Here is a 71,586-nt window from a genome sequence, read left to right on the forward strand (position 1 = left end):
GATTTCCACTCTATTTGTGCCGTTTATGCTTTTTCGAAGTGTTTCCAATAGTATCTACCATGTAATATGCCTTGCTCAAAGGTTCATGGAACTATTACCAGTTTTGATAATTGGCTTGGTAAATTTAAATTCTATAGCTTTATCTATACTACATGTGGTACATGCAGGAGACAGTTAGCTTCAGGTCAGTATCCAGTCACTGCTATGAAGACTTTCTTTTTGGCATCCACAGATGCAACAGCTCATAACAAAATGGTGCAAACAGAGGTGAATCCATGTTTGCATGAGTTTTACTTTGCCTGCCAAAGATTTCTTTGAGTAGGACACTTCCTCTTCAATGCTGACTTCAGTCGATTTGAAGACTTGAAGTTTGAGGAGCACATTTTAAAATGAATTTCTGGAGTTTGAGCTCTCACAAATGTCCCCTCAGGGTCCAAAAAGCTCTTAAACCAGCTGATTTATCAGCACATTTTAAAGAGCGTGAAACATTTTAAACATTTTCAGTTATTTGGAGTCATTTTTGCATCAGTGACTGCAAAGGATTCCCGCCATTTTAGCTGCTAAATGCTGCACGAAGTTCACCAACAGCGTACTGTAATTTTAGAGCTCTGTCTCTGAAAACAGCAGCATGTGGGGGCTGAAAATGAAAGTATCACCTTGACATTTTCTGAGAAACTTAGCTGTTTAAAATAGTCAAGCTCATATCCTGTTTTGTTTGTGCTGTATGTTTACATTAAATGTAGTGACATCGGAGAGCACTTGATGCTTAAAGAGAATTACCAAAAAAACAAAACAAAAACATAAACAGACCAAAGTGAACATAAAACATAATTTCTAAACAGCATCAATTTAGATGTATGCTCTCACCAGCCACTCTATTAGGTACGCTTTGCTTGTACAGAGTTGGACTCCTTCCTTCAAAACTAACTTCATTCATCACAGTATAGACTCAGCAAGGTGCTGGAAACATTCCTCGAACACTTTAGGCCATATTGACGTGATGACATCACACAGTCGCTGTGGATTGGTTGGCTCCACATCCATAATTTCAAACCTCTATTCCACCATATTCTAAAGGTGCTCTATTGGATCAGGATCTGGTGACTGTTAGTCCATCAAACTTGTCATTTTCAAGAAATCCATTTGCAATGATTTGAACTTTGTAAGTATGTAAAACTTTACTTTTATAGTGCTTTTCACAGACATAATTCTTGAACAGTGTTTTGTGACTTAAAACACCCCCCCCCCCCCCCCCAAAAGAAAAACAAACAAACAAATAAAACAAACCCACCCACACACACACATTAAAACATAACATAACAAAGTAGCAGGAGACTCTGCAGAGTCAGCTAAATGGAGCTGGAGTGGTCAGCTTTTCCATAGCCTTAGTGGCACAGACCGAAAGGCTCTGTCCTTCCTAGTCTTTAGTCTTGTACAAGGGACGGCCAAGAGACTTTGAGCTTGAGGTATGGCGTGATATCCTACTGGAAGATGGGTGCACTGTCGTGATGCAGGCATAGTCACGACCAGCAACAATACTCAGGTTAAGCAGTTCTCAACTGATGTTAAGGAGCCCAAAGTACACAAAGAAGTACCACCCAAATCATTACACCACCACCAGCCTGAACTGTTGATACAAGGCTGGATGGATCCATACTTTGTTGTTTACTCCAATTTCTGACCCTGCCATCCAAATGTCACAGAAGAAATAAAGACTCATCAGACCAGCAATATTTTCCAGTCTTTTATTGTTCAAGTTTGGTGAGCTTGTGCAAATTGTAGGCTCAGTTTCCTACCTGGTGTGATCCTCTGCTGCTGTAATCTTCTGCTTCAAGGTTACATATGTTGAGAGTTCAGAGAGTGCATAACTCAGTTGCACTCTCAACCTTAGTTGTAATAAGTTACTGTTGCCTCCTATCAGCTTTAAGTAGTCTGACTTTTCTTCTCTGATCTCTGGCATCAAGAAGGAATTTGGTGAACTGCTGTTCACTGGATATTTTCTCAGTTTCAAACTATTCTCTCTAAACGTTAGAGATGGTCGTGTGAGAAAATCTTGTATGTTAATCTATAAGATTATCAGACCATGCAACAGTCTGTTAAGTCACCGTTCTTCCCCATTCTGAAGCTTGGTTTGTACTTCAGCAGATCGTCTTGACCGTATCTGCCTGCCTAAATGCATTGAGTCGCTGCCATGTAACTGGCTGATTAAATATTTGAGCAGTTGAACAGTTGTCTATAAGAACTACAGTGAAGTTTTGCTGCTACCTACTGGATGTCAGGAGGGATTTTCTGTCTCAACAGCACAAAGAAGTGCGATGACCTACTGCACTACATTTAAGGTTTCTTTAATTTTGAAACACAGCATTCAAGCTCAAGACGACCACAGTGTTTACAAAAAAGTTACATCTACAGTGATTTTTTTTTCCTCCACAAAAATTTTAATGAAAAATTTAAGTCTATTTACCATATTCACATTAATGAAGTAACACACGGTGCTTCTACAAATCTAAACTAAAAACAATAAACTAGCAAACCCAATAGAAAAAAAAAGTTGTTTAAAAATGTAGAAATTAAAATGCCAATTTCACAATTTTTTCTTCATTTTGTAATAGTTTATAACCAGTATAATAGCATTGCATTACAAAACAACAAAGAGTATGACTATCTAAAGGAGAAAAACTGCATCAGTGTAATAACATTTAACAGAATATAGGTGGTTCGAACCAGTCAGGCTCATTTTCTCAACAGACTTTAAGTAAAGAGATTAAAAAAACAAAACAAAACAGTAAGGGTTGTGCTTAACTTGTTGGCACAGTCTCAACATCACCTCTTGTACTGATCACGAAGCACATCTAAGAAGCGAGCTGAGGAAGCAGAAGTACAAACATCTCACTGCACGTTGCAAAGTTTGTCATGCTTCAACAGGAAACGTAGCAAAGAATTTTCAGATTGTACAGAGAGCACAGTTGTTGCAATCCCTTCACAGCATCCACTCACCCGTAACAGTTTTTGATTATAAATGCTAAAACACATTTGAGAAACACTGCACTGCCTATGCATGAAGCTTCTCCTGAAATTTCTGTTGAGATATGCATATTTTCTTTTTATATACACATTTGGATTAAGAGAGTTAGTCACTGGGAGGAGGAAGCGGTTTCATTTTGCAGGGAAGGGTATCATCGGATATAGATGTGTGTGGACAAGTCCCAGTTTTGCTAAGGGAGCACATGATTTTATTTAACAGGAACATGGTTAATGCATACTATCCTGAAGTGTGTAAGGGGAAAGAAAATAAAAAGGAATATAAAAAGAAATCTCACACACTCCCCTGCTTCACCATCTCTCTCTCTCTCTATATATATAGATAGTTAAAAGTGTCTGCTTTTTTACTGCTTCCAGTAGTATATAAAAGAAAAATTAATCATCTCACTAAGTGCTGCTTCCCTACAACACAGTTCATCTTTGTCCAATCCAAATTATGAGCTACAATCACAGCTTCACACAGTCCTGGCTGTGTAACAGGGGCTCAACACAGTCTGAAAACAAACAAAAAATAAAACACGCACACTCCACAGGAAATAACAGGGTCTCGAAAGGAAAAAGAAAATAAAGTTCTCTTTCAAAGGACTATAAGACGTGCAATACTGCAGGAAAGCGGTTTCCAGAAATCAGGTTTAAGACAAAAATGCAACAGCATGCCAGTGCCAGAGAAATCCAAGTGTGTGGTGCATGTGTCACGTGTAGACATTAAAAATAACAATACCTTGTACTTTTAAGCCAGTAAGCAGAAAGCAGTGCTGAGGAACTGAGAAAAAAAAAAGTTTTCTTTTTTCCTGTATGTTATGCTTTAGAGGAGACAAAAAAAATACATGATCTAAAAAAAAAAAGTTTGTATGAATGTGCAATGTATTCCTCTCTGAGTATGGTACAGTACTTTACAAATCAAAACAACCAGTAGTAATCAATGTTAGTCTATGAGCATTTCCAGAGTCCTTGACACAGCAATGCTTGTTAGATGTGACTGGTACGTGTCATGGTGCATTCATAAAGACAAAAAAAGAAAAGAAAGATTCAAAGTCAGCCCTGGCACCATCATGTCAGAGTTAATTTCCCAGCACCAATGATGATTCGTGCAGTAGTAAACGTAAGCCGAGGAGATGTAGACAAGTTCCTGCACTCATAACTCATGAGATGAGATTTGATGGATGTCCCAAAGCTCTGCTTCAACCAGCCAGCGAAAGCACATTTGGTTTCATATATTAAGTCAAGTCAGGCAGCAAGAAGCAAGAGACTGAGAGAAAAATTATCTATGGGGGGAAAAAAAAGATGATGGAGGGGCTTTCTGAGTGACTTCAGTGGCATCAGTGCTGCAGACCAGATGAGCCTGTCGGGGTCTAATGCGCTGGAGTGTTGTTGGGATCTGGTTGACTGTTGGCGAGGTACTTTGCCCGCATGCTGGAGGTGTACTGTGAAGAAAAACAAAGAAAAAAAGAAAAAGACAATTCACATCATGGTTTCACTTTTTTCCAGGTACCACTCCTCAAAAATACTTGAAACCACATTCTGTGTAGGATTCAAAAGGCAGATTTTTACCCTTACAAAAAAAAGAAATAAATAAAAAGAAAAGGTAAGCAGCAGCAGAAAAACAAACAGACATACAAAATACATACATGTACAACAGCTACAGAGTACACAGACATCAGACTAGAAAGAGCTGGACGCAATTTAGGATCATTTTGACCCTCTTATCCTGCCAGACTTCGTGCTCGCTTGCAGGGCCAAACATTCATATAGATTTAGGATACAGCCATGCGTTCTTTGAATACAGGTGATGCAAACACAAAGGCTGCATTTCACACTCCTGTCGAAACACTTGGTTGGCACTTTGTCAGATTTTGAGATCAACCCTCAGAGCCGTCCAGACAGCCTGCTGATATGAAAGCCAAGTATTTCCAACAATATGGGCTGAAACATCAACACTTACCATGCACGTTTAAGTAAAATATTCAACATTAGAAGGGCTGTAACCGTAGGCTATATGTTAAAGAGGGACAAAGCCGCTGTGCCGTTACTGATGTGCCATCAGTTATTTAAGTCCTGCTATAAAGCTTAGCTGAGCATTTTCACTGTTCTTTTTTTAAACTAGATGTGATAAAAGGGACAGATGTGACTGTGTAACTGACAGATACCACACCTTACACCCCCATGCAGCAGTGATTTATTAATTAATAGGTAGCCACGCCCTGAAACATGCAATGCTGGATTCTTTCTTTTGCCTATAATGGTGATTATAATTTACACAACGTAAGACTTAAAAAGTGTCTGAGATAATTAATTCATCAGGATATGAGTCACAGATCAAAAAGGACACGAGGTCAGTTTTACTAAGGACTTCTATACTGCTGGACTCCGACATTTGCTCTCGGCTCCAGACTTTTTTCGGGTAAAGTAACTGCCCCCTTCTGGCTATTAGAAAGAATGCGGGGTTTAAACACTTGTGCACTGGGCTCACTTTTAAGACTTTAAAGCTATCTGCAGGTTTTATACGCAATCTATGGCTGTAATTGTCTGTCCATCCATTCTCTTCCACTTATCCAATTCAGGGGGCTGGTGGGGATGGAGCCTATCCCAGCTACAACAGGGCTAAAGGCAGGATACACTCTGGACAGGTCAGATGGTGGGATTCAAACCCAGGACCTTCTTGCTGTTAGGGAACAGTGTCAATCACCATGGCAATAATAATTTAGGTTAAGTTTACAATTTCATTGTTTTTTTGTTTTATTTTTTTGCAAAAAGGATTAGAATTCTAAAAATAAGTTATGAAATGTAATTTAATCTTTCCAGTTTTACTGAACAGTTTAAAATCTTCTAGGCTGGGGAAAGTTATTAAGGCTGAACTGTCTGTAAACATTGTCAGCACCCTGCATTTTTCTTACTAGTTTGTCTCAATGTTTCGAGTCCAGAAACAAAATAAAAATAAATAAATTAAAAACAAATATCAGTATTTTCATATTTTTCCCCCACGATGCATTTCTTCTCAATGCAAGAATTCAGGCAATGCTGGATTCAGTTCAGAACACCGTCATTACTTTCTCATCCACATTGTCATAAATACTTACAGAGACTAACAAGCACAGGTGTTAACTATTCGTTTACATACTCAGTAACCACTGTAGTGATAATGGTGGTGCTTGAGAATGTAAAGAAATGATGGATGAATTTGTTTTTATCATCAAATGTAGTGTCAGTGAGGAAAATGTTAGAAAATAGAAAGACACTAAAGGTCATACCAAAGTCAGTACCTTTAAGTGATATGTCCCTGCTTTACACGCCAGTAAACAATCCTAAAATACTTTAAAATGTCTACTTGTAACTCCCATGAGATCACCCTCGAAGCCAAGAATCAAGACAAAGCACATCCACATTATCACTGAAATGGTTTAATGGACTTTTAATTTAATGTTGACTGTTGTTGACTCATAGATCATGGTGTGCCTTAAGGCAGAGTTACAGCTTCCTCCCAATATATCAGAGTTGCAGGGGGTAAATGGACATGCAGCCTGGGGCCACAGGAAACAAACATCAGGTGAGACACCAGGTAGGACATTTAGCAAGAGTCGGGAGAGAGGGGGAGTGAGGGTGAGGGGTCCATTAGATCTGGTGGGTCCTAAATAAAGGGAGAGTAGAGCTGGGAGCTTGGGAAGTGGTACAGGGGAGGAACAGGCCAGCAGGGGGAGGAAGCGGGCATGTTTAGTACCTGTTAGCATAGCAGATGAGGTTACCAAAACGATCTTGAACTCTCCGAAGGCTTTAACTGCCAGCAGTGACCGCTGTTACTGTCCGCAGCAGTCAAATACAACTGTATGGATCCGCAGAAGCAAAAACAAAAACGACAAGAAGAGAGTATATAGAGAAGATACACAAAGCAGTGTCGAGGTCCAGACAGACACACAGACACCGGGGAGAGCAGGAAATCTGGTGATGTTCAGGCCAGGTATACGCAGAAGGGAAAGACGAGGTTGCCTCGTGATACAAACCAACACCATTTTAATAACTCTTCGGCATCAAAACACATGCACAGGGATTTATAGCATTGTGTTATGCCATTTGTTTACATTATGTTTACTCAATGAACTTCTGATCACCAATAAAAGCAACGCACTATGGACAGTATGCAGGATTTTTCTCCTCTCTGTAACTGTTCAAGTGACACACAGAAAACACTGGTGACAGCATGGCACTTCCATTAGCTGTGGTAGCTTTTCTTTTAAGGGTTATGAAGAAACTATACCCTGGACGGGTTCGAAACTTCAGAGAGGCAGAGAAACATTCATGCACACATCCACATCTGTGGGAAATTTAAAGTTCCCTATTAAGTCACCTTTTGGATTTTTAAATTGTGGGAGAAAGCTGGAGCTTCAAGAAGGAGAAAGCAAGAGTTCTGTCGCCCCTTCTTTTAACAAGATCAAGTACAGCACAGCACTGCTAAAGCTGGGAGAGACTGATTAAGACTCAGAAGGGTGGATCCTTAAAAAAACAACAACAAAAAAAAACAAAAACCCAAATCAAAAAAACAAAACAGTTCCCAGAGACTCATCTCTATAAGGCTTATACTAACAAATGAGCTTTTGTTTTTTGGCACGGCAACTGTCACAGCATAAAGTTTCCAAAAATCTTTTAAGGAAGTCAGGAACTAAATCTGGCGGGTTCTGGTGAATTTACTGGGGTTTTCCACGACTAACACGGAAACCACAGCTTCTTCAACGATTCACAAAACAAAGAAGTGATTAGAGCTTTTATGTAGTAAAACTAAAGATATGGGTACTTTTTCTTATAACAAGAAATTTGAATAGGTTCTCTGTTCAAATACATTAAAAGAAAAATGTGTGTAAACAACCTAAGGGCAGAGGCAGGGGGTGATAACGAGAAAGGAAAGCGAGTTAAGCAGAGAAAGCGAACAATCTCCCGATAGTTTCATGGTGCCAATGCCGTTAAGCAAAGATAAACATCCATCAAACAGTCAGTGCATCATGTGCAGTGGAGACAGATGCTCTGAAGTTCTCTGTCTCTCCTTCCACCTTTTTATGTCCGCTTACCATTAATTAATTAAACTCCAAGGAAGCATCAAAGTCACACGGCAGTATATAGACACCACCTGTCTAGTTAGCTTCATTCAACATGTCTCTTAAAAATAAAGTTAACAGTTTCTAGTTTAGTTCTTCAGTTTTTCCTCTGGTGTAAAGGTGCAGACTGAATACTTTTATGAGGTGCTTTGACAGGAAAAACAACACTTACCGAAGGTGGAGGAGACTCTCGTCCTATCAGTGGTGTGTTTTCACAGCGAGAATTAGGGAAGTTGGCATTCTGAGCCCTGAAGGGGAAAAAACACGATTGGATCAAACTCAGTGACCACACAACTACAGTGTCAGTACTCACAAACAGATTTGTAGATTTGAAACCATACACTATAAGCATGAAAATCTCCAAGTAAATTATAGCGATAAAAATCATCATTCCCTCCTCAAGTTTCCCAAAATGTGTGCATTATTCAGGAGGCAGACGGCTTTGATTTTCACAGGCATCACAGCTGGAGAACACCAGCTGCATCTGCTGCACATAACATGGCTTGCTATAGGAGTAGAGCTCTGTCTGGGGACAGATAAATTTGCTCCTGAATACACAAGGAATCTAATGTCAGCCTCACTGTGCATAATCTGGGCTGTCTTGTAAAAATATATCATCCACCCCTCTTGCCTTTAATGTGGTTTTCCCTTTAAATTTCAACAGTAATGTCTTACATGTACTCTGTGACGGGTGCGTTGCTGACGGTGTGGGCTGCAGCAGGGATGGAGGTCTCGCTACCATAGCTGCTACCACAGCTGTACAGGCTCGGCATGTGAACCCGGTACAAATTATCATGGTTCTGCCTCCCTCCATGGCTCAGAGACTCGTCCTCACTGTCCTCCTCGCTCCTGCAAAACACCACACAACAATATAAAACCACCACCAGGGGGACCCCGTGTCCCATCTCACTGATAACAAAAGAACATAAAGACGCCACGTGGTCACGTTTTTCATTAGTCTGAGTCACATTCTGATTCAATTTCATCTCTGCTTCGGGAGGAGACAATAAGATAAGGTCTCTGCTTTTTGAAGCAAAGAAGATGACTCAATTAATTGGCCCTGCTCCTTCAAAGAGCCCTACTTTTGCATGTGATTTTTAACAGACCAAGAAAAAAAAATTACTTCTGCAAGAACAATGGGATTCTATTTGGTTCTTTTCAAACATGGAAGCTCAGTAGTGTATGAGATAACATTAACTGATTAAACATGGCCTGTCAAAACAGAGCAACAATAACGCTGGCAACATGGAGCCTGTCTCCCTCTAGTGTTCCCACAGGCTGATTTCATGCATTTTTAATCCATGACATCATGGAATCTCATTCAGAGCACTTCACAATACAATCACTTGATTCTACATGGTCAGGAAAACTGTGCTAATAACTTACTGACAACACTAATGCACTGGAAATGCTAAACTTCGATACTAAAAGCACATCTTGATAATGACCTGCCATTTCAAGCTGTTAAGTAATTAGCTGCATTATTACAGCAATAAAATAAAACAAGCTTGGCAGGGAAACTGAGAAAAACAGACTGGTAGCATGTAATCCCTTGCTTTATAACAGGAAGCTCTAGCTGAGATCAAACTGATGAACATGCCCCCCCAATGGTAAGTTAATTATATGGAGCAGCTGAGCTGAGCCTGAGAAACCACATTCCTATTAGCAAACCATATCTGCTGTTAATAAGAGAGAAATCAGAATGATTTCACCCCACCCCTGCAAAAGACCAAAAAACGTAGTGAGATAGCACATTTGATGGGGGTTTAACAGGAAGTAATCTATTTGAGGATGCAGCTAGAGCCTCCTGGACCTGTCCCAGCAGTGAACAAAAACCAGTCTTTCAAGCACAGACAAACGCAAGTCTTACAGAAAAACAATCATGTTTCTCTGCCCATGTAATTTCTTTGTAATGTAAAAACAAGTGGCTACAAAGACATGCAACAAATTCATGATTAATTAATGGGCTTTTCCTCTTGAATTATTTCTCACTGTATATAAAGTCCTCAATATAAACCTAGCTTAAAAGCTTTTGCACCACTTTACAAGGTCTTTCTGATGAGGACTGTGCAAACTGTATGAGGTCAATGAAAGTCGTACCGCTTGCCTCTCCAGGTGTGCGGCACACTGCACACAATGGAGCTGAACATGAGAGCAGTGACGAAGGAGAAGAGCACGAGGTAGATGAGACCCTCAAGTCCATCATAACAAAGTCCCGTCATGGCCTGGACGTAGTCCTGTAACAAGCACAGGTGTTCATTTTAGTTTTTGGAAGATTTAAATAGGTTCAAACTGTTTTGTTTATTTATTTTTTGATAAACATAAGGGGAAAAGGGCAAAATAGAAGGGAAGAAGTTAAAAAGGGGTCTTTAACATGCATCTGCTTTGACTTCTTGTTTAAACTAGGTCAAACAAATAAGATCACAGTTGGCAAACTAGAGAGGAGCAGAGTAGGTTTTCATCTTTTCATCGTGACTGAAAATTTTTGACTATATGCACTGCAGGAAAAAAAAAAATTGTATTCTGCTAAAGTCTCTCTCTTTACATAAAATAATTGTGTTGCTAGCCAAGGAACTCTTTGAGAGAGACGAGAGCAGATAGCACCGAGAAAAGTGCTTCACTTACACATGTGCACTTGGAATTTGGAAGCCACTGAGGGACAATCTTCCAAAGCACAGACATAGCCAAGTACTTGTCATTCAGCCAGCTTCATAAATGGTACACAGCCAGCATCAGTTGGACAAGAACTTGCATACAGGAAAGGAAACATTATTTATGATGGCAGGTGTAGTCAACTGCACAGGCATAAAAGACGGGCTGCTTTAAACAACTAAGCTGCACTACAAGGATGTCAGTACAAATCAAGTCCGCTGGCCCTTTTTCAATCAGACAACGAGCAACCCCACAGTTAACAGTGTCTCAGTTTGTAACTCTTCTACTCACCATGTGCAGGCTGCGACAGTCCACCAATGCAGTGAGCTGATGTAGGCTGATCTCTGTGGTGTTCAGTATCCTCTGGATCTCTTCCAAGCGTCCCTGTAAATTAGCGATGGGAAACTCAAAATGTGCACTGTTGAAAAATGGCTCAATGGCTTGAAACCACAAAAAGAAAACAAAAAAAAAAGTGGAACAAAGTAAAAATCAGAGCAGTTCTCATTGTTTACCTGAAAACACACTACACAGTAAGTTTCCTCATCCTGTCGGTTAATAGTTTAAACACTTGACAATGGAGAATGAGATAATGTGATTATTCAATGCACATTTATGAGGGATTTGTCTCGCTTCACTATACAGCAGTACAAAGGAGCCAGAGCTGAAAAAGCAGATTATAATGTATGATACATTTTAATGGACAGTTCCCTTTTTCCCTCTAGTTCTTTTTTTTTTTTTTTTTTTAAGATCTGGCAGAAAATGTCTGATTGCCAGATAAAAAAAAACAAGTGTTTCCGTCACCTCAGCAAATTTCACTGTGTGGGTATGTGAAGTGAAATATGCCTCCCTCTGTTCCCTATGTCAGCTCTCCTTTAGGCCTCTGTCAACACAGAGTAAGGACCATCCCTGGACAATAGCATAGTGTTGTATTGACAAGGGCCAGTGAAAGCCTAATGCACATAATGCAGGTCCCAGGTGGGCTGTCAGCAGGCCTTTATGTGGACAGGTGCACTTCACTTCTCTGCAGGCCGCACAGGCCCCATTCACTTGTATGTTGTGTCATCACAAACCGTTAGAGATACCATGTAATGTGGGACTACAAGTAAAGGGTAATTTATTGGTGTAGGAAACATACCTTGGTTTGTATATACTCTCTGGTGGCAGATCGAAGCAGTTCAAACACATCATCCTGCATTTCCACTAATGCTTTGTGGCTCCCGGAAAGCCTCTGAAAAGAAAAAAAGACTGAATATTGTAGCAGTCCAGCATATTTCAAAAGTATTTCCATTTTTTAAATCAGTGCCAGAGGCTTTCAGTGGCTGTCTCCTTTTGTAGTCAAGCTGATGTCTTGTGAAATCACGCTGAGTTTATAGAGCTTCAAGGCTTATATAATGTATATATAGCGCTTCGTTCTCTATACACAAGGACTAACAATAGATGCCTAGCTTTAGCTGCACTCAAAACTTCTAATTTATTCATGGAGCTTGAGAAATTAAATGTAGGGACTCCATTAAAGAAAACCGCAGTTTCACAGTAACTGTAACTTCTGTACAACATCTCTCATGCCCAACACCCTTTGAAGCAGCCCCACACTATCACCATGGACGTACAGGAAGTGCTGCTCTGCATCAGCTTTCCTGCTGGCATAATGAAATGTATTGTATTGGAATGGAATACATGGAAAAAATTGCTTTGAGGCAGTGCGAGTGGCCCATGGTGCCTACTTGCATTCCTCCTAATAACAAGGTCATACATCATGCAGAAAATATGTCTGTTGAGATTTTAGCATTATGAGCCTGAAATGGTTTGGTTTAACATGCACAAAGATGGATCTAATAACACATGTAACAAACCTGCTGGAAGGGATTGCTCTGCTCCAAACTGCAACTAAGGTAGTACTGAAGGGTTTCTGCAAGAAAAAACAGAACACATATGAACATGTTGGCAGAGGCACAAGAAGTTACATGTAGGGCTGCGGCTAGTCTTTATGACGACATAACTTGAAAGCGGTTTTAACTGCCAAATATGTGAACTTTTAAGTTTCCTCAGGATGTTTGTTCTATTCAACTGCAAAGAGGTTAACAACATTTGTTAGCTTATCATATGGCAAATGTGGCAGCTTTTTCAGCTGCTCCCTTAAGGCCAGATGCCCTTCCTGACGCAACTGTTCCAGGGATATGCGTTTGAACCAGGAATCTTTCATGTGCACTTGTTCAGTTTGCTCATGTATGAAAACAGACATGCATGTTGCTTATTATGTATTAATATTATTCTTTTTATCCTGATTGCATTACTGTTATATTCATTATTCTTCTTTGTCTTTTATACAATGAATATCTAGCCTGCAACGTAATTAATTACAGGCACCGTTAGCTTCACTGTTTGATAAACACTTTTTTATAAAAACAGATATGACAACACATTCCACTTAACTCAAAATGCACTAAAAATTAGAGCAAAATATATTCACAAACAACCTGCACATAACCTATGAAAGGAAATCCTTGCTTTCATAGGTTGAGACAAATTAAGACGCTTAAAAAAAACCCCTACCATCAAATAGATTTGTAGCTGATTAATCCTCTAGCAGCAGCTAAAAAACTGCTATATCACTGTCAGATTTTGTAACATGGTCCAAATGTCTTGCACATCACAATAAGCTGACCTTAAAGGGGAACTAGTAAGCTAATGTCAAGGACCATATATTATTCTTGTAGTCTAGTAATATAGCTCTGCATGATTTACAGTTCAAAAACAAATGTGCATTTATGCAATACTGGGCCTTAGTGCGTTATCTCAGTTCATCCATTGTGTGAAAGTAGTTATTAAAGCTCCTGCCCCTTTAAAGGTTTTTTGTGTTTAGCTTTCTTGCACAGCAGATCTGTAAAACTTCTGTGCTCACAACTTGTGCCGACTGCTTGCAATGACCATGTTAAGGATATCCCTCCCCTTTGACGTCAAGCCGAAAATAGACAAGTGCTAGAAACAGCACAATTAGAGCAGCATGAAGCCTGAGCTTTTGACTCATGAGTTTATTTGTGCAAATTTGACCTTCGGTCTTAAAAACATAGCCATGTTTGAGAATCTACTTTTTCATTGGGAAACATACAACAACAACAACAAATTACTAACATAAAAAGTCAACTTACTACTAGTACAAGTCGGAGTCCAGGAACATTAAGTACACAGAGGTATTCAGCTGCTAACTTTGTGTGTCGGCCTTTTAGCACTAGCCAGGCAATGCAGCAGGTTTCTGAATGTTTATTGTGAACCCCAGAGTTCAACAATCAAATTTTATTTATGCAATTTCAATTTGCAACAATGGCCTCAAGGCTTTACCAAGCCTAAAGATCCTACAATGTTAAATACTAAAAGAAAAAAAAAAGAAAAAGAAAAAAGAGAGGGCTGTGTAAAGGTGGGCATCAGATTCTCTGCATGATTATCAGTACAAGTTACCACTTTCAAAACATGAGATACTGTCAAAAAGTACTGATTATAACTACTGCAGGACAAGACAGCTATGGCTTTTTTCTATATTTCTCATTCTTGCATCACTGTGCTTCGTCTTCACAGAGTCACTGGTTCAGACATTAAGATTCAAGGCCAAAATATACTATGTTACTGTCTAGTTTTGAGTTATTGAATGTTGCCTTGTAAGACACTGATGGCTACTGTAACTATGAACAAGTTAATCATGAGCTTTGAGGTTAAATGGAAATGTGTTTTTCTCCTAACGCAGCAACACTTGAACAATCAGCACTACACAGCCAAAGAGAGACTTAGGATTAAGCCTTTACTGCAAACAGCTTCAGGAAAACAACACCTCTAGAGTCATTGTTAAATTACAACATGACCATACTTGCAACTGCTTGCAGTACACGATGAGCCAAAGAAGACTAATTAATTTTTCAGACTTTCGCTTGCTATTACCGGCCACTTCAGTTAGGTTAAAAATCACAGAACTGAGAAGGAGTGGATGAGAAATGCTTTTGCGTGAGAGCGTGACTCAGAAGCGGTGGAATACAGAAATGTCCACGGATAGAGGCAGTAAGAACACCACCAACCTGACACATGGTGTTAGTGACGTCCAAACTCACTGCTGTGTCAGGAGCCTTTCCCACACAGCTGAGCATGAGAAGCGAATTTCCGGCATTTAAAAGTACATATCAGCAAGCTTCTGTTGGTCCAACTCTCACAACTACACCCACACATTTATATCAGGAGGAGCAGATTTCCTGAAGTCTGTGGATGAACTACGGATGCCTCATCATGGGGTTGGGATCAGTTTTTGTGTCACTTGGTATCAGAACATAGTTAAATGATGACTCAGTTATGGCTTTCATGATCAAATAAATATAACAGACAGGAAGTGGGTTTATACAATTTTCACAGTATTATGCCATTTCCCCGTGTAGAAGAATTTGTTTTGCTCATAACTCTGTGAGGAACCCTCAAAAGAAAGGACAACAAACACGTATTGTTCGGTATTATGCCATCAAGATAGCTTTGGCATCCAGTCACTGCACTAGGTTAGATTTTTAGTAGTCAGAACAAATGAATGAGTTGCACTGTGAGTATTCCCAAACACAAGGATGTGTTGAAAACCAGATGTCATATAGACTAAATAAGCAAATGTTCACAAGGAACCAACTTCCTCCAAACACAGAGGGATCAAACGGACAAATGTAGCCGTTTTGAGCATTTATGGAGTTTCTGGAGTTCAAGCCTGCTCAGAGTCGCAGCTCATCTTTGTCACTGTTGCCACCATTTGTGTTGAAAACAAACCATCATAATAATAGAGAAAAACCGGCTGCAGCAGAACAAAATGCAGCCTAAATTTCTCTCTGATAAAATGCCTAACAACCACACAATGAGAAAGCACACGCATGAAAAATAACATTGAGTGTTGTTGAAATGATGCTACCACAACCACTGAGGGGAGAAAAGCAATAAATCCAGTGCTGTAATAACACTTTGTGGTATCCAGAGATTTGTCTAGTCCAATTTCATGAAGGCAAAAGCTGTAAGGGAGAAAAAGACAAACACAAGAACAGAGTCTGGACTTACAGCAGTTTTTTCCCCCCACTTTGTGTTAATACTGTAATAGCAATATACTTACTGCCTCATCACAGTAATAATAAGTGAGTTCCTTTTTTCTGCTAAATAGTTAGCATGTGTTTAAGAGAAAAAAAGCAAAACTGAAAACCCCCACACTGCATAAATTAGCCCTAGGGTAAAATAAAGCGTTAAAGCTGCAGCATTATACAGTTCAGTGCATAGTGAGCCAGTGCTCATTGTTCAGATTAACCATACAACGGAGCATTTAAAGCTAATGTCCTGGTTTCTGCCCAAAGCATGGCAATCTCCATGTTTAAGAGATTAGAAGAAGATATATTTTGTTAAGCTGATGTCAAATAAGGGATTTTAAGCAGAAATAGGAGCACCAAAATCCTTGGTGGCGCTTATAACGTGTGATTATGGGTCTTATTTCAGAGACACATTATCTTTTTCCCCCCTTCCAAGGACTGAAGGAGGATGCAGGAAATATACTGCGCCCTGGATACTGTGCTCCTTGGTTCTTATCTTCCTCATGCAAATCCAAGGCACTATTTTCCCTCTTACATGTGTCCCATCATGAGACAGATAGGGCAATTACTAAAATCAGACAGTTTGAGAGCTGTCTGTAGTGGTTTTTTAAAAAGCAGCCCATTGTCCTTCTGCCCCCAATGCAGATGTGGTAGTAGTACTTGGAACCTGCTATGGTCTATGGAGAAGAGCAAGGATGACCCTTCAGAACAATGAGACCTCAGTGCAGCACAACAAAGCATTCAGATCCTGTTCTCTGCCCTTTCAAAATTCAGTTATTTTGAAGAACTTACTGAATCTTTACCACATAATGATCTTTATAAGAGGAGCTCATACCTTTATTGATGACTTGATACTGCTTTGTCACTTCAGTGACATACGTATCAGGAGATGCACAAAAGTCACTGGTGGTCTAGAAAAACAACACAAATTAGACTTATAAATGAAGAGGACTCAGTTGGTGACATTTGCATTCAAATGCAGTCAAACGCCATCACAGGCATGATTGCAAATGAATCATCATCTTTGATGAACTGATTGCAGCTTTAAAAAACAAAACAATAAACAAACCAAAAAATAAACACTTCATGTCGCTGGCTCCCTCAATCTCTGCTGAGAGCAATCAAACAAAATAAATTAAATAAATTAAATAAATAAAAAATAAGCACATTTAGGTGTGAACAGCTTGATTCATCTGCAGGGGAGGAAATCCTCCACAGGGATATTTAATTTGCATAAATAAAGATTAATGTTCATCAACATTTTTCAACCTCCTGGAAAATTCATTTAAAATGCCTCTTTAAATTATGTAATACAAAACAATATAAACAAAATATATGGATTTATTTTTTAACCTGAGTGAAGCAGCCAGTTTTACCACTTTCTGCTTCTGGGAGCACAAATTGCAATATTACCCCCATAGTGCATAATAACCAGTTATTTTGCTTCTAATCACACATCTTAATCAATATCATTAGTCTTAAGGATTTCTGTAATAAGTACCTAGAAAAATAAATCACCTGTAAATTGTTATAACTTAGTAAAAGCAGTTTCAATAGAAATAAACAGGTCCTGTGTAGCATAGTCCTTCTCATAGGCACTGCTATTTTCATGACTATTCAGTGTATTACTCCTTATATCTTGACTCATGAACTCTACTAGTTAAATGAAATAAAACTCTGCTCTGCAGCCACAGGCTGCCCACAAAAACTGTTTTCCCAACAGGATCATGCAGTGATGCAGAAACTTACAGCTGAGACAGCGAACTCCAGCCCCAGGGAGACCCAGCTGATTACCAGAGCCACTACACCAAATAGGCACACCCTGGGGAGAGAAAGGAAGTGAGAAGTATATTTAACCAGCAGCAGCTTTCATGTGCAAAAACAACTTAATCCACTGCAGAAAGAAAGATATTTAAGATAGAAAATTTGACAATTTATTCAACACACAAAGATGTGCAGATCAATCTTAAAGAATAGCATCAGCTGCAAAGGCAGAAGGATAGAAGAGGAAAGCAAAGGAAATCACCAACATACATACATGGATAGATTACATAAGCAACTAAAATCAGATGCAGCTAAACAACAATATTGAACAATATTGAGTGATCCAAAAAGAACACAGGATATCCAATATCAAGAAGTGATACTGAGAGTCTGTGTTATTATGTGCAAAGATAGTACATAACAAAATAAATGCAAACCTGTCAGGCCAAAAATGTCACTTGTGTCAAGAGTAGTTATCAAAAATACTGATCTGATCATGATGTGATGCTCCTGTGAAATTAGTTTTAAAAGGGCTGAAATTTCAAACAAACTTTTTTGTATGAACTGAACAGTAATGAAGAAGTGGTTTCATGTATGGTAACCACCACTCAGCTAAATCATTTCCCAGGTCACAAGAGTTTCCCCTTGAATCTTGTGAGACTCACGCTATGAGTGTTCCTTTGGAGTTGCGAATGAGGCCAAACAGCACCAGAAGGCAGATGAGGACATCGAACAGAAGCAGGGTTATGTAGCCCAGCCACCTGTAAAGACACATGTCATTAACAACAAATGGTCAAAGCAGCACAGCTAACCATCTCTCAGTAAAGAAGTAATTCTCTTAACATCAGTCGCAATGATTTCAGCTTATCCTGTGTATTATAGGCATGCCTCCTGAAAGGTTTGTTACACTTGAACATGAAACCTAAAAAAAATAAAGAAATGAGAACCTGAAAATAACTGAGGTTAAGTCATACTTGTCTTGGGGCAACTTGTAAGTGACATGTCATAAGTAACCTAGATGGATGGATGAACTTCCATCAGGTCCACTCAGGAGTTGTCTAGGTGAGTGGTGGTGGGCAGGAGTGGGTATATTTGTAATCTCCTCGTTCAGTACCTCCCTGCATGTTCAGGTGAAAGAGTGAGTCATCGATACTGGGGAACTTTAATGCTAACATGGGAAATGACAGTGCGACCTGGTTGGATTTGAACGGTCTGCCCACTGTGAACTTGTGTAGTGTTCTGTTTTTAGACTTCTGTGCCAACTACAGTTAGTGCACAATGAACACCATCTACAAGCATAAGTGTTTTTAAGTGTTTCAAAGTTTGATCATCAAATGATCAGATGCAGCCGTATAACTTGGACACTTGGGTGTAGAAAGGAGCTGAGCTGTGGTGCTGGCACAGACATCAGAGTTGAAGGGAGCTGTTGGAAGAGTCCTGTTGGACTTGGTTATCCTGTTTGACTCCAGAGACAGCTGAGAGATATTGGTAGCTCAAGCAAAGTGCAGCTCTGGCAGTAGCTGAAGCAATAGCTCACGTCCAAGGAGTTCAATGAGACTATGGAACAACTCATAGGAGGAAGTGGTGCTCTACTCTAAATTGGCCCATTGCTCTAAATGCAATGGGGATTGGGGAGGATTTCCTTAATACCGCTGACATGCCTTCCATAGTAGAAGCAGAGTCCGGGGGTGACTCATCTCTCGCAGGAGAGGAGGTCACTGTAGTTAAACATCTTCTGGGTGGCTAGGTGAATGAGGTTTGCCCTGCATTTCTTAAAACTCTGGATATTATGGGGCTGTCCACAACAGCTTTCCACAATGTTTTCTGCAATACTGATTAGAGGTCTGCAGCAGTGCCTGTGGATTGGCTGACTGAGGACGGGACTTCTGCTTGCATATACAAAAGGGTGGCTTGGCTCTCCCTTAGAGATAAGGCGAGTAGCTTGGTCATTTGGGTGTGACTCAGAGTAGAGCCACTACTCCTCCACAAATGAAGTGGTTTGGGAATTTGATTAAGCCCCAGGCAAGACCCAAGATTGGAAACCGTGTCCACCTGTTTAAACTGAAAGATGTGGCTGGGAAGAGCGAGGCTAATAAGCCTTTTTAGGCTGCTGTCCCTGCAACTTGGATAAAATAAGATACTAAAAGAGCACAATTTAAACAAAAATATATGCTTGTAGCTAGGTGGTAGCATTCCTTTTCTTCCCTGTAACTATTAAATCACATCTTTCGAATGCATGTAAGAGCAAGTATTATGGGAAAGGGTTTATTGTTAACAGACTGTGAACCTATTCTTCAAGGATATAATTGGTATATTTAACTGACACCACAATTCCAGGGTATTTTTCCTCTCACACTCACAGTTGTCCTTTGGGGGTGCTGCAGATATCAGCATAACTGATCCACATATAGTAAAGGCAAGGAGTCTCTGTAACCTTATTTGACAGAAATCTGTACATTCAGCTGGCTTTTCTGACCATGTGATAAACAAAGATATATTTTATGCATGAGAAAATTAAACACTGCTTTAATTTTCTAGCAGAGAAATGTAGTCCAGGCTTGCAATTTTTAAGCACGTCAGCTACCTAATTATGCGCTGAATAACTTAAAGAAATTCCTGCTTGCTTGCACCTACCATTGCATCCTGCTAACTTGAATCACTTAAGACATTTTAATACAGAAATACATCCAACACAGCAGCACTGTCTAACTAGGAAAAAACTAACTAAATTTCAATGAAATATAAATGCTGTAATAAGCACCAGTAAAACAGTTCAATTTTTTTCTGCATCATTTTAATAAAATAGATGTAGCATGAGATAATTAGCCTGCTGTTATACCACTGCAAAAAGTGGTGCTTTGGCTCCACTGTCCCAGTCTTACCTGTACCAGTCAAAAAGCTCAATCTTGCCAGCAAACTCATCCAGGGAGATGTTGGAGTTTTCCCAGAAGGGAATCTCCACCATCTGTCTGACCAGCTCATCCAGCTGGCCCTGCAGCTTTTGGATGATGGACAGGTAGTCTGCATGCTGTGCATACTGCCCCTCAAGCTGTTGCAGATTGTCATCAACTGTCTGGTTCAGTGAGGAAGTACTGTCATAGACCTAGAGCCAAAACAGGGCCAAACAAGGCCATGATAAGAGTTCAGACAAGAAAAGCGGGGCTCACTACACAGCTCTAATGAAACTGGGGTTGCTTGTGGCAGCAAAGCGATTAATTATTAAACCTCTTGGTATAATTTGTGCACTGTGTCTTACCAACTTCTGCACTCCAGTGATCGTGCGGTTAGCATGGCGGAGAGAATACGTCATTCGATTCACTCCATCACAAGTCTCGCCGTTCCCATAGAAACCGACGGCAATACCAGCGCTGAAGGGAGACAAAAGGAAGGGAGGGGACACAGGGTGGTGAGGAGGAGGGATTAGCTAAAAAAGACACAGAGAGGAGACAGAGAAGAGAGCAAGCCAGGGGGACAGCTAGCCAGGGAGCGAGGCGTGTGAACTCTACATTAACCCTGTCGGTTCAGACCCCAGTCAACAGGCTCCTTTGAGCTTCTGCAGAAAGACTCCATACAGAACCATGGAAACACAGAGGAATGGACCAGCTATGCCCCAAGCCCCACACTATGACTGACAAAGGCTGTACTGAGGCAGGAGGTCTGCTCCCATTAGCACAGGCAGGCCTCAAGCTGCAGAAAAACAGCTCTCTCTAATGCATGAGCAACAGTTTCCGAAAGCACATCGATGGCAAAAACAGTTTCACATTTATTAAAATCCTAATATCATTGAAAACATACAGAATTAACTATATTTACAATAAAACTGTTTGATATATTCTAATATTTCAGTGATAAAATATCAACTCCAATTCTGCACAATAATAAAGATTTAGCTCTGACATCAGTTCCTGCATTGCAGATGTGGACATTTTGGAAGCACTTATGCTATGACATTCATCCTATAAACAGATTGTATCAGATGAAATGATTATGAATGAACCATTGTGGGTTAAAAGTGTTCAGCCAACAGCACTCAGTAGATCAGAAGGTTTTCCGTTTTCCTGGAGTGCTGCTAATCTCTTCCTCTCACACTCTGCAGTGTGATAAAGGTAAATAGGAGCAGCTTCACAGTACAAAACAAACTAAACTCCCTGGTGAGATGTGACCCTGTGGAAACTCTATACTATTCATAAAAAGAAAAAAAAAGTGAGAAGATAATCCCTTTATTTTTAAGTGATGCAGTTTCTTGTGCAATGATACTGTGATGCTGAGCGTGGACCCACTGTCAACGAACAAAAGCAAAGCAAAACAGAAATGTCAGATCTCTCCAACTTTTTTTCCCCCCTGCTCAGCATTTATGCGCGGGTAAAAGCGCGCACACAGATACGGTGATTGTAATGCAGTTCTTGTACTCATCAGGTCCCCAAGCTCTATGTGCTACTGTGAATCAAATGTGATGGCTCTCTTGCGGCCCATCAACAGGAGGAGGAAAACAGGAAACAAATTCAGTTTCCAAGGACAAAAACTGTGTCCAGATGGTACAATTCTTACACTATGCACTTAAAAAAATAATAATGTAAAACCTAAAAGTACATAATGCTCATATACTGTACATCCTCCTCTTCGCAAATTCCTGTCACACTGTTTATTCCCATCAGCACAGTTGTGGTGGCAACAATCCAACATACACAGGAATGCAACAGTTTTTAAATTATTCTGTATACAATGGTATGTGGAGGCTTTCAGTGTGGGTGTGAGTGATGTACTGCCTTAGATGGTTCAGGAAGACATTAGCAACAATACAGAAACCACTGAATGAAAACTAGGTGACTTGTAGCAACAAAAGCGAAACAGCTGTTAGTACTGCAAAGTAGGCAGGCCAGTAATTAGACTTTCATCAACTCTGTGACAAGCAATTGATGGGACTATCAACTTGAGGAAAGGATACTGCTGATTGACATTAGATCAGGTTGTAAATACATTAGAGAGTTACCTATGCAGACAGACCCTGACATTTCCACTAATTAATAACCATCAGATACAAAGTCTGGGCTTTATTTCGATGTGGTTATTTTCCAACATCGTAAGCACTTTCATCCAATTTTGCAAACTTAATATGATAATACCACAGTGAACCAATAAACTATAAAACTGCACAAATTTAGGTATTTATTGAATTCATCCCTATGAACTATGTCACAAAGGACTGCTTGTTTCAGCACGGCTCAACCCACTCTGAATCTGTAGCAGCTGACCACATTATTTGCATATTCAGCTAATAATGGCTTTAGATTGGTTTACTGCCCTTTACCAATGCTTCAAAGGCTTTATCTCTGGCTATGCAAATGCAAAGCAACCAGTACCAAAAAAAACCCCCAAAACAACAAAAAGACAAATCTTAATGCCGAGTGCAGTACCTCCATTATGATTTGCTCCAAGCAAACTTCTATAACACTTCATACTGTTAATCATACTCTAAAACAAAATCAAATCATAAACCATGTGTTATCTGAAAACGCTATCATTGACTGAATTATTTCATTTTATCATTGGGCTCCTCATAACTCCGTATAACAATTTGTTCAACCAAAATTGGTTTACAAAACACTATTACAAAACAAGAAGAACAAGAGTAGCGCCATGAGTTACAAGCGCTAAATAAACAGTCACACTTGCCATGTTTTCCAAGCTTTAGAAACAAAGAAGGAAATTCATAAACACCAAAATGATCAAACATCCATTTCATTATAACATAATCAGAAAAACCAAAACATTTCTGGATTTTTTTGGAGTCATTTCAATAGATGCATCCTTTGCCAACTTCTGTGTTTGGGGATCTGACATCATGGACTGAACCATTGCCAGTGTTTAGGCTGTCTGTATTGTTCAAGAGTAATATGTTATCACCAACACTGTTTATCACCACTGCAGTCCCATGTTAATACTCACCTACAGACAAGCGTTGCAATAATGACACACCAAGCTGTGCAGCAACAGTCGGCGTTGGGCTGCTCCTCGTTTTTTTTCCGCCGGCAGCACAGCCAAATGGAATAGAAGAGCAGGAAGAGGAGGTCCAGAGCCAGACAGGCAAGCGCCACACCTCCCAGTAACAGGATTGACTGGTAAAAAGAAGAATGGAGTTATGGAAAACGTCATAGCTGTTACTGGTTTCTCCTCAACAACAACAACAACTGGGATAAAATGCTTTTAAAGTGTCCCACAATGGAAATGCACACGACTTCAAGTATGTTGCTATCTTATCTGAGTGCTATTTTACACCCAGTCTAAACAGTGGTGTGTGCTTCAATGTTAAACAGAAACATGAAGACAAAATAGTCTGTTGACTGATTTGCAAACTGAAAGACTTAACTGAGAACTTGATCTGAGACACAACTGCAAAGAGCAGCAAAAACCACAAGAATGTATAATGATGTACAATGTGATAGTCAAACCTCTCTCCACTAACTGTAGCTCTTCGTATGTAGGTCAGACAGAGGGCCTATGTGTTCACTGCATGCTCCTGAGGATTCATTGCTGGGGCAGATTTCCATCCACTTTTGTTTTTGTGAAAAACCCAGTGTTGTTCTACTCGTTCAGTTTCCCCAACAAAGCATCGCAGTGAATGACACGCCCTAGTGACCTGTGCAAAGCAGCGAGTGAACACAGCCAGCATTTGACTACTCCCCGTGTTCCCAGTGACATACACAAATAATGCCATGCCTCATCCATGCTGCTCTGCATACTTCAACCAGGAGGAAAGACTGTGATCACAATGAGGATTAATTTTGGTGCATCACATCTTTACCATCTGGGCAAGATGTAAGAATGACATACTCAAAAGTTGAATCACCTAGATGCAGCCTGAGCCCCATTAATGTCTCAGCCATCTGGATGAGTCAAGAATGTCCCTGAAGCTTGAGAGGGAGCATTGCACTGGCAATAATTAGCAGGCTGTAATTAAAGTCAGTCAATAATTATGGTTTGTAAGCTGTCCCAATGATAACACCTTTTATGTGCAGCACTTGTCATGAGAAAACTGAGAAAAGGAACATATAGCAGATAACAGCTGGATTACCCTTTTAATAGTCTTGTTAAAAGCAACAGGGATCTGTTGCTTTTAAAGAGATATTGTTCACACTGAACTTCCTGAACAGCTGTTATCCAGTAGGGGTGTAACATTTCGCAAACTGGGACCAAAGGAATTCTTTTTTTCTCAAGTTGTGGCATGAAGTGAAATATGGTTTTTGAGAGCTGTTATTCTTTTGTTATATCCATCATATCCTACCAGGATAGCTGCTGTGAAAAGCTGTGAACTTTATACTCCTTAAAATGCTCACTTGCTCCAAACTAAAATCTAATCGCACCATTAAAATCAATGTTTAACTAAAGGAATTTGACAGCAGGTAACATGTTAGTTCGAACAGGGAAATAATCAGAAGTGAAAGTGTAAACATCCTTTTAACTGTATAAGATCTGGACCATGACCGTGAATTGCAGACGCATGTCTGGAACACGCCTTCCTCGTTTCAGAGGAATCGTGATTCATTTCTCGATTTTCTGAATCTTCTTCCTTGGTAAAAGGGAAACGGGGTTAGATCTTGATGCATCTCTTAAAGTTAACTCATGTCTGTAGATTTTTACACTTGTTTTCAAAATGCTCCTCTACATTAGTCTGCCTGCTCTTAGTAATCACTGACCCAGAGCTTTATTAAAAACCACAAAAGTACTCAGGATTTGGTAATGACGCACTTTCTAACACCAACAGCATAAAGAACATAGATAAAAAGAGGAATTTAAGTCTGTCGTCATAATTATAATTATTATCAAACCTTTTTGCAGATCTCTCTTTATTAAAACCTAAATAAAAACAATTACTTATCAGACTAGCTGTACCAGTTTCCACACAATTAAGGACTGCAAAGTGTTACCTGGATCTAACAACATGGCTTTCACAGATGATAAACACCATCTTTGTTGAACATAAATTCAAAAAGAAAGTAATGCATTGTTCATGGCAATTCAAAGGTATTTATTGATTAAAGGACAATAGAACTAATGGGTCTGAAGAAGGGAATAACCACCTAGAGCTGGGTACCTATAATGAACATAACAAGTTGCAGAGACTCTCCAAAACTCTCACTTTATGTGACCTAAATTTAGAAGATTCTATTTAATATTAATCACATGAACAAACACCCTGCTTTCCCTTCCCCCCAGAGTCTAAACTACTCATTAGACTGTGCAGAATCCTCCTTAACCCCTGCTCTCAGTTTAACCTCCCCGATGTGAGTCTGTTGGAATAAATATATTTTTCCTTTGGGTACTCCAGAGTCTTAATGCCCCCCATGTGGTGTAACAAATACTGACCATGATAAGATTACAGGGAAAATAAGACATAAGGAAGTGGTTGCTTAGGTCAGCTTATGTGGCCTGGATTACACTATACATTGCCAGCTGGTTAGTGTCTGGAAAGCTACACACACAGATGGTGTCAGGGATCAAAAGGTGGAGAGAACGATCAGCTGCCACCAATACAACTAATAATATTAAATGACAACCTTACAGGAAAGGAAAAAAAAAAACAGACTGTAGCCCAGCATGCCCAAACATGCTACAATTGCGAAATGGAGGTTTGGGATTTTATCAAACTGATACCGAAACAAGCACTTGATAATATCACAGCCCCAAGTGTGAGTCTAGGAACTTGTAGGGTATTATTTTACCTGTTGATACGTCCAGTCTTCTGGTCTGAAGTCACTGCTCGTTTGCTCGAACCTTAAGTTGAAATGTGGAAGTCTGTGCAGCAGGTTCACCCACCATGGTGGAGTGTAGCTAACCACCGCTGCCATGGGGAGCAAATGTCAATGAGATCCACGGACAACGGGCTGGAGAGAGGGGACGCTTCAAAGTGTAAACACGGAGGGGAATCCACCTCATACAGTCAATCTGTAGCCGGGGTGGATGACAAAAACACATGCAGTAATGTTTAAGTGTTTTCTTCACTCTGACAATCATAAACATTGCATTCATTTATTTTTTACCTACATATAAAATCCTAAATGCTTTCATTACATATTAATACGAGCCCGGACAAAACAACAGCTCGCTAACTTCACAAACACTGATGCAGCTAGCACTTAGCTAACCTTAACTACTCGATGTAAACCTCAGTCATGCTAGTTACTTTCTGTCAACTTAACTATCTCTGGCGTTGTGTGACAGTTGGAACTTTGCTCTAATGTTAGCTGTAATCTCTCAAGCACAGAAGTCCATTTAAAATCACATAAAATCTTCGTTTTTTAAGAGCTACTTATACCCGTAAAGTAGGTTAGCCAGCGTTAAGTCTGCTAACGTTAGCCGGTTTAGCTGCTAGTTAGTTGAGTCCGCTGAGAGTCGAGGAGGAATCAGAAGAACCAGTCTCTTTTGTTTCACTTGGCATTCTCCTCTGCGGTTTATTGCATCCTGCCTTGCTCATTTGATAGTTCCTCATTTCATCTCTCGCAGTCTTATCCCACCGCAACGACTCAAACTACCGAGCGAGATCTCCAACCAGTTATCGTTCGTGCGGGAGGCTGGAGCCAACCCAACTCGGCGACTGTTCACGACATTCACCCAGCTGGCAGCCAACCCAGCCCCGGCCCGCAAAAAGTAGCCCAACACCGTCGATATGTTTTAAAAAATAAAACATGACCCAACAGCGCCACCCAGAGGAGCCGCAGCGTAGGGCTATTGGGAGGTTCAGGTAATGTCGGAAAAAGTATGACTAGCTGTCTATTGAGTCATAGCTAAGAAAATTGTCTCCACTAAGGGGTTTAAGATAGTTAATTATTTTTTTTGAACAGCGGGAAGAAAAATTAAAAGTCTTGTAAAAGTAATGCAATAAACTTATCTAAAAAATATTAAGGAAGGAGAACAGAGGGAAAATGCCAAATTACACAAAATTACACCAGAACCTTGATGGAATTATGAAATCAGAACAACCTCCAACACCCACCAGATTGCATGTGGTGCTATCTAAAAAAATCATCTGACTGATAACAGCTTCAATTGTCATGATGCCGATGAACCCAAACATGATGCCACGGGAGTAAAAGCATACTTGGACAGAAAAAAGACTCCCAAACCCACAGTGGGACACTATTAGTCATGGATTAGCCTCCCCAGAGCTTGGATCCAACATTACTGACAAAGAAAGAAACAACAGGCAGCCAACATCCAGAGAAGAGCTTTGAATATCCTTTAAGAAGCCTGGAGAAGTATTCTTGAAAAATGCTTTTACAATAAAAAATTACAGTAAAGTCTAACCATAAGAGACTTCAGGCTGTATTAAATAATGAAGGTAGTCGTGCCAAAAACACTGACTTTCAAGCTTATAGTATTCGGCAAGCACGGTTACAATTTGTATTTCATATTTCTAACAAAATATAATGAAATAAGTGTGGCTCAAGCCTTTTGCACATTATTCCTGAAAATAATGTGTATTGATAATCTGAGAGTGTTTTCTGTTTATTTTGTTTCATGTTTCTATTCTCTTTCTGCTTTATTGTTGATATCTACGACAAAACAACAACAACACGTAAAGATAATACAGCTAAAAACAGTGCGGTTATGTGTACAGCAACAACGATCACGTCAATTAAACTCTCTGCCTGTGGATCTTGTTATCCCTCAAGCTAAAATATAGAAGGAGCACGTGAAGGCACCATTGCTCATGCAGACAAGTTTAAAGAATGAGGAACAGAGAATAAACTAAAATTAAACCTCCCAAGTGAAACCATGAAATAAATATCCCCCTTCGAGACATTTTCCCCCATTGCAAGTCTGATAAACCTCGGTCTCACAGAGTTGGGAGCTTCATAAATCGCTTCTTCACACCCCAGATCCGTTTCTTGGTTCGGATTAATGCAGTTTAAAGGCACAATTGGTGATTAACTGTGGCTGTAAGTAAATTACTGCACTTAATTCATGTGGATTATTCATCTCTGGGCTCGGACTTGCGCCAGCGATCGCTACAACTTTAAGAAATAAATTGCATGTTTTTTTTCTTTTCTTCAGGAAATCACATGGAGGTGCTCCCGTGCTCACATGACAGACTGAACCATGGCAGGAGAGATCAGTGAAGGTAGAGTGCCAAAACTTCTTAAAAGTCCTTTTTATGACAGTATCGCCAAATGATTTCCACATTGGATTTATTTATTTTTCTCGACGTTGCGATGTCGGAAAAGTTTAAAGTGTGAATATTCCTGCGAACTAAAATCGCTATGAGAATTTCTGAGTAGGCAACATTACGATCGGAATCAATCTTCTTTTGAAAAGCCGTCATGTGCGCGTTTTTATCTCACCAGTTGATGCTTTCTTGATACCAGTAAAGCTACAGTCTTGGTGATTTTTCCCGGTAAAGGTTATGTAAGCGGTGAACAGTGCTACTTAGTTTGGGAGCTGTTTTACTTCCATTTGGAAAACTTTCCCTTGTCCACTGAAATACCTAAAAACCCCGTAGTGATCTTATCTGAGCTGTATTAATCTTATCTAGTCCGCACTGCTCTAAAACTGAAGTTGTTAATATAATAATTCCCGATGTTTTTTTCTTTCTTTCTTGTTTGTTTGTTTTTTTGTCTGTTTTTTGGATGCCTTAAAAGATTCAAGGCAACACAGTAGCCTGTAATTTCTATGAGGGGTAATATAAAACCACGAGGTAGGAAATAAATCCTGTAGTTTCATAAAATTAGTTTCTCGTGACCCCTGCACTGGTTACCACTTCATTATAATGATGGCATATTTCTCATATTTGGGCAGTTGTGATGCTATGTAGGTGTTGTTCCTCTTTTAGGCTCAGTTCCTGCCTATTACAGGGAAGTGCATGAGGCCATCCGCTGTAGGACAGATGAGAGAGTGCAGGTTGAGGTTTTTCAGCGGCTGCTCCAAAGGACCGATCTCTCCAAGGTGGTCTTAAACCAGGTGCGGGGTCCACATTTAAAGCTTTCATGCTGCGACAGGTAGAGGCTGCATTGTTATCTAAAACTGTAACTTTTACTTATTAACCGGCACTGGCCCAAAGCAGCCTACTGTAATGGACTATACAGCCCACACTGAACCGAAATAATAGAGGAATATCCCATTGACTCATCCCTATTTTTTGCATATTACCAATGTGACACATGCACTCACAGTTTTATAGTGACATGAGGCTGGCATAGAAAAGGATTACAGACTGGTGAATTGAAGCCTTTAGTCAAAGAGACAATTTAATAAATTAAATGGGCTGCTATGCCACATTTTTGCTCAACTGTTCACTTTAATTTTGATAAGGGATGCTTTGTGAGTTAGTGTTAGCAAATGCAGACAGAGTAGATAAAGACATAATATTTTATCAGGTCGCCACTGTGAGATAGGCTCCAGTGCCCCTGTCACCCTGAGTTGGAGGAGTGGTTGAGACAAATGATAGTGGGATGAATATCTTATCAGCAGGAAGTATTGTTGGCTTGTAGGCATTGAATACATAGCGGTGTAGCCCCGTGGTTTTTGTTTGCATTAATGCTGAGATGTACAACACATCCACAATATGAAATTCCTCTGAAGTTACAATGTCTGCAGGTTTCCCATTTCCCCTTCCCTGACCTCATTGCATATCATTGCCTTTGTGTATACTGCGCACTTTTCGCAAAAGGAATGCAAACCACATTTGAATTTGGTTGTCAGACTGTAAGATTGTGACCCTGAGGCCATATTGTCTTTGTTCTCTTCAGATTGCTGAGCATCTTGACTCCTCCGATGGATTCCTGAGCAAATTATCACTCTATAAAGCACTCGCTTTGATTGCTCTCGCTCAGCAGGGCAAGCAACCGAGTCCCAAACTCTTGGAGAACTGCATACTAGGTAGGGGACAGTGACAGCAGTGTAGTAAATGTTTTACTTAATGAGTAGTTTGGAAAGTCTTCAGTGTGTAAAACGGCAACGCCAGCATTTCCTCTGCTGTCAGGATAAATCATTTGCAAAGATACAAATGTCGCTCTTTTTATTGACCATGTAGATGTAAGGTTTCACTTTTAAATAGAAGTTTTTTTTTTTAAAATGACAGCTCTAAACTGAAAAGTACCAACTGCATAAAATATTCATTTCACTTGCCTCACGTGGCTTCATTTAGTTTTATTTTATTTTGGTAGGGAAGACTTTGCTATATTTAAGTGTTGCATTCTTTCACTAGCCCCACAGAGGGAAGATGACAGGGGGAGAGGTTTTTATGGTTTTCATTGAGGTAGCCATTATGCTGGCTTGAGTTAGATCCATCCCCGACCTTCTGTGATTATTTAAGGCTCTCTCTGTTATTTCAGGTGTGGCCAGTGTGGCAGCTTGCTGCATGCCACTTCCTTGTCAGCTCCAGAATGAGTCTTATGCATTTGTGGGAGTACATTACATTCAATTCACATTCTTCCTGGAATGTCCTAGAAGAAATGAAAAGCAGATCACATGAATGCTACACACAATACTGGGCTAGCAGGAGACAAACAGAGGGAAACACGTAGTCTTGGTTTTAACATCGGCATTCCTCGCAGTTGGGAAATTCACTTCTCTCTAGATTCATTGATTCAATCACGGAAAACAAATATTGGATCTTGGTTGTTGCTGTGTGGTTGTCAGAGTTACCGAAACCTCAGCTCGGGGAGCCGAGGGACCTGAGCACGCTGAGGATGCAGCCGGCTCAGGACGACGTGCTGACATTGTCGCAGACGCTGGACGAGCTTCTGGGGAAAGACACGGTCCAGGTGGAGCTCATTCCTGAGAAGAAAGGCCTGTTCCTCAAACATGTGGAGTACCAGGTCACCAGCCAGGTAAAACCTGATACATTAAATATGTGTGTTACAATGGTCTAGAACACTATGTGAACTACTACACTATTACTCTTTCTCTTAAATTTTCTTGTCTTTTTGTTTTATTCAGCGTTATAAGATATCAGTTTACCGGCGTTATAGCGACTTTGATGTCTTCCACGAGGTTTTGCTTCAGAGATTTGCCTACAGAGTCGTGCCAGCTTTGCCACCTAAAAGGATGTTAAAAGGAGGTAGGTCAGGGTCTTTGTTTCTGCATCGAATCATTTTACAGTTTATTTTTTTTAGCTGAACATGTCTGTTACTTCAGATTTGTTTGGAGATTATTTGGGTGTATACTCTCGACAGAATGGTTGACAAACACGTAGCCAAGCAGTTTGGCGGGTAAAGAATAAATAATAAGAATAAAGAAACTAGTGATGTGTAAAAATCCAGCTGTTTCCTCTTTATGTAGATTCTTATGCACTGATGAATCCTCACAAACACGCTTGGTTAGACACAGACTCCCTTACGTCTTAATCAACTGTAGAATATTTAAAAAAAATGCATCATCATATGCAAATCAACCTTTCCACCATTGGTGCTTTTTGATGAATAACATCGGAAGAGTTCTCCATTTATGGTTTTTGAGTAAATTGACATGGACTTCAAGTTTAAGCTAAAGTTTGCCCCCTTTTATACCCCGAACACCCCTCTCTGTCAGTGCTAACACTCCTGGTCAAACTGCTCATCGTGTTTGCTCTCTGCTGCGTCTGTCCACAGTCCTGACCTCGCTCTCCGAGCGGGAGTTCATTGAGGGGAGGAGACGTGGCCTCGGCAGATTTCTTAACTTGGTGGCTCGACATCCTTTCTTCTCAGAGGATGAGCTGGTCAAGACCTTCCTCACTTTCAGTGGCTCTGTATGTCGTTTCTTTAACTTACTCCCTGTTTCTTTTGTGCTGGCTGTTGCACAGTAAGCATTATGGTCATGATGACTGACAGTGCAATGCATCCTGTTTTAGCTAATCTGTGTCGTCCCCCCCCCCCAAACTCTGACCTCCTCACCCTCCTCTTCCCACACAGGATGTTCAGTCTAGGCTGCGTGACACTTGTAAGAAAACGGGTGACGAGTTCATGATTAACAGAATCGCAACTCAGGCAAAGGTTTGCACATGGCTGATGACTCCAGTTGTACTTTTCTCATAAAGAATCGCCTGCTTTTAAAGATTCAGACGGCACAAATGAGCTTTGCCTCGCTTGCGTTACAGGAATATCTCCCAGTTGACATTCAGGCTCAGTTTTCGACAAGCAGAGAGATGATTAGAAATATCCACAACAGCTTCCAGAGGCTGCGGGACAGAGCTGAGAAAATGGTGGAGCGCTCTAAGGACAATGCATCTGATCTCCTCATGTTTGGCAAAGAGCTCAGGTATTTTATTATTACGGGTATAAACTTAATCTTTCTGTAGTATCCGCAGGTATTGGAGTTTTTGGTAATAAGGTTCAAATCCTCAGTGTTATCTGTGATTCTGTTCCTGGTTGTTAACTTGAAATGAGTTTGGCAGCTAGCACACCACAATATTACTTTCTCCCTCTGTAATATTGTATTTTCTGCAGTACACTGGGCTCAGATGCCTCGCCTCTTCCCTCCTTGGCCTCTTCACAAAGCACCTGGGGGACCCTGCGCCAGTCGCTGAAGAGCCTTTCTGTGGAGTTTGCTGTGCTGTCTGACAAAGCTGCTCAGCAGGTACAGCCCTCAGTCTTTCATCTTCACCACCTGCTCTGCTGTGTTTGTCCAAAACTGGCACTGGGTAATAAATGTTGTTTTGTTAATGTCCTAAGGGCCGGCGAGAAGAAGATGATGTTGTGGAAAAATTGAATCTTTTCCTGGATTTGCTGCAGTCGTACAGGGTGAGTGAGTTTCACTTTTGGTTCTCGCCTTTCACTCCACCTCCAGGGGATCCTCAACCTTTTGTGTGGCAGTTACTTTTGTTCTGCCTGCTGTTTTCTGATAGAAGCACAATAAATATTTGTAAATTTAAATTGAAGTGCATTTAGTAACCAAAGTCAGACTATTATGTAATGGACTGTTTTAACCTCACTCCATTGAAATTGCTGTTTTTATTCGTGGGTGGAATTTTTTTGATTTTGCAAAGCAGCTGGTGGGTTAACAAGAAATCATTTTCCACAGCGTCTATCAAATCTATTAACCAAAAAACAACATGCATAACGTTCTTCCATTACCCCTGGTTGCTATGTGCAGCACAGCGTGTTTCCCTACAATTTGTAGTCAAATAAAGAAGTACTTTGTTTCTCAAGGATCTCTGTGAGCGGCATGAGAAGGGCGTCCTCCATGAGCACCAGAAAGCATTGCACAAGTACAGTGTGATGAAGAGGCAGATGATGAGTGCCACTGTGCAGCACAAAGAGCAGGCATCTGTGGAGCAGCTGGAATCGCGAATTGTTCAGGTGATCATTTCATCTTCTCTTTTTGTGAGCCTTTAGAGTGTGAACTTCTTTATTGCTTTAAAAGTAAAATTCTACAGTGACTGAAGTTCATATAAAAGTAACATGTGCCCTGAAAACACACACACTGACCGTATAATTGTGTGGGTTTGCATATGAATGGAGCTATAGCCTTGTGAGCCATTAAAAAAAAATAAAAAATAAATGTTGGGATGAGAGAAATTTGTCAGCTGCACATTATCCTGTTCCACTACATCCCAATGGTGCTCTATTAGATTGAGATGTATTGACTATGAAGGCCATTCGAGTACAGTGAACACATTGTCATGTTAACTTGCTGAAAATGGCCATCAGAAGATGGGGACAATGTGGTCATAAAGGGACAGGCATACTCCTCAATAGACTGTTTAAACACTTAACTGGTACTAAAGCACCTGAAGTATGCAAAGAAAATATCCCCGTGTTTCTACATCACTATCACCAGCCTGAACGAAACAGGGTGGATCCATGCCTTCATAATGTTTACACCAAATTCTGACCTTACAATCTGAATCTCACAGCAGACATCAAGACTCATCAGTTTCCAGTTGTCCAGTTTTGGTGAATCTGTGTGAATTTATAGACTCGGCTTCTTGTTCTTAGCTGACAGAAATGGTATCTAGTGTGGTCTTTGACTGTTGTAGCCCTTCTGCTTCAAGGTTAGATGTGTTGTGCATTCAGAGACGCTCTTTTGCTACTTTTTATTTATTTTTCTGTTGCTTTCCTATCAGATCGAAGCAGCCTGGCCATTCCACTCTGACCTCTGTCATTAACAAAGCATTTTCAAGCCATTCTCTGTAAACCCTGGAGATGGTTATGCAGACAAAATATACATAAAGTGTCCCATCAATGCATATAATGCTCTCTAAAAACAGAGATTATTAGTTGACTGATATGTGAGATATGTATTATTATGTACAACAGTCATAAATGAATGATGAAAGGTAATTGCAGTGTTGACGTGACAACACAAAATGGAAAATTTTAAATCCTATAGAATCTTTTAAATGTAATTGAATAATTTGTGTGCTTCTTGTTTTGGCAATGAGAGTAGAGCTTCATCATGTTTTATTTTTTTTCCTTATTTAGTACCAACACTTGTACATATGAAAATAGACAATGCTTACTCTATATAAAGTGTTTTATTTCTAATCATTCCCATCCTTTAATAAACGGTAAAGACATCTTACTGTATGTTTATTCTAATAACAGCAAGAAAATGCCATCCAGACCATGGAGCTGCGTAACTACTTCTCCCTATTCTGCCTTCATCAAGAAACACAGCTTATCTTCACTTACCTTCCGATTACCTCGCACATTCTCGGATCTTTTGTTAACTCCCAGGTCCAAGGACACCGAGAGGTGAGACAGTTTTTTGAAAATAACTTTTCTACAGATCCGCCTTTATGGCGACACCACTCCAGGAAGGTCAAATAAGTTTTAAATTGGCTACTGAAACTGATGGATGGTACAGCTGAACAGACCGAACTTTTTCATCTGGGATTAGAAACCAAGCAAAGCAGTAATGGTTATGTACTTCCTTCTGATCGCTGGTTTTCAGTTTCTGTGGTTCAAGTACTTGAATGCTTCTTTTTTTTTTTTAAAGCTGGAAACTATTGAGCAATATATTCTGTGCAGTAAAATACACTATTGTTTTCCCTTTCTTTTTAGATGGGGGAGGTGTGGAGTGAATTGCAGCCAAAGCTTGGGTGTCTCTTCAGCGGTAACAATGGACTGAAACACTCCATCTGAAACCTAAATGTACATGAGATGAAAAAGGAAAAACACAGCCACTGAGGATTACAAACTACAAAATAATGCTAAAGGGGGGGAGCAGAGCTTTTTCATTCAGTTTTGTTTTGTCTGATCATTGGCCATATCACCTGCATGGAACAGCTGGCTCGTAAAACACTTTATGCTCTGCTTCTGCGTAAAGTCCAGTTCACCATTAACTTTTTATAATTATTTGAACATGTCAGGAAAATCCTATGAAGTGTTATTTTACAACGGATACAAGGCTGGTGCATTAATTTCTGCTTTAGTTAAAGCACCTGTATGTGATATTTAAATTTTCCACACTAAGATGAAATAAGTAGTAAAGGACAGAAAGGCTGACTTTATTAAAGGGTGGGACTATTAAAAACCTTAATGTTCTTGCTTAATAACATTGAACCAGTATATTATTTTATTTTATAAATGTTAGTTCGTAGGGATGTGTATTGGCATACTTTTCCTGCTTTTTGTTTTTTTTACAACAAGAGTTTTCGCTGCCTGAAGTATTTGCAAGCGTCCCAGTTTTTATTTTATAAGCTATTTCAAACATCTGACCTTAAACTGTAGGATAATATGAAGGGCAGAGGTGAGATCTATGAAAGGATAATGTCTGGCACTAGTGACATAATGTCAATAATAACACTATAAGCTATTGATTTACTACCAAAGACAAAGCTGCCTAAATACACTCCTTTGCTGTACATAAAAGCAGGACTCCTGCATCACCCCATTTTAACAATCATCACTTTTAATTTTTTTAAGAAGATTTTTGCGCACATCAGCCAACAGATGTATTATTATCCGGACAAAAATGTCTGAATTTTGCTGGATTTTCTTCTCATTCACTGTCTGACTTTGTACTTTTCTAAAATTATGTACATTTTTGGTTTTTTGTACACACATATAACAGAGAATATACTTTACTCAAATATATGTAACAAAGGTGCAATTTGGGGTTCATGTTAAAGAAGCTATGTTCCAAATTGCAAATGAACTGGTTTAAACATGTATTTTATGAAGAAACTCCCATACAGTATGAAACAATTATTTTAGTAATCGCCTTAATTTTGGAAACGTGCTGCACAGAATATGAAACCTAATGAATTCAGAACTGTATATACTGTAAATATTCCACTAAAGAGGTGCTTCCTGAATTGTGTTGAATCAGATACTCTAAAAATAAAATGAGAGTATGGATGTTTTCTTTCAGTGTAGTGCTGCTTTGATTTTCATGGGGAAAAATCCCTGTAAAGAAATAAAAAGGTTTCTAATTGTGTTACAGCTGCGTAACATGTAAACCCTCCACAGGATATCTTCGTTTCCTCCGCATAATGACACAAAACAGCCGTTGGATTATTCCTGGTATTTCTCACAGGTTTTATATTGGTCCTTGATGTAAATGCCACCAGTAACAGCTCGATTATTTCCCTTCAGAGCTCCTCCACTTCTTCCAGCGTGTGGCTGAGAATCACATCGTGACCCTGAAACTTGAAGTATCCAACAAATTTCTTCTTCTGCAGCATCAGAGGGAACCACAGTATATCATCGGCCCACATCTGACTGAAAGGAATTTTGTCACGTTCGAACCACTGGGGCCTCATTTCTAGAAAACAAAAGAAAAAATAATTAGACCTCCGGAGAATGAAATAGCATTTTATCATCTGCCTTCAGATATCATCTGCCTTTTCACTGTCATTTCTTAGTTACTGTCCAGAGAATGGAGAGAATTATTATTAAATCAATTCAAGTTGCTTTAGGACCTCAATCCTAAGTAGACAACAGACATCTGTATTACAGTAGTGCAGATAACACTTGCACTCATTTCCTGCCTTATCTTATCTGTTTTATACAAAACAAAACTTTTATATGATAAGCTGTTAAAATCAAACACTTAATGTTATTTGATGTGCCTTAAAACGCTCATAAGTGTGCTGAAATAATTATTGTCACTAAAATTACTCTTTTTAGAATTTTTCTAGTCAAAGATTAGAGAGAAAAAACTCCACCATATTCATTCATTCTTTCTTAACCTTAAGAAGATGATAGAAATGGTTGGATCTTTATTTTTTTTTTTTAATTTAATGGCTTGACTAGACTATTCTTGACTAAACAAACCTCATACTTAATTAATCCCCCAATTGGTTATTAGTATTTTCCAACTTTAATTTCTGTCTTGTTAAATCAGTGTTAAAACCACATTACACAATTTCCCTTAACTTCACCACATTTCAGTTAAGCTTTTTTCCCTCTACTTATCACTTCACCTCCTGACTGTTTGACTTCTTTTACCCTCCAGACTCTTTGGTTCACTGCTAATGCCTGAACGCTCGAGGAGCTGAGGTTTGCCGAGCGCCTCCAGACTTCACCTTGCTGACCTTGGCTAAATTGCCTGGAAAGACATCCTTGCAAGTTCTTCCTGCTAAGGGCATCAACTCTTCTTTGTTTATTTACAATCTTTACCACTGAGAGCACAATTATAGATTTTTCTTTCCACTTCACAAATATACTACACACGCTCCTACTTCTGTGTATCTCACACAAAACAGTCAAATAGTCAAACAAAATCCAACACAGGATACGACTGGTTTAGACAATTGCAGACCCGTTTCCAGACTTCTACTAATTTCTAAAATAACTCGCAAAACTACTGCTTACCAGCTTTTTCAGCTGGTTGAGGGACATTGTACTTAAAAAAAGTATACCAGTGACCAGACCAAACCAACAAACATATTATTGATCTGGTATTTCTGGCACTGCTCTCAAATTTAATAATAGTTATTTGACAGAGACTTCAAAATTCATAATAACTTTGTCTTTATCTTCTCTTTTCCCATGTGACATCTCTCAAAGCTCCACCCTTGTACCATTTCTGCTTTCATTACATATTTCATGTTTTAGAGATCTCATATTTCTTACTGCTGCTCATCTGATAATATGTAGCTATACTTTCCTATTACACCTATCAACCAGTTTTCACTGTCATTACCGACTGAGTGTCTTTAAGTATCTCAAAACTGAGGCCCATGTGTTCAGGCCTGACAGCTTCTTTAAGGAGATCGGTCATTAGCCCTGCAACATCAAATAATCTGTGAGGAGTTTTGCAGTTATTTTGACCAGCATTTGAATTTTGAACCTCAGCTCTCTAGCCTCATGTACTCATTTCTTTCAAATAAGAAACATCACTAAAATCAAACCTTTATTGTAACCTTCTGCTTTGAACACACACTCCAATCTTCTGTCTGCTGTAAGTTATTGTACCTTACCTTTGATTTGCACTACTCAGGGAGGACCGAGTAGTGCAAATCAAAAACCACAAAGTGCTTGCACATCACGCCTATTCCTATTCTTGCTATCATAAACCTTGCATGGAACGCAAACGCCATGAAACCCCCCCAGTGACGCCTGACTCTAGTTATTAGAAGAATTTGGCTTCAATTGCTTTGCTCAGACTGCTTGTTTCACTTTTAATTTTGCTGGAAAAATATAAAACTAGAAGAGCCTGCAAAACAAAGCCCCCTGAAGATGTCAGGAGGAGGTCAAATGCTTTTCACAGACTTCATAGAACTCTTAACTATGAACATCTGCTCCAGTACTGCGCAATTATTAGCTATATTATAGTTTTCCTTGCTACTTAACATTTCTACTCAACTCCATTTAAAAAGCTTCTTTCGGCTGCTCACTTATTATTAAGGGGTCACCAAAGTGGATGGATTTGCATATTCAACAAATTTGATTTTATAAAACCTTTAAAATATTATTTTCAATAAGAAATGTGACAGATATGAAAAACGAACTGTTGATATAAGTTTGGGTCAAACATCACTTTAACAGTAAGTTACAAAAAATGGTTTATATCACGTTATTAGGACTCAATTATATTTATTATAAATATATTAAAATATAAAATATTTTCGTGCCAAACTGTTAGGCACTGTGCAACAAACAATCTTTGCATCTCCTCTCATAGGACACCATTATCTGAAACGTATAGGCAACAGTGAACTAAAATTCACCACCCCAAGCTCTCTCCTTCCTCTCATTTCAACCACTTTCAAACTATGATACCACTGGATTTCTTCATTTTTCAGTGTGGTGCAGCGGATGTGATACCATCGGATTCTGTCGGTTCTCCATTATATGTGTCGGCTCTGAAAACATGGACATCAAGTAGCTGCGTTTCTCCCACAAATTCAAATTTGATATTTCCGATCTTGTCGAGTGCATCCACCGTGAGACCACTTTCTTCTTCCAGCTCTCTGAAAGGAAAAAAACATCAAATAAATGATTAATTACGTGGGTCTTAAAAATAAGCTCACCGTAGACGTCACACGGGCACTAAAAGCAACTAAAAATGGCAAAGTAATGATATCGGTGGTTCTAGGACACAATCTATTTGTGGCATTTGCTTTACCCTCTACACAAAACATTTTAAGATTATTAAAAAAAATTAGTATGAGAGTGAAAGGTCTGGATAAGAGCTTGTGGGCTGAACATTGAGATCGGGGTCAAAGTGTTGTTGCAAACTGCAGAGGGTAGTAAAATATGCCAAAATAGCATGTTCAGGTTGACTGAATGTCAAATTTGTAGTACTTTTATTCTCTCCCATCTTTATTTAAAAAGTAACTAACCATGAACTTACCATTAATACACTAATATGTGACGTGCTTTCTAATAAAAATGTGTCGTCAGAGAAGAAATTAATATAAGAGCTTTGTCGCTTTCTATGAAGGTGTGGCAGGGCGTGGTCTGCGGTGCCGCTGCAGAGGAGGCGGACGCACCTGAGCGGCATCCGCAATCACGCCTCGCCGGCATAAAGAGTTTGTACTGGGTCCTGTCAGTTCCTGTTTTGGTGTTGTGCTTGGCTGGTGGCTGGAAAGCTGCAGCCGTGTGTGTCATCATTCATTTACAGAATGTTAAATCTTGGTAAAGGTACACTTGATACATATCTTACTCATCACAAGAGCTTCAGAGATAAGAACTGTTAGGGGCAGGGATGACGACTTTTAAAAGACTGAAAAAAAATTCAGATTTTCTGGAACGATGCAGTAGCTCTTTTTGTTTTATTTTCAGGGGATTCATCCCAATCATAAAAAAAAAACCAACAACTGCAAAAATTATGCATTAGCAGCATCCAAGAAAACACTCCACATTAAAAGCTGCTGGTAGATGCCAGCAGCAAGTGAATTTTAACGTTCCTTTCACAGAATATTATACATTACACTCAACATATTAACAGACACTAATTTATATGATTAGGACTATTAATTACAAACTGCAGTTTTCCTCTTTTTCTTTTTCTTTAATCAATCACACTTTTTAAAAGAAGCTCTTTTGTCTAGCAATATTCTCAGTCACAGCACGTTATCTAAGGGTCCTCATTTTAGCTTTTTAGTCCCCAGTACTCAAGCCAAACACAACCTTAAGTTCCCTTCACTAAAAGAAATGTTTTGATTGGTGTTGGCCTATTCACTGACCAGGACTTATTAAATGGAAGGAGTGAAGCTAGGATTGAGAAGTGGGTTAAGATGATTTTCAGTATTGCCCTTACCTGACCATTACATGAAGAACTAAGTGTTTCTAACTCAGTCTTGTTACCCATTGCATCCAAATATCCTAAACACAAAGCTGGTCTCACTACGTGTTTAAGGAAAAACGGCTTGAGAACTCGCCCGATAGCTTTTTGGGGGTTTCCTTCCTTTGCTTTGAAACAAATTTCCTGCAGATGATTGATCACAGATTGTCCAGACTTCACATTAATGTGTTTCCCCCCACACACTTACAGAGTACTCAAAACATATCAAACTCCCTCTTTTTCAGTCGTTTTCTTAACCCTTGCACAACATTGGTACTTTGCTGTTGCATACAAACAGAGTTTCGTCTTAAAATCCCAAACCCAGTGTTATGTTTTGTCATATGTTTTTAATGGTTCATGTTAAAGCTATAAGTGTATTGATACCCTGGCAGATATCAAAGTGGATATTGATGTGATAATATGGACTGCGAAACTGATTAAACTAGATTTAGAACTACTTTAGATAAAACCACAAGGGCTATAAAAATTACACCTGTAAAACCCTAAAAGATGCTTTGTGTTTGCAGAAATTTGTGCCCCCCCCAAAAAAACAAAAAAACAAAAACCCAACTAGAAAAACAAACAAACAAAAAAAAAACATAGTTGCACATCCAAACGTGCTGTGGTGGGGATTCAAGAAAATAGTTTGAGATGATTTAAGCTTTGGGATGAAGCATATTATCCTGATGGACGGAGTCATTAGAACATGAGCACACCGTGGTGCATAAATGGATGGACATGGTCATCAACAATATTCAGGTAGGCTGGTAGCATTTAGATGATTAGCATTTAGATCAGGGGTGTCAAACTCAAATACACAGTGGGCCAAAATTCAAAACTGGAACAAAGTCGCGGGCTAACGTTAATATTTATTGAAATATATTTATTCCTCCAGATATAAGAATGAATCTTTTCTTATGGACTCAAACAAGTTTTGCTGAAAAACTGAATGTGGAACAAGCAAAGCTTAATACTAAACAATATATATATTAGCTGTATAATACCAGTAGGCCAGCTCTAATAGTAATTTGGTATGGCTTCGCGGGCCAAATGTAATTAGGCTGCGGGCCAAATTTGGCCCGCGGGCCAGAGTTTGACACCTATGATTTAGATGATGTTCAGCTGGTACTAAGGTGCCCTAAGTGTGCCAAAAAAATATCCCCACACATTAAACCAATACTGCCCTGATACAAGGCAGAATGGGTCCATGCTTTCCTGTAGTTTACAACAAATTCTGACCCCATGATCTGAGTGTCACAGTCAAAATTGAGACTCAGACCATTTGACATTTTTCCAGTCTTCTATTGTCCAATTTTGGTCCCCATGAGAAACGTAGCTTCCCAATTAGTTTCGTCACACTTAAGACCACTTCATTTCAAAATCATTTAAATCGTGAGTCTATTTTTATTATAATTATTATTTTTTTAATATAAAAAATGTCGAACGCAACTAAACTTGCCTCCTAGCAGCGTCCTCAATGGTTTCTCCAGGCTGAACTTTGCCCCCAAACCCGTTCCACTTTCCAGCACCAAAGCCCCTCTTCTTCATACCCAGTAGCACTCTGCCCGGCTGGACAATGAGCACAAGGGTCAGCAGCTTGGAGCTCAACATCTCGCCTGAGTGTGGAGGTAAAGAAATCTGATGTTAAACTAACGCAATGCATCTCCACTGTGCTGCACAGTAAGCGTAATCAGCTGCACACTCCGCTGTGTGCTAACATGGTTACCTGCTAAGTAAAACTGTGCTAGCGTATTGAAAAAAGGAATTTTTTCTCAGCGGTGGCCGAAAGAAAAAAGACGAAAAACTGCTTATAAAAACAGTATACTTTGAGTTCAACAACTCCCGCGTGCAGCTGCAGATCGGTTGTCACGTGATGTGCTGATACGTAAGAGCGTGGATGAGTACGATTGACGTAAACTCAGCTCACCGGGTCCATCGCTTTCTTGCTAGATCGGTTAACCGTGGTTACCATGAAATGTGTTCGACTAGAAACTGCAGCTGGTTAATGCTGCAGTTACAGCACGTGTTATCTCACGATAACCCAACAACAAATGGAGGTTATCAGTAATTTATTGATTGATTATTTTTATTTTGTTAATATAACAAAAACTGCTTCTAAAAGCTTCGTTATGTCTCTGATGGTTCTCAGTCATCCAGGCCTTAGAAGCATATTTACTTGCTTTCATTTCTTATTATTACTAATAGTCTATAGACTATTAGTAATAATAAGAAAAGCAATAATACTTAAATGCACTTTAGTCATGCCTTACAAAAAAAGATTCCATCTGAAATCTGTAAAATTTAAGGTTCAGTTTACCATTCAAAAATTGAAGAACATTTTCCAATCTAAAATTGCAACAAATCATCTTTGTGGCCCATATTATTATTACAAGTTTATAGAGAAACCCAACCAGATAAACAACTGAATAAATAAAGGAAAATGGATGAATGGCTGAACTATAGAGAATCTGGAGAACTATCTGCATGTAAAGATCATTACTGACAGTCTCCCGGCCCTCAACTGAATCTACATTTAACAGCATACAACATTCCATAATGTGAAATCACTGCAGGGGAAATGAAGAAATGCCACTTCGTCTCCTGTACTTGGAGTACTTGGATGTCATGGTACTTGCCTCAGCTGGTAGCTCCATATGTTTTGATTTGGTAAAGTTTTACATCAGATGCTCTTCCTGACAGAACCCCCAAAGAGAGTGGAATCGAATTGGTGACCTTGGTGAGCCAATGTGTTATTCGCCAATCAAACTCTCCAAAGCGTTTTGGAAAGCATTTGTGCTTTACATATGCTGCAATCTATTCCATTAGGGGAGGCCTCGTCTGTCTTTGACAGTGTCACACCTTCTGCACATATTACAGCACTGTAATAAGAGTCTGGCTTAATATAGCCTGCCTGTTTTCCACACATTAAAAGATTTTGTACACAGTAAAAAAATAAATAAAGAAATGTGACCTAGGATTTCTCAGTATTGTATAAACTTAAAACAAATGGAAAAATAAATTAGGCACATTAGCTTCAATCTGTCCCAGATAGGAACACTTGTTGTGTACATGTTTTGCAGTAAGGGGACGTATATAGGCACGCACCTAACGATTTTGCCCTTAACCAATGAGGAGGGGGGGCTCGTGTATTTCGACGCAAGCGCAGTTCAGCATGCGGTACACGTGACTGCGCACTGTAATAACAATGTGGATGTTTTCCTTGCAGAGGAGATATCTGCACTTCTCGTTGTGTTTGATGAAGAAACTGAAGGGTAAGACGCCAGCGGAGCAGCGCTGGCTCCGACGGCAGCTTAAAGACCCGTATGTCAAAGCTTCCCAGGTCCAAAACTTTCGATGCAGGAGCGCCTTCAAGCTTCTAGAGATAGATGACAAGTTCAGGCTCTTACAACCTGGATACACTGTGGTGGACTGCGGAGCTGCTCCTGGAGCCTGGAGCCAGGTGGCAGTCCAGAGGGTCAATTCAGGTGTGACAGGTGAGAGGACAGGTGAGATCACACAGGTTTGTGGGAGGGGCGCCATGATATGATTGTTACGACGTTTAACCTAGAGTTTGTGCTTTTGCTAAGACTGTATGTCAGGGACGACTTTGAGCCCAACCTTACAATATTTTGTCCGATTTTTCCCTATTGCGTAGCGGTTCTGTAGTTTTCCAAGCGTAAAGTATTGTGGCTCATGCCTAATTTTCCTAATAAGATTATATAGGCATCATAAAATGTCATATTGATTGATTTCGTTTTTAAATATCTGCAGTGTGGTTTGAATATTAGCATTCAGAAACCGAAGCTGCTCTTAATATCCATCATGTCGGCGTTTATTCCTAGTGATGCAGATTGATGGGAAGAGTCTGCACTACATTTACCACACAAACAAAAAGCAGTGCTCTGCAAAAAACAGAAGCAGATGTGATAGACTGTGATGTATTACCAAGCTGAAAGTTATTGAAGCCTATGGCAGATGCATTAATAAAAGCAGAAAATTCACAAAAGAAACGTGTATTGATGATAATATAGAACATGTGCTATTATAATTTGATATAATTATGTGTTATTATAATTATCAAATGAGTTGTCTTGCTTCTCTAGTTGATCGTGCAAGGAAATAGACTGGCTTTTATATCCAGACTTGTCTTTCTTGTAGCTCAGCCTTAAATAACAGAAAAAATAAGCTTGTAAATTAAAGTCACTATCTTTCCTATTACCTTAGATCCAGAGTTGCCTCGTGGTATGGTTGTTGGCATTGATTTGCTGAACATACCGCCTCTGGATGGTGCTCACTTCCTGTCCAATTGCGATGTCACAGACCCTGCCACACATGCCAAGCTGTTGGAGCTTCTTCCCCACGGCAAGGCTCATGTCATCCTGAGCGACATGGCACCCAATGCCAGCGGTTTCAGAGAGATGGACCACGAGAAACTCATCACAATGTGTTTGTCTTTGATAGACTTGGCTGAGAAAATTTTACAGCCCCAGGGTTCTCTTCTTTGTAAATACTGGGACGGGATCCTTGCTCATAAACTGCAGGAAACGCTCTCAAGTGTGTTCAGTAGTGTTCGGACTTTAAAGCCAGATTCCAGCAGAAAAGACTCAGCTGAACGATATTTCCTTGCTAGAATGTACAGAAGGCCAATAAAGTGATGTTTAATTATGGAGTGTGTGCTCCGTTCAGTCTGAGCATGACGAAGGGGCTCTCTTAGTGGCTGTCATCAAAAGATGGCACTGTTGAGGCATCGGTAAGGCTGACTGCTCCAGGCACAGAAGCAAACACATTAAACACTGTGATGCTGGCTTTTAAGCCCTGCAAACTTAACACAGCAGCAGTGAATCAGTAATATGTAAACCTATGCAAGAATCAGTTTGATATTCCTCAAGAGCCCAATGCAGTGCTTCTCTGAAGTTATTGTTTGCCCCAAGTGTTTGTTCTACACACTCAGACTGGTATTTGCTTTGTTACAGAAAGTCATCTACCAGTGGTGCTTATGCTAATAATTTGCACTGCCAGCCATGTAGAAATATGTAATAATTCTCTCACCGAGAGCTCACAGAGAGGGAAAACTAATACATAAGAGTCAAACACAGTATGACTAACTGGAAGTGGGATGCTACTCAAGTGTTATTGGGTTCTGACAGTGAAAACATGTCCATTTCCTGTGAAAATGTGATAAGCACAGTCATTTCAGTTTTTCTTTTTTTCTTTCTTTCATATTTTCACAGATCTCCTTTAAATCACTGAGGTGAACACTTTCATTTGTTTTTATTTTTTAGTACAACTGGTCATGAAATAAAAGCACATTTTGTAGTCGTATAGTGTCACAGTCTTGTCCTGACTTGAAGCGCCATTCACCAGAGCCAGATGCGATATCTTTATCTTCTCTTCCCGTCTTAGTGCATTCGTTTTCATGTACAAGCAACTATCATTTTTGGAGGGCATTTTATGCTTTTAGTCCAGTGACAGAAATAGATTGGGAATGACTTGCCACAAAGGTCTCCAGCTGGACACGTACTTGGGATGTTGCTTTACCCTTTGGCCAAAAGGGCTCTGTCATGTACAAATGAGTGAATAACAATGAAATGCAACCAAGCGCAGAGGTTCAAAGGAGAAGGAGTTATTTCAGGCACCCCTGGTTCTAAAAGGAAAAATCTCCATTCATTTTATAAACAGAGATGCAATTTGCTGAATACTTCTACAGCTCGTATGTCTTTCATGGTTAAATAAATCAGTATAAAAGATTAACATCTGTGTTGGCAAACATTTGGTTCTTAGGTCAAGCCAGACGATAGCTTGATCTCAAGTAAAATAAGTATTTTTCTTTTGAATTCTGATTAATTTGTGGGTGGATTTGTAACAAGTCTACCATAAAAATAAAGTTCTTTAAATTTGCTTTTAAAGGTATAGTAATCCTTAGTACTGCAGTCAAAGCGAATCCAGTTTCTAGAGAGATAAACAGCCTAAAGAGGCTCTCTTATGGTTTTGGGTAGAAATGTTTGGAAGTTAGTAATTTACAACAGTTGAGTAATGAGGTCAAATATGCATAACATTTAGAGGATGTGCATGTTGCTTTTTAGATTTTAAATTTGTGCAAAAATGTTGAGCCACCTCATATTTCCTAATGTTTTGCTAGAAAAATCTCAAATGGGGGCAATGATTTATTTTTTTCCTGATTTTTATTTTTTATTTATTTTTTCCTGGTGTGTCTGGTCAAGTTCTTTTCTACTTTGGCATACCTCAGTCTTTTCTCCCTATTTTCCTTTCTTAAGAAGGAATTCACATCAGTCACCCTTCCACCAAGACCATTTGTGATGAAGATTCAGCGAACAGTAGATGGATCAAATGAAGGACCATGTGCAATCTGCTGTAGTTTGCTTTTTAGGCCTGACACTTCTTTTGTCCTCTACTTGTCCAGTTTCCAATTTTTTTTTAAAAGAACATAACACACACCCTGCCAAGATGTGACATTTTTAGCTAATAGTTTTTTGGGAATCGCCTTGATGGTCAGAAAATAGTATTTTTTTTTTCAAACTGTTTTATCTTTGGCAAGAAATGGGAACCAATTATGTTTTGTTGACAGGTTGTTGGTAACAAATTACCCAAAGATACATTTTCAAATGGATTATTTGCTTACTGTTATGTGTATGCACAACACTGGTTCATCCACTGATTTTGGTTTCTTTGGTGCTTAAATGATTTATAGGTCAGTGCTTTGGCTTAACAAACAAACAAAACAAGACAAAAGAAACCTGGTGAGGTGCAAAGACGGGACTGAGAATGAGTGAAGAAACCAGCCAATGTCCAAAGAAAGAAAACTAAAAGGCCTTAAAGACCTTCAGAAAGAAAGAAGAACTGATGCAGAAACAAAACTACTTCAATGAAAACACACAAAAAAAGAATAGCTTCCCTGGAGGAAAAAAAAGAAAGAGGCGTGGCTCAAGTCTGAATGTAATTTTACTGAATATGAATATTCTGTTAATTTCATTTTTGCCTTTTTTCCCCAAATGTGTTTAATGCTGAATGTATATCTGAATATATCTATGTCACAAACGGTAACTGAAAATATTTTATTCCTTATGAAAATACAATATAATAAATGACTCACAAGCTGTTCTTGTTTTGAAATCAGTTTAGTCCTAAATTGTTTTTTTTTTTCAAAGTCTGATCCTGCCATAAAAAGAAAATTAAAATCCTAATCGAGCTCAAATTTGCATTTATGCAGCAAAGAAAGAGATTGCTCACATGAATAAATGAATATGGCTGCTATCTGGCCTCTCTGTCTCAGGAGTGATGAGTAATACAGTGTGAACTGAAACATTCATGCCTCTTGGTAAAATTAACTGCATAGAAGGGAGACTGACCCCTAAAGATGATTGCTTAGAATGAACAGGAGCAGCCATGCCTGTTGATGAAGCTGATCGTGCAAGATGTGAACAGATGACCAATTTTACTTCTCATTACTTGTTGATTATTCAACCCTTTGCTATTTAGATTTAAATTATTTCAGAATTACTGTGGGATTTATGTAAATTCCATTGGACTCGAGTGTTTCGGCTCAGGATAAATGATGATTCATTCACAGGCTAATTCATTCTTCCCTGGACAGCTGCAGGTATCGTTGTAAATAATAGTAAATGAAGAGAGGAAAACAGAAAGCCACAAATTTTGATATTCAGATCTGTCTGCTGAGATGTGGTAATTACCTTTACAGTCTGCCACGTAACACCAGTTTTAACTTCTTTGGTTTGTTATTGCTGCAAAGGATTATATGAACTTTACTTTTCATAAAAAGTATTCTATCCTTAGCAGGTCTCAAAATCTGGATCATTTAATCTCAGATGAACTCCAAAACATGACATATTATTTAACAAAAACAAAGCCAAAATGCAGAATGTGTGAAAAACTACAACTCTAAGTACATTCCAACGTCCTTTAGCAGCATCTATTGTAGATTTCTGGTGTGATTGGGATTATTATCCTGTTTACTTTAGTATACAGAGGAGTTCATGGTCAGCTCAGTGAGTACAATGTGCCTAGTTCATATGGCTGCAAAACAAGCCTAAATCATCATCCCTTGACCACTGTGCTTGACAGGTGGCACAAAGTATTTTTTTTAAATTTTTTTTGCCTATGCTTTGTGTTTGGTTTTTATCTAAATGTGATGCTGTGCATTAGGTCCATATATCTTCATGTTGGTCTCATCTGTCCAAAGGACATTGTTCAAGTAGTCTTGTGGTTTGTTTAGATGCAACTTTGCAAACCTTTGTCATGTTGCCATGTTCTTTTTAGATAGAAGTGGGTTTCTCCTGGCAAACAAGAAACACTTGCCAAGTCTTTCTAATTGTACTGTCATGGACTCTAAAATTTAGCATGCTATCTGAGGCTTGTAGAGTCTTAGATGTAGCTCAAGGTTTTTTGTAATTTCTTTAAGAATTGCACGTTCTGACCTTGGGGTGAATTTGCTTGGGTGTCCACTCCTGGAAAGATTAGCATCTGTCTGGAATGTTTTGCACCTGTGAATAATCTTTCTCACTGTAGAAGCAATAGGCTTCAAATTGTTTGGAAATGGCCTTATAACCCTTCCCAGATTGACAGGATGCAACAAGCGCTTCTTTCAGATCAGCGCTGATGTATTTCCTCCTTGGTATTGTAATAATACACACCTGAATAGTCCAGACCAGCAAACTGGCAAAACGTCTGATTTACAGACACTTGCTCATGATCAATTAATCAACTTCATTTTATAATTACCACCTGGCTGCTACTAACCCTGTTAATTCCCACGGAAGCAATAAGGGTCTACTAAGTTTTTTTTTTACATACTTCTTCTGTGTTTTGGTTTAGTTTTTATTAAATAATGAATCTGTATAATACATGTTTTATTTTTAATCTCAGGTTGTATTTAAGACCTACTAAAGACCAGATATTTCTTTTATTATGTCTTGATATGTAAACCTTATAATTTATGCTTTTTACCTTGACTGTAAGACAAGAAGTAAAAGTACTACTGACAAGTTGCTGAGATTTTGTTGAAAAGGCAGAAGAATATAATTAACAGCTATTCAGTGTCATCCTAATCAGGAATTAATTTGAAATTTCTTACCTTTCTTACATTATAAATAAAAATGTGTTCACATGAATAATAAATACATTTAAGCCTATGTAATCTGATGTTATTCACTCTGGTGGCAAAAGAATGCAGAGGACCGCCAATTAGAAAAGCCCTCAAATGATTTGAAAAGAGAATTGATCTCTTACCAAACAGATTTTTTTGGAAAAACGGTTTAAAAAAAAAACTCTGAATCTTTCTGGAAAAAAGACCTCCTTTTTGAATTTTTCTCTGTCCCACTAATAAAAACAAACATTGCCTCTAATATTAACACAGTGGAACTCTCAAATTGGCAGGAAATTAAAGAAATGGAAATATCTTTTCTAACCATCGTGCCTTTCATTCCCTTGGCTGACCTGAGTTGCCAAAATGAATTGCTCGTCTGACAACATTCATCATTCCCAGTGCCTGTCCCTGAATGTTAGCAGACTGAGCCAAGCAGGCATTCACTGACGTAAAGTAATGAATACTATTATGATGATAATTTCATACCATCTTCACAGGGGGAAAAAAAGAATCTGAAATCTTAGGGCTGTATGAAGACCGCAACTCTTTTTTTTTTTTTTTACTGGAAACTCTTTTAGTTCATGATGGCAAGCCATTTAATATAATGGAAATTTTCTGGTAAACAAGCGTGTTTCTAAGAATACGTGGGAGGGAAAATATTCTCTTCAGACATCATTTTTATAGTGCCTCATTGCCTCTCAGACAACTGTAAAAAAACAAAACAAAACACAAAAACTTACAGGTATTTTGTGTCTTTTTCCCTGGCATTGTTATACAAAAGGACACATATCAGTGAACAATCTTGATCTTTGCTCATCGGGGGCTGCAGCAGCCCTGCAGAAAAATGTCAGGAACATTATTGCAAACGGGGTGAAGGTTGGATGTGGTACGAGGGTTAAAGACACTGAGGATAAACAAAGCACGGTGTACATTTGTAACCCCATATCTACTGACATTTACGGGGCAGAGCGGAAAAGGGAAACCGAGAGATAAAAACTTTGAACTAACTTTGTGTTAAGATTTTTGCAAGTGTGGATGTTTTCTGGTGATTTGTCACACTGGGTTAGTAAACTAATGTGTGATAAAAGAGTGCAGAGAAGAAGAAGATGGTGATCAAATATTGTTGTCACGGTCCTATTAATAAGCTGTTGTTTGTGTTTTCAATTCTTATCTTTTTTCTTCTTATTTCCTTGTGTATTTGAGGGTGTTTGCCATTTTTATGTTCCCACTGTCTTTGTCTTGCTGGTTTTGTAGGTGAATTTAATGATGGAGTACAGACATATGGTCCAGAAAACTGACCTCCTAAATCCTTCTCCTAATCACTTTTCCTTGACCTCAGTGGAAAATGTCATGAAAAGGTGGGAAACTGAATTTATAAGAGCTTAGGAAATGTGAAGTATGTGGACAATCTGACGGCACTTGCACTAGACTTCTTAACAATGTGATGATGAATGTCTGTCCTTTTGAAACTAGAATGTCCAGAAGATGAACTTACAAAAAATGAAATTGCAAATTGCAGAAAAAGTAAAGTATTGCCTAAAAAAATAAAATATATTCATTTTTGAAATGAAATATTTTGTGCTGGAGACTGATCCAGGGTAACCCCTTTCCACCTTTTTGTTGAAGATTTCTGTCCACAAAATAAAATTCCCTGCTCCCCTTCACCGCCTATCCAAGATGACCCAAAGTTCACTTTATGATAATCCTAGAGACTGAAAATACAGGAATGGACATGACTAATGCCAACTGAACTATAGCAAAATGCAAAACCACTTTGATCAGTTAATGTAGCTCATAATATTGATTTAGAGAGCTTCTATAATGCAAGATCATTTCTTGATAAGAAGCAGATTTCTTCACAGCACTGTATTGTTTGTAGTTAACCTTTAATCTGTTCCAATGAGGGATCCTTCCTTATTATTTAGAGAAATCAAACAATTATGGCTGTCAGAGAGATTTTTCCAGGTCACTTCACTGGGTTAGTAGTGTCCCTCTGCAAATTTAATCATCTGACTGCACCCTTGGTCTCCCTTTCAGTTTACTTCTTGTTTTACTTTGAAGATTAGTCCCTCATTTGGCTTCTTTGTTTTTACTTCCCAACTTTTTTCCACCCTTGTCGTGTCTGATTACCTTTTCTTCATTAGTCTGTGTCTGTTCTGTTGTCAGCTTCCTTGTTAGGATTCTCACTTTCAGCTTTCATGTCTTCATTTGGCTCTTTATATGCTTTGTACCTTTTATGCGTTTAATCCCCCCCCCCCCCTAATAGTTATCAAAGTGCCTTTTCGTACCTACTATTCTGTCTTGGTTGTTTGTCTGTGCTTGATCAACATTATTACTACAATATGCCAATTGTGTTTATGCTTTGAATATTACATAATGTCCACATCTTCCAGTAACATAATGTCTGCACTACTGTTACACTTACTGCTTTTTATAGGCAGCACTCTGTAAACTGATAACTGCAACATTTACTCTAAGAGGTCTGAGCTGATGAAACATTATGTTAAAAAATGGCTGCTCTTAAAAAAATACGCCCTTTGACGTTTAGATTTAAACCCACTGGAGCTCTGGAATAATAATGCTTCATTATTACCGTCAGCTATCTTTTGAAGACTGAACACCACTTATCAGTCTTTGCAAACACTTCAAGCATTTGAAATGGTTAGATCTTAACACCAAGTTCCCCATGAATCAGCTAAAGAGTACACGTGATTTGATTTCCTTCGGTTTTTCTTTGTGAAGCCCTCCTCCGTGTCTAATCGCTTTGTATCATTTAAAACCTTTCAGCTTTGCTAAAATAGGAGGTTAATAATGGTTCTAAAAATAACATATACAATATATATTTAACACATATTAAATTATAAAAAAAAAAATAGGACTTTTAACTCTGGCATGAAAAGTCAAAATAACAAACATCAAAGACCAGACTAGTTCGATCAGGTACATCGCTGGAATATCTGTTGACTAAAGGTCACACAGTTGAAATATGACTCAGAATGTTGCATTAGACTGTAAATCCTCTCTTTCTTCCCTGATCTCCAAATCCCACTGTAGAACATCTCTGGTATACTCAAACCCAAGAAATATCTCACATCTCTTGGCAGTGTTAATATTAATTTAACTGAAAAACAATATCAATCATTGCTCTTTTAAATAGTAATTGTGATTTATTTAATATTGAACAAATGTCTTTTCCTGAATGATCCTAGTCTTAAATCAGTTTTAAATCAGCATTCTGCCCAGATCCTTGAAATGTAGTCAAGCGAATATGATTTTTTCAGGAGTAAATTTATTATGATATTGGGAATGTTGGTGGATTTCCAGACCAATGTTGGAGAAAAATCCAAAACGACTTCATTCTTCTTTGGCAAGTATTTGGTACAATGTGTGCTTTTTGTCATGCTGCATAATCCATTTTCACTTAAAATTAAGCTTATTTCTGTTATAAGATGCAAAAATACCACTGAAACCATGATACTCACACCACCGTGTTTCATTGCTGCGACACAGTAATACCACTGGTATGCAGTGTTTTCCTTTATCCAAACACAGTGCTTTTCATTTTAAAAATAAAACTTTAATTTTGGCTTCATCCACCCACAAACATTGTTTCAGCAGCCTTCTGGCTTGTCCTCGTGATTAGCAAACTGTAGATAGGCAGCAGTGTTCTTTTTGAGGAGTGCTCGATTTCTCCTTGCAGCCATGCCAAGGACACCATTGTTGTTCAGTGTTCTCCTGATGGTGGACTTGTGAGCATGGACAGTGGCCAGTGTTAGATAGGATTTATTAGAAATTACCTTTTTGACTTTCAGGGCTATCACACGTCTTGCTCTTGGAGCAATCTTTGTTGGTTCTGTAGAGGTTGATACTGTTTTTGAATCTCAATCATTTGCACACAGTGTGTCTGACTGTGAATTTGAGTCATGATCAGCACATTGTGGTTTGTTTCCCCTGAAGAACTCATAAATCTTCTTTTGTTCATGATAATAATTCACTTCAAATATGTATTGTGAGGATAAGACTTTCATAGATCCTGGTTCTTTGCATAAAACCAGTGCACACACTCATGACTGATTGTTATTCTACTGACTGAGACCACCGGATTCTTATTTCTCTTGCAGTTTTACTGCATATCCTCAGGAACCACATATTTTTTTTCCTTCTCCCCTCTGTAAAAACAGTTAATGTCTTAAACAAATATATGGCTAAGTGCAATATTTTCTTTGGTTCAGTTGAGTTCTTTTATTTTAATTTCATTGGATGTGTTAAACTCAGGTAGTTTTGGGTAATTATTTATATAGAAATATCAACTTTAGTTTTTTTTTTTTTCAATTGGAAGAAATGTCACAGGAAATATATATGGCCAGATCTGATGTGGGGACATAGTCATAAAATCCTCAGTCTACTACTCTGAGTGTTGTTGGACCGATGATTATTGGACCACAGGCTACACAAATATACTTTATTTTAACTAACATGTTGTTTTTATGTCATAATTTTCCATATTTCCCAATTTGATATTTTAGAAACAAATAATTTTTGCTGCAGAATCCTTATGCTGCATCAACATTGTTTTAGAATATGCAACAAAAGAAAGAAAAGCTGCTGTGAAAATGTAAACAAAATCTGATTGAACATAGAGCACTGAGCATTGAACATATGAAATTCAAATGCTTACACTGAAAAAATGAACCATTTAAAGAACAATAAGTTAATTTTGAATTTGATGGCAAGAACATGTCTTTAAAAAGTTGGGTCAGTGCCATCTTTACCACAGAGTACCATCCTCTTTTCTTTTAACAACACTCCACAAATGCCCGAGAACCGAAAAGATCTGTTTCTGGGCTTTTGGGAGGAGAACGTTGTCTCATTCTCATCTCATATAGGAGTCTAGCAGCTAAAGAGTCCTAGATCTTCTTTGTTGTATTTTTCATTTCATGCTGTATCAAATGCTTCCAGCCTACACGCAGGCCAGTTTAGAACCTGGACTCTTCTACTATGAAGCTACACTGTTGTAATATATGCAGTATGCATTTTAGCATTGTCTTGGTGAAATACCCAAGGCCTTTGATGAAAAAATCTCATCTGGATGAAAGCATCCGTTACCCTAAGACCAGTACATACTGATAGTGCCTTTCAAGATGCGGGGGTTGCTAATAGGCACTAATGCACCCCTATACCAACAGAGATGCAGCACCGATAACAGTCTAGATGGTCCCTCTTCTCTTTTGTCAGAAGAATGTGGCACTTATATTTTCTCCCTAAAATGTTCCTCAGCCCTTGCCTGTTTTTAATGCAGTCCCACCTGAAGGCATCTAATATTTATTTTTGGCCTTGTCCCTTGCACTCAGAGATTTCTCCGGATTCTCAGAATCTTTTTATGATATTGTTTACTATATATGATGAGATATTCAAAGTCTTGTTTTGTGTTCTGAAATTGTTTTCCAAGCTATAGACGCAGTTTTGTTTTTTTTTGCTGATCGGTGAACCTCTGCCTCTCTATGATGCTATTTTTATACCCAGTCATGTTACCAACCAATTGCCAGTTAACCTAATTAGTTGCAAAATGTTCTTCGAGCTGTTTCTTTTTAGTGCCACTTACTTTTCCACCCTTGTGTTGCTAGTTAACTTATTCGTATTTTATTAACATATTTTAACATATTATTAACACATTTAATCTATGTCTCAGGCAGCATAACAGCTTTTTGGAATTAAGATTGTAAGTAGCAACTCTCCATAAACAACAGAATTATGAAATCCAAGTTTAAATGTTGTTTTCTTTTCCATTTAATTAACTTACCATGGGACAGGTGCGGATCTATCTTCTGGGGATCTTGTAGCCAGTCTGCTTGCTGGTGAGCAGACAAATGAGAAAATACAACTGGGATTGAAGACTGGGTTAAAGACAGATGGTGCAATGGCAAATTGTATGACATCTTACTTCATGTAACTGTGACCAGACAGAGGCACTTAATTTATTTTAATTCCAGCTTATGAAATATAAGAGGAGCTGCTTTGAACAGATTTATTACACCACGCTTTGTTGCTTGCAGATACACATTTTCTCGCAGCTGGTGAATATTGTTTCATTTAATGCTGAAAAATGTTTCAGTAGATCGGGCAACATTCCCATTGTGTTAAAGCTTATGTAAGTCTGCTTAGCGGTAGTTATATAAATGAAGAATGTTTATCAAATCTGAGCCTTTGAAGTAAAGTTCATCCATTTAGCAACTCAGGTAATGACTATAAGCCCACTGGATTACTTAGTAAGTGAGAGATGAAGCAAGGGGATCTTCTGGAGTGGGCATGCTCATTAATTTTTCTAGAGATGCTGAAGGCAGGACTTCACGTGGTTGTACAGTGAGCGCCCCTTGGGTTCATGTCAGCGCTGTACTGAGAGCTGGTTGTACAACCAGAGGCGCTGTGTTGGGTTTTGTTTTTCTCATGCAGAATGAAAAACAGGTCCGATGAGGTGTCTGCCGGCTCCAGCAGTGCTCTACTGGTTGTTATGGTCGACTTGTCTCATTTCTGGAAGGTGCAAAACTTCACCTATTGGGGGAGTTGTCATTCTATCAGCAGGAGAGGAAGATAACACTTTTGGCAAGGCATCTAACATTCTCTCAGAGAGGAGAGCAGCAGGAGGTTGATGAATGTAGAGGAAAAACATGTCCTCATTGTTATGCAAGAAGAATGAATTATAGTTGTTATAGATACTGCATTTGGTTGATTCAAGCTGTGAATTTAAATATTCATATAATTTGCAATGATCTTGTGTTAACTTGAAGCACTATCCAATTTCAGGACAGTGCATCAGTATCAGTGTTGAGATACAATAAGCTATGAGAATAAACATTGCATCACTGATACACGGATACAGAAGCTAAAATCCAGGCTATTATTTATGTTTTACTCACTTTTCTTTTCTTTTTAATTATTTGGTGCATATGTTTTTCTGCAGTATCCCACAGATTTTAATCCAGTGTTTGTCTCCAAAATAATCAGCTGGGATTTAAGAGGGAATTTTGTGTGTTTACAGTGGATGTTGTGGGATGTTTCTTGTTTTGCCTTAATGCCACAGGAACTTGCAAAAAAGGCTTTGAAGTGAACTGTATAGGAGGCTGCTAATGAAACCCTCATCTCCATGTGAGTGCTTTGAGAAACAACAAGGGAAAGATGTCTCACATTAGCTTATTTCTCTATTTGACATGTTTGAAAAAACGAATATTCAAGAATACTACATTGATTCAATCGGTATGAAAACTACCAAAGAAATAAGTTCCCTAAAAGATGGATGCATGTGGCAACCAAGGTCGCGTCAGGTTGTTGGTCAGGAGGCGGAGAGAGGTGAGGGGTGGCCTGATGAGGCAACGAGCAGCAGCTGAGTCCCATTAACTCTCCATATCTGTCCCCGTCCTTCAGCACAGTTACAACCTATTCCCACTGCTTCGCCATATGGTGGCTTCATCTTTTGCTGTATGGGCTTTATTTCATGAAAATAATCTTTTGCTGCCGTCCTCCTCTTTTCATTTCTTTTCAGGTGCAGGAGAGGCTCAGCAGGAGACGTTTCGAAAACTTCTCCAATTGTGACAAGACTCGCCTGCCCCTGCGGGATGAGCAATCCTTTTGTTTCCCATTTTATTGTTCTGATTTTGTTTCAGAATTGCTCTATCATCCATTTTCCTCAGCTCGCTGGTAAATGAATGAACCTCTTTTGCTATGTCCTTTGGTTGGGAGAAATGAAAGAGGAAAGAAAGAGCAAGAGTTCAGGAAAAAGAAAGAAAAACCTCCCTCTGGTGTTTTGGGCTTGTTGCTGTGCGCCTCTTTTCCTGGGGGCATCATAGTAGTTTTACTAGGTTTGGCTTAGGTTGCTGAGTTGAGTTGGAATGGAATAAGATTAAACTGGAAAAGAAGAGTATGGGGAAAGGGCAGCTGAGTGACTTTTTTTTTTTTTTTTTTTTTAGCTTCTGTGCACATGAGTTTAAGAAGACTGATGCTTAGTTTCAAGTTCATACTAATTCTATTCCCTGTACTTTATGCTCCCTCACAGTGTAGACACTGTTATTGTAGAGACTGATTTTGCACACTATCAGTGCTCCTCAGCATTTTTACTGTCAAACTATGTTGAATGTGACTCAAACGCCAACTTTGCAAAGCAACTGAGAATTAAACATCAAAATACTGTCTACAAAACTTCAGTTACTTTTTTGTTTTTGTTTTTGCACGACTTCTTTTTGAGGTGTTTCACCACCACCCACAGTGTTTTATGTCTTCTTCAGTTGGAGCTCTTCCATTCGCTTTGTGTGGGAGAATATTCTGTATCGACTGCACTCAAATCTACTGTATTTAGTAGGCATGATGTCTCTTTTGAATATTCTTTATTTTGTTATTTCTGTGGTAGGGATTCAGTGTCATTATGCAGTATGGATTTTTGGGGCACAACCTTATGCATCATTGCCTGTGTTATACTTTATTGCACACCTGGAGTCTGAGTCATTTATTCAATCTTCCTACACAGTTAAAGCAATATGTATCAGATGTTATCATTACGAACTTCATCGTTTTAAAGATATTTAGTGTGTGAAAGTCTCAGATCACTCCTAATGTCTTTATATTTTGCTTCCAAGGAGCCAGGTGTTCCTTTTTTTTCTTAATGGTCTTGAGCAGTGGATCTTCAGTCTTTCTTAGGATCTTCAAAGCTCATCAGAATTGTACATACTGCATTCTTGCCTTATATTACTTTATTTCCATTCACGTTTGCACATATTTCAATAAACTCCTATTTCCCATTTTCAAAACAAAATTTGATTGGGTGACTCAATCAAATTTTGTGCTTGTATTTTTTTTCTATATTTCTGTTGTTTGCCAAGAACTAGTACAGCACAAGATAGATGATGTTAATTTGTCTGAACTGGAGGTTTGTAAGGTATAATTCTGAACTCTGGAGAAAACAAGGGAAGATACATCGCCTGCCCTCCATCACCACAATAGAGTTATTATAACTACATATTTATGACTCTTAAAAGGTAATCATGTTAATCATGTTAACATTAAGAGACATATTGAGTTATGTCTGCGTCTTAATCACTTAGCATAACATGAGCAATCAAATGGCTTGTTTTATTCACCCAGTCACACATGTGAAGACATTTCACCTTCACAGATCCTTTGTGGGGAAAACCCCACTAAGGTTTAAATATCTGGGACTCTTCACCGATGTCTTCATGAACAAAAACCCCACAAAACATTCCATTGCCTTCTCTTCTGGCAAATCGGCTTTTTAGTTTATGGTTATTCCAGTGATGAGCTTTGGTTTTGCGTTCTGTACTTTTTTTACTTTGTTTGTTACTTTTCCCCCATCTGTTCCTCCAGTGTTGCCTTCATCTGTTCTCACTTTTGTCTTATTATCTAAAATGTGTCTTTTGGGACGCTTCCTATTTTACTTTGAAGGTTAGTTTTCTTTCATGCCCCCTGTTGGCTTTGCTTCCTGTCTCTATCTCCCCTGACTCCCTGATTGTTCTCACCTGTGTTAATTGTGTTCAGCTGTTGTCATTCCCCACATGTCTCCTGTTGTTTAAGCAGCCCTTTGTGTATAAGTAGTAGAAGTCTTCGTGTTGTGCATTGTCAACGTTTCTGTTGAGCTCCTCAATTTTCTGCTTTCTATGATTCCTCCTGTTTTTTCCTTTTTTTGGTGATACCTATTTTTTGGACTTGTTTGTCAACCTTCTTAGTCTGAATAAAATAATTTCATCTTACTTTTTCAGTCTGTTGCCTGCATCCTGCTTTTTAGTCCTCTCTCCTCTGTTTCCTCACAATAGTGCTATAGATTTGGGAAAATAGCATTAAGTAGCCGTTCCTGTATGTTGAAAGAAATATTTCTATTCGAAACAAATGTGAGTTTTCTTCTTAAATGAATATAGGTGTCTTTTTGTCATATTTATTACCAAGCTTATTGTTAAATTTGACCTCAAGCCTCTATCTCAGAAATATAAAAGGTGTTTCACCCTTAATGTGACTTTTTTTTGCTCTTCCACTGCATAAATCTGTAACAACTCTTGTTGGGGAGGCTGTGTAACTGCCAAACTACAATATCTCATGTGCTGTGATGGAAAATTATCCTGGGTAATTTCCTTGATAAAGTCTTAAACTAAAACTAATGGAACCTAATAGTGAAAAATCACCATTGTCAAAGCAGCCAAAATGATATCTCTCATCAACATAATAACCACACAGGTCACTTTGTCCTTGTCTCTTTTTTGCCATCCTTTTGCCTCCCAAATAAACAGAGGCTCTCAGACGCACAGCAGCAAAACATGCAAGAACCTTTTGTGTTATCAATTGTGATTCATTTATAGGATTTACGTGTGTGTACACACACATATATACATACATGTCTGTCTGTCTGTCTGTCTTAGCAATTTGTAAATGGAGACTTAATATATAGTTTTTTGTTATTTTGTTGTGATTATTCTTTATGATTGTGCTGATTCCTTAGCTTTATATAATGTAATTGTGCTGCAGTTTGGCCAGGACTTCCTTCAAAGTAGATTTCCATCTCATAAATAACCTTGGTTGGATGAAGGTATCCTATCTCTTGCAGAAAATGTTCTCAGTTGGACTGAAAGCATGATGAACAACAAACTCTCTCTGATACAATTTCCTGTTCTTTTATTTGGCTGGTCTGTGCAGTCGGTGTAGAGCTCTGCTCTCACCGCCTTTTCTCGAGTTTTAGTTTATGTACTGCTTTTTAAGAGAGGGATCTGATTAATTATTCATATCAGTGGCCTGCCGTGATACTGTGGCCATTACATGTGTTGCATCAGAATATCTGCATTATATTCATAATCAGTTTATATTTTTTCGGATGAGGTGCTCAGCCATATCTTTGAATATTAAACACAGCCTGTATAAGTTGAAGAAAACACTGTTGCTGCTGGATGAAAATATTTTCCCACCCAATTGTCAAAGCTCTAGAGATGGCAAAATGAGTTTGTCAGTCGATCAACCTCGTTGCATTGCTGACTGGAAAGTTTCCACAGCAAGCTGCAATAAAAAGAATGCACCACAATCTCTTTTAAGTGTATTTTTTAGACTTATTATTAATCAGAAAATACCTATAAATAAATAAATGAACCTTTTGTGTTATTACCCACAGTTTATTTTCTCAGCACTGTTTTGCCCCTTTAGCATCAATACAAGCTGTTGCTTTTTTGCCAGATGAAATATGAAAACCAACTATTTGCCACCGTCACTTTCTGGTTGGAGATAATAATGGAGGGCTGGCAATGCCATAAATTACAGTGGCCAGAGTTGCACTCTTTCACAACTTTAATCATACAATAGAAGGCAATTTTTTCCTGTGTGCAACATGGGTGTCCAAAGTCTCATGGTGTTTATTTCAAATCAAGAGATTCTAAATGACAAACCTAATCACCATTGCATCACCTGTTAATTAGTCAGCTTATTAGTTATTAGTCATTATAAAACCTCAAGTTGTTTGCCATCTCCATCTTGACATTTTGATTCTTATGTGAGGTGTCCCTAAGGTAAGTGACACACACGTACCTTGCTTGTGACTAGCAAGGTACGTGTACATGTGACTAAAAGAAAATATGACTCATCAGACAGGCCACTTTCTTCCATGGCTTCTTGGTCAAGTTCAGATGCATCAATTGTTGGTGTTTTTGGCACTGGACAGAGGTCAGCGTGGGCACCCTGACTGGTCTGAGGCTATGCAGTCCCATTTTTCGCTTCTAGCACATAACATTTGTTATGTGCTAGAAGCCTGTCCTCTAACAGGTGCCATGATGAAAAGATAATCAATGTTATTTACTCCTTTTTGTCGGTCAAAATGTTATACCTGATCGGTGTATTCTGTGTTGCTTCCTATTGTTTCCAGTGCACACACCCGCCACTCCAGACTATCTTCCACATGTTCTCTACTTTCGCTAAAGATGTAGTCTGCAAACATGATCGATGGCGACCCCTTCCTGACCTTACCTGAGGGAACCATGGTAGAAGACTCAATACAATTCTAGCATGCTAGTCTTTCTTCTGGAGGCATCCCGGATGAAGCATCAATTTTCATCCATTACAGCACATCAGCAACTCAGAGCTTATGAATCAGGCAGTAAAATATATTCAGATACTAACACCACCAGTATTGTTGGACACTGTTGTTTGAGTAAAATCCATACAAAATGCAGCAGCTTAGTTGAAAACCAAGGCAGTATTTTTGGTTGCTTTTCTTTTAAAACATGTTCGTGTTAAATCGACTATGTCATACAAAAAGACAAAAAAAATTGGTGCATTTTGTTGATGTTGAACAATTGGATGTTTTTCTCAACAGGAGATGCAATTTGAATGTGAATTAATGAAAAAAGAATGACTAATGAAGCAAAATTTTAACCTCTGCTGAGAAAGCCCCTGTGTCTGTCTGGCTGGATAAATGATCAGTGCAGGTTTATTGTCAGTTTGCTCCAAAAGACTTGATGGCACACTGCTGGAGACCTCAGCACTGATATTTAAGCTTGTAATATTGCTGAAAAGTCTAATGCATTTGCTCTGCTGGTAAATAAGTCTTATAATAAGTGTGCATACTAATTAATCTTTAAATCTTTGCATGCTTTTAGATGCAGCAATACAATGCATGGAAATTACATATATATATTTTTTTATATTTTAGTTGTATGAAAATGACAAAATGTTTCTGACCACTAGGCTTCATATCAGCCTCTCAGGATACAGTCATTAACTGACAATCACTACCAATGCAGCAGCTTAACAGTCCTCATGAGATTCGTGGCTCTGCTGCTTGAGCTGTAAGACAGAAGAGTAATCCAAACTCACTCATAAGAACTGGATCATTATGAAGTTAGGTCACTCTGAAAGTCAAGGGAATAGCATGTTTCAATACTGAATTGTAGTGGACTTTCTTTTTAATGAAGAGAGATGACTAAAATAGCTCTGCATTAATTCTTCCTTTTGCAATAAATTGTTCATTGACTGACTAAAATGAAATGCTTGACAATGGTGTTTTTCCATTTTTAAAGCAGGCATGAGAAATTTATCACATAATCCAGATTCAGCATGTCAGCAAAGCAGTAAATGTTTCTGCTGCTAAAAATACGATTCAGGATCATGTGACCATTAACAAAGAGAAAAGACACTGATTGCGGTTGGAAGTGAAACAAGCCCAGGAGTCCTAATATAGTGAGTTAATCATAGCAGCAAGTTGTAGAAAAACATCCATAGTATTGATGGTTCATATAATGGAAGGGTATAATAACTATTAATATTGCCTTTTGACAGGCTTTCTGGTTACTGACCCAGCAGATCCAAACAACATTACAGTAAAATGCTAGTCGTCTTTAAAAATATGACTTTTAATACCAGTGGTTTTTCTTTTTGGCTTGATTTTCTGCGTGTTCAGAGGAACTTGTTTGGTTTTAATTTCACATCTAGTGGCATGGGAGGATGAGGTGCCAAAGAACATGGGCCACAGGCAGTTGAAATGCCTGCCATACTTTCTGCGTCAGAGCAATGTGTAACAGGAAGTCTTGGCCTGAATATCAGCTGGCTAAATTAAAAGCCCCAAGAACGAAGAGGATAAATTGGTATGAAAGTCGATGGTTTTGCAGATTGCCCCCCAAACTTCTGACTCTTTGGGCTCCTAGGTCTGTGTTTGTTAGGCCTGTTGATAATCCAGTTATGGCTAGAGATGATTTTAGATTAAAAAAAAAAAAGTTATTATAAGATTTATAACATTTAAAATTAAGTATCATAAGGATGTATTTAAAACATTAATTCATAATAGATAATCTTTTACATAATTTATGTTTCCACAGAGCAAGGACAGTTAAACATTTTAGTTTCACATATTTGTATATTTTCAGGTTTTTTTGTAGACTGATTGTCTGTTTTAGGAACATTTTAGCTCTGATTTTCATCACTTGTGACCAATTGCTGCTGGAATGAAGAAGCTAGAATGCTCTGGAGCCCACAGCCTCAATTTTATGGTACATTGTTGAGAACTCCACTAAAGCCCAATTCAATTCCTCATTCACGATGTGAAAAGAAGAAAAAACTGTTTCCAAAGTGTGGCAGTTCATTCCTGGAAAGGACCAAGTATTGGCTTGCTGTGTGTTGATGAAACACACACAACAACACGATTTGCCTGATTAATCTAAAGCATTATTACTCAAGAGTGAAAGTTTATGTAGCTTGCAGTCATGGTGATAACACAATTCTTCCACTGCTGAGTGTTGAAATGGGACTTCTCAGTCAATAATGCCACAGTTGCTTCACATTTAATTCAGGAAAACACAGCTAATAGCAGCAGACAAAATTGGCAGCTAAATCAGCTTGAGCTCCAGACTTGCTCTTTATAGTTTTAACACCTGAACATTTTCATTTCTGGACTTTTGAAAATCACAACTTGCTATGGAGAAAGTAGCCAAAAGTTATGCATTTTTGCAGCTTCTAATAAATGATGCATCCATCTCCCCTCAGCCTGCTCCCTCTGTTGTGTCAGGATCACCATAAGCAAATGACAATCACATGAACTGACAAGACCCCGGGGGACCACTTTGGTGTTGAAAATGCACCCCGTGAAACTGCAACAGCAGGCAAACATCTTCTGCAGTGGTAATTATATCGTCTCAGCAGAGACTATAAGAGACATGATGAAACAACATAAGGTATTCTATATGGAAATGCTCATTAGATGAGAAGTGGACTTCCTGTTCTTTATAAACCAAGATGATTTCTGAAACTGCCAGAATCATAGTAAGGTCCAGCAGGTCAAAACCAGCCTTCAGTTCTGTAAAGCATACATTTATGGCCTGAGTGTCCTCTCATTGTATGAAATCTGAAATCTAAAATATGTCTGATTTTTTAGAACAATAGAAGCATTGTGAATATTGTTATAGGAAACACAAATGTCAGAAGAGCTGCATGTTTCCAAAGTATTTTGAAACAAACTCATTGCAATAGTAAGTTAAACCAGGACAAAATGTCATGAAATCAAGAGCACAAAAGAGCACCAAAACAATGTAAGTAAGAATTTACCTCAAGAAAACTGTAATTTGTCTAACCAAAGACATCTCTGAATTGCTAAGGAAGAAGCAATCAGACCCGCAACGAACCAGGCCAGCGAATGAGGAAATCGTCATTAACTATGACAGAATGGCAATTAAACCACAAAAGCTTCAGGAGATGACAGAAACCACACAGCATGAGTGAACCTGTGCGAGCAGGACTCCAAAACATAGGGTGACTACTTTGAACAGCTTTTCACTCCAAATGAAACTTTATGACATCATGCTCATCCAAGCATTCTCTGGCAAATTTACTTTAAACTATCAAGGACTTCATCGATTCAGTAAATTCATTATTTTTGTCCCTTCTTCACAGTAACCAGAAAAGTCCTCTTCACACCAGGTTAAAGGGCAAGTCACTTCACCTGCTAGTGTTTTAACCGAAAGTTTTGATGTGCCGACATTTTTGCTTTTGTGCGTGTTGTTGTCGTTGTGTCTTATGACGGATGAATTCATTACACCTTGCAATAGTCTATGGGATGCACCTTTTTCAAGTAAAATGCTAAGCTATTTGCCATTTCTAACGTTTTTGATAGATGCATATGACTGCACATATTACACTGCTGTATTCATTTTGTACAACACGCTGCCTGGAGAGTGGCACTATTTAATGCCCTGGAGCGTTTTTAGGCAATTCTTCTTCACATTCCCTGCATAAATAAAGACATAAAACAGAAAACGTGAAAACACAATGTTCATCTTCAATTCAACTTTTTCTCCCCATTTTTTGAGTACATTTACACACATGAACTGTATCACTGTGCTCACCGAACACGGCCCACACGCACATATACATACACACCTGCGCCAGTCCTTTTCTTAAAGGGCAGCTGCCAGCATGAGTCACGGCTCACTGGAACGAAACGACAAACAACAACAGATTGTTTTAACATTGTTGTTTCGAAAAGCCATTACAGTACAGTGCCCTCCATATGAAAGAGTTTTGTTTCATATGGAGGGCATTTCAGCTGCTGTAAGAGGGGTGGCAATCAGTTGTGCGCTGATTAGGGAAAAAAGTGCTCATTACAACTCCAAGTTTGTGATTAAGAACAAGACGGAACCATTTGGTTATGACTGAAGAAAGATAAATACAGAGGGAGATCAAGACAAGGAGTCAATGCCATCGTAAAATAAAGTATGTGGAAAAGTATGTAAGCAGATGGAAAACACCCATGTAAATGGGAGACACATGTTGTTTAAGGTCACTAGTAAACCTTGTGGCTGATTTAGACTTCTGTAGTAAATATTTGTAGAGCCTAAGATCTAAGCTTTGTAAGTGGCTGATGTCATTACCAGCACTCATGCTTTTGCTTGGTGTTTTATGTTTTTTGCTCCACGTTTTTAATGTGGTGCCAGCCACAATAGCCACAAGTAAAGTGATGCACCTTTTTTTTTTAGAGTTCCCACTCTTTGTTGTGGTGATTTCTTTTTTTTTTTGTAAGCAAACAAGTTTGCCCAGTTTTTCCACTTCTTTGTACTTTCCCTCGCATCCATTCTGTTTCAGCAATCTCCTTACAGGTATTAGCTGACAGCTGCGAGTCCTTCTATTGAGGCTATTATTATTTTCCCTTATGTTCAGGCTCTCTTACTGATAAAAATGTAAAAATTGGCACAAAAAAGTAACCAGAAATGCATGGGAGGTATTAAAAGCACAGAACAGGCAAATTGCAGTAGTGGTGAGCAGTGCTGATGTGATGTGTAGTATCACCTCCTGGAAGCTGCACATCAGGGTAGGGGTTTAGGGTAGAGTTTGAGGTTGTGACATACCTACGTATAGATTCAACTCAGAAGTATAAATCCCCTGTTAGTCATACAGGTCTAGAGACCAGTTAATGGGAACCACTGGTTGCTAGTTAAAAATGTGTATTCTGACAAAGAGTGTATTGCACAAATTGGTATCTTCTATGCAAATAATGGGTGACCACAACAACCTGCTAGTGTCCAAATCAAGGAGGTTTTTGGTGCAATATATTAAACCTCTTTATGATTAGTTTCACCTAGTGACTACCACAATCTTCAGAATCTACTTGCCACCCAGTCAGGGAATACGCATATTACATACATAGATTTTTCCCAAATAACCTGTGGTCGTTGGGGGTCATTGACCTATTATTGACTAGCCTTGTTTGACCTATAAGGCAATGAAAAGCGTGGACAATGTTTGTTTTAAGTAATATATTAATGCAACTAAAGAATTTAAAGAAAAAGTACAGTACTCATCGCACTGCAGCAAAAGTTTAGCTTGGTCCAACATTTTTGCTAGAAGACACTCTTTTCTTGATGGAGCCTTATTTTCACAAAATTTCACAGTAATCCCTCCAACAGCTGATGGGACATTTCAGTCTGAAGCACAGCGGTGAACTGAACGACTGATACGCCGCCATCAGGGCTGAAAATGACATAATATCACTGCTGAATATTATGACTATAGAGTCATTTCTCGGGGAGACTGAGTTGGATTGTTGCATTTTGCTCTCAATGACAAAAAAGTTCTATTGTCTTATCGGTTCATTTCCAGTGTTACAGACAAACAACTGCAGCACTAAACATGGAAATAGCTGCTCCTTCTCAACAGGACTATAGGTAGATATTATTGTTATTCGTCGGAGAGAAGAACACCAGCATGTTTCCAGGTCATTCAGTGTGAATTGTGAAAGAAATGGCAGAGCATACTCGCTGATTATTCCTGGCCAATGTTTTGCGTGTTTCCAAGAAGCAGGAAATTTGTCTCTGTGCCAGTGGCGCATCTGAGTTCGATGATATCCTGATTCTGTGTGTTCATCCAAATTGGTGAGTCATGTAGCTGAAAGGTATAACTGATCCAAACTGACTGCCAGGGAAGTTACGCATGCACCATACTGCTGTCCATCTGGTTTTGTATTCTGCTGCTTATTGTTTACATTGTTGCACACAAAGCGATTACAGTTATGAAATAAATAAATAAATAAATAAATAAATAAATAAATAAATAAATAAAATGTCACTATTAATCAATATACTGATAGAAGTAGAAAACAGAGATGCAACTGATGATCTGGTGCCAGATGTGGGTGTGCTGTTGCCAAGCTTACGTCTGCGCACAGCCAAGGCACGGTATGAGTTTGCATCTGAAATTTTAATGTATATTTCTTTTTAAATGCCCTGTCAGTGATGATTTATGTGGATACTTTGATCGCTGTTTTGTTGTGATTCAGCAGCATAAAATCAGGTGACATTGTCCATGACAAAACTGAAATGAGCTTATTCTTTATCATGGAACTGGATGTGCAATCACAGTGACAATGGATGAGTAACTTATCATCGGAGGGTTGTTCTTAAACTGGAGGAGACAAAAACAAATCTACTTTGGCTGAGTAATTTTGTTCATAACTTTAATTGCATTTCTAAACCTTGCGAGAAGGTGGTAATCTGCCCTGAAGGCATTTCTGCTACTGTTTTAGGGAAGACGGTTATTAGTATTTACTGAGAAAATCATTTTTGTATGAAAGTAATAGACAAACAAAAACAAAAAAACAAAATGAAACAGCAATAGTCACTGATATTTTATGGTAGTACGTTTTTGTATGAATTATATGCATTATTCCAGGTTCTTTGGGCTTATTACTTACTTATCTACTGAATATTTACATTCATGTTAATATTTAACAGATGAAATAATAAAGGAAAGAATTTTGTATCACATGTAGCATGAAACATTTAAATGTCATGGACTTTACTCCATTTTTTCTTCATTCACGGTATTCATACGTTTCCCCACCTGATTGCAGAAGTTCTTTGGGCACAGCCCCCGGCATACAACTAATTCAGGCCAACAGTCAGGCACTTTTATGTATCTTTAGCGCTGACGCTCAGCAAGTGAAACTTGTTTAAAACATCTACATGTGGGTTACATTAGCAGGTGACTGCAGGTCCAGACTGTTGAACTGAAAGCAGTGCGTGTGTCTTTATTGCTTTCATTAACATTTCAATTTCATGCTTAAAAGTGCTCTAATCACAAATGTTTATTAAGCTTCTAGTGGTTTACTCACAATTATTTATGCCCTGACTGACCTTATTGAATTCATTTTCCAAGCTTTTTACCATTTATTTTTATTTTGTTCCTAATTCCATGACCTTTTGGAACCAGTAAACAGTTGTTTTGAACAAAAACACTTCAGAAATCCACTTTCGCTACTTGTCCAGCAAGAAATGTCAGAAAGATAAAGTTTGCAACTAGCTGGTAAACAAAACAGAGCAATTACCTCCTAAAGAGCCGCATATTTCTCTGATGAGTTAATAGAGACCAAAACATGGCCATTGAACTTATATTATTTAGTATTATCACACGTGTAAATGAACCACTGTTTGAACACACTGCTTGTCAGATCTGCTCCATCAGGTGGCACTGTAAATCTTGAGCATCTTAGACTTTGTGACGCTGCTCCTGATTGGATGATAACAGTTAATTGAGGCATTAATCTTGTTCAACTGCATTATTATGTTGGTTCTCTTCAAATTTTGAGGTGTTTGTGAGGTATACTTTCATGCTGCAAGACGTGTCGCAAGACAAAAACACATAGCGAAATTATCAGCCACTGGGGATTGCAGTTTTCCAGCTTGTTCAATAAAGTTATGAAACCTGTAACTCATCTGCAGCGGAATCGTCTTATTATATGACTGTTAACCACATAGTAATTCTCCTGCTCCTTTATATGATATTTGCGAGGGTTTATGACCTGAGGAGGTGGCGATTCTCATATTAGAGAGATAAATTTGAGTGAGCTGCCATGTACAGTCATTACAGTAAGGGTAATAGCCATGTTATCTCTGAATATAAAAACTAGAGTCTGCTGGTCGACTTACTGGCTCCTTTGGTTGTAGCGGACTCTAGAATTTTATGTCTTACACCAAATCCAGCAGTAGTAGAGATTTATGTTTGCAATAAGAAGAAATTTACAAATATGTTTTTGCGCAAAACCTCTGTGCTTTTATTGTTAAACGGTTACTGTATACTTTGTAGTTACTGTATATTCTATGTGAAAATCAAAAAAGATGGGAAAGGACAAACCAAACTTAAACTTTCTTTGAGTTAACACAGAGCAAACTTCAAAAACTGTGAGCTGCATGTGAGCTCTACAGCAGGTTTCTAATACACTACATTGTCTTTTAGAGCTGACATGGCACTCTGCTGCTCAATAAAAAACTTTAAAAGGTTGCTGCTCTTAAGTTGTTTATGATTTTAGGTCTTGCAGCAACCTGCAGATTAATTCTTAAGTGGATTAAAAGGATGCTGTCCTAAAAACCCCATTTGCACATTGGGATCATATAAAGCTACAACTACAAGCCAGCTGACAGCCAACTGCCCAGCGGTTTACAGCCAGTTTCCAGTCACCCCTCCTTCTTCGGGGACATATGTACTTTCTGAGGCGCCCCTTTCAATTACAGAGTGTGACCAAGGTGGCACTTTCTTTATAACAATATCGACTGTTTTGATAGATTGCATACTATTTATTTTGTTTTAATTTAGTGAATAATGTCTAATCATTACAGTCTAATCTGTTTTACATTTCTAAATGAAAATGCAAAATAGATAGATTTTGACCTCTCGCACACTTTTGCACTGCAAATCACCAAAACTATTCCTAGCAAACATTCCTTCATTTATAGATTCATCTTGTATATCAGTGGCTCCAAGCCATAATCATGTGAAATAGAAGGTTTTACATATCAGGACATTATTAAAAAAGATGATCTGGTCCTAAAAGGGTTTTAAAATGATTTCAACTCATCTTCAGAAGAACAACACCACATGACGTATTATACCAGGTCATGATTTCTTTAACAATAACTAAGCCAACATGCAGAAGCACTGTGTGGAAAAACTAAGGACACCCCATGCTTCAATAGCTTGTGGAACCACCTTTGGCAGCAATAACTTAAAGTAATCGTTTTCTGTCTGACAATGATCAGTTTTTTATCTGTGGGTGCAAAACCATCTCATCTGTTCAAAGGACATTATTCAAAAAGTGGTTTGTTCAGATGCAATTTTGCAAACCTAAGTCATGCTGCCATATCATGTTTAGAGAGAAGAGGTTTTCTCCTGGCACCCCTTC

At 38.7% G+C, this 71,586-nt stretch overlaps 4 protein-coding genes across 7 annotated transcripts; 2 read left to right on the forward strand and 2 right to left on the reverse strand.

Moving 5' to 3' along the window:
* Positions 1–2,329: 2,329 nt before the first annotated feature.
* On the reverse strand, positions 2,330–27,316 carry ttyh3a (tweety family member 3a). Of its 2 annotated transcripts, none has more exons than XM_082529735.1 (15): positions 26,940–27,315; positions 26,347–26,569; positions 23,573–23,742; positions 20,883–20,994; positions 20,509–20,729; positions 18,292–18,387; positions 17,612–17,684; positions 16,698–16,773; positions 12,629–12,684; positions 11,911–12,003; positions 11,067–11,159; positions 10,224–10,360; positions 8,799–8,972; positions 8,296–8,371; positions 2,330–4,466 (listed from the first exon to the last, which is right to left on the reverse strand). In XM_082529735.1, the coding sequence occupies exons 2-15, from the start codon at positions 26,470–26,472 to the stop codon at positions 4,395–4,397; spliced, it is 1,575 nt and encodes a 524-aa protein (XP_082385861.1). In that variant the 5' UTR covers positions 26,473–26,569; positions 26,940–27,315; the 3' UTR covers positions 2,330–4,394. The 2 variants fall into 2 exon arrangements, with proteins under 2 accessions (XP_082385861.1, XP_082385860.1); XM_082529734.1 differs by lacking the exon at positions 2,330–4,466 and adding an exon at positions 6,674–6,859 and having other exon boundaries at positions 26,940–27,316.
* A 1,101-nt stretch (positions 27,317–28,417) lies between these two features.
* snx8a (sorting nexin 8a) lies at positions 28,418–36,908 on the forward strand. 2 transcript variants are annotated; one of them, XM_082531966.1, is made up of 14 exons: positions 28,418–28,563; positions 28,679–28,745; positions 29,454–29,581; positions 30,370–30,499; positions 31,262–31,452; positions 31,562–31,682; positions 32,212–32,348; positions 32,512–32,592; positions 32,697–32,857; positions 33,046–33,175; positions 33,271–33,339; positions 33,748–33,897; positions 35,146–35,295; positions 35,605–36,908. In XM_082531966.1, the coding sequence occupies exons 2-14, from the start codon at positions 28,724–28,726 to the stop codon at positions 35,683–35,685; spliced, it is 1,551 nt and encodes a 516-aa protein (XP_082388092.1). In that variant the 5' UTR covers positions 28,418–28,563; positions 28,679–28,723; the 3' UTR covers positions 35,686–36,908. The 2 variants fall into 2 exon arrangements, with proteins under 2 accessions (XP_082388092.1, XP_082388093.1); XM_082531967.1 differs by lacking the exons at positions 28,418–28,563; positions 28,679–28,745 and having other exon boundaries at positions 29,510–29,619.
* Positions 36,229–43,210, reverse strand: nudt1 (nudix (nucleoside diphosphate linked moiety X)-type motif 1). Its single transcript, XM_082531968.1, has 4 exons — positions 43,005–43,210; positions 42,738–42,894; positions 39,817–39,962; positions 36,229–37,309 (listed from the first exon to the last, which is right to left on the reverse strand). The coding sequence occupies exons 2-4, from the start codon at positions 42,887–42,889 to the stop codon at positions 37,137–37,139; spliced, it is 471 nt and encodes a 156-aa protein (XP_082388094.1). The 5' UTR covers positions 42,890–42,894; positions 43,005–43,210; the 3' UTR covers positions 36,229–37,136.
* Positions 43,211–44,420: 1,210 nt separating this feature from the next.
* mrm2 (mitochondrial rRNA methyltransferase 2) lies at positions 44,421–46,600 on the forward strand. 2 transcript variants are annotated; one of them, XM_082531495.1, is made up of 2 exons: positions 44,421–44,784; positions 45,503–46,600. In XM_082531495.1, exons 1-2 carry the CDS (start codon positions 44,484–44,486, stop codon positions 45,931–45,933), a joined length of 732 nt encoding a protein of 243 aa, XP_082387621.1. In that variant the 5' UTR covers positions 44,421–44,483; the 3' UTR covers positions 45,934–46,600. The 2 variants fall into 2 exon arrangements, with proteins under 2 accessions (XP_082387621.1, XP_082387622.1); XM_082531496.1 differs by having other exon boundaries at positions 44,421–44,772.
* Positions 46,601–71,586: the final 24,986 nt, after the last annotated feature.

The sequence above is a fragment of the Aulonocara stuartgranti genome (assembly GCF_965226115.1).
Source record: "Aulonocara stuartgranti genome assembly, chromosome: 4".
Taxonomy (NCBI): Eukaryota; Metazoa; Chordata; class Actinopteri; order Cichliformes; family Cichlidae; genus Aulonocara; species Aulonocara stuartgranti.

Coding starts and splice junctions, on each gene's coding strand:
- nudt1 (XM_082531968.1), bottom strand. CDS start 42,889: ATGTTGAGCTCCAAGCTGCTGACCCTTGTGCTCATTGTCCAGCCGGGC. Junction 39,963..42,737: donor ATTGAGGACGCTGCTAGGAG/GCAAGTTTAGTT, acceptor TTTTCCTTTCAG/AGAGCTGGAAGAAGAAAGTG. Junction 37,310..39,816: donor AGAACCGACAGAATCCGATG/GTATCACATCCG, acceptor TTTGTTTTCTAG/AAATGAGGCCCCAGTGGTTC.
- snx8a (XM_082531966.1), top strand. CDS start 28,724: ATGGCAGGAGAGATCAGTGAAG. Junction 29,582..30,369: donor CCAAGGTGGTCTTAAACCAG/GTGCGGGGTCCA, acceptor TGTTCTCTTCAG/ATTGCTGAGCATCTTGACTC. Junction 33,176..33,270: donor CTGACAAAGCTGCTCAGCAG/GTACAGCCCTCA, acceptor TAATGTCCTAAG/GGCCGGCGAGAAGAAGATGA.
- ttyh3a (XM_082529734.1), bottom strand. CDS start 26,472: ATGGCAGCGGTGGTTAGCTACACTCCACCATGGTGGGTGAACCTGCTG. Junction 23,743..26,346: donor AAGACTGGACGTATCAACAG/GTAAAATAATAC, acceptor TCTTTTTACCAG/TCAATCCTGTTACTGGGAGG. Junction 20,995..23,572: donor ATTGCAACGCTTGTCTGTAG/GTGAGTATTAAC, acceptor GTCTCCCTTCAG/CGCTGGTATTGCCGTCGGTT.
- mrm2 (XM_082531495.1), top strand. CDS start 44,484: ATGTGGATGTTTTCCTTGCAGAGGAGATATCTGCACTTCTCGTTGTGT. Junction 44,785..45,502: donor TGTGACAGGTGAGAGGACAG/GTGAGATCACAC, acceptor CTATTACCTTAG/ATCCAGAGTTGCCTCGTGGT.